This window comes from Ischnura elegans, chromosome 1, assembly GCF_921293095.1.
Source record: "Ischnura elegans chromosome 1, ioIscEleg1.1, whole genome shotgun sequence".
Lineage (NCBI taxonomy): Eukaryota > Metazoa > Arthropoda > Insecta > Odonata > Coenagrionidae > Ischnura > Ischnura elegans.
Window position 1 is genome coordinate 96,540,568 of NC_060246.1, and position 72,089 is coordinate 96,612,656.

General features: G+C 36.8%; 1 protein-coding gene and 1 long non-coding RNA gene across 2 annotated transcripts; both read right to left on the bottom strand.

The window, feature by feature from the left end:
- Positions 1–26,963: 26,963 nt before the first annotated feature.
- LOC124166825 (zinc finger MYM-type protein 1-like) lies at positions 26,964–30,213 on the bottom strand. The gene is made up of 2 exons (XM_046544525.1): positions 27,222–30,213; positions 26,964–27,065 (listed from the first exon to the last, which is right to left on the bottom strand). The coding sequence occupies exon 1, from the start codon at positions 29,360–29,362 to the stop codon at positions 27,224–27,226; it is 2,139 nt and encodes a 712-aa protein (XP_046400481.1). The 5' UTR covers positions 29,363–30,213; the 3' UTR covers positions 26,964–27,065; positions 27,222–27,223.
- Positions 30,214–34,935: 4,722 nt separating this feature from the next.
- On the bottom strand, positions 34,936–35,776 carry LOC124153365. The gene is made up of 2 exons (XR_006863633.1): positions 35,579–35,776; positions 34,936–35,132 (listed from the first exon to the last, which is right to left on the bottom strand). It is a non-coding gene; the product is annotated as an uncharacterized LOC124153365 (long non-coding RNA).
- Positions 35,777–72,089: the final 36,313 nt, after the last annotated feature.

Here is a 72,089-nt window from a genome sequence, read left to right on the forward strand (position 1 = left end):
AAAATTCTCTGCCACTGCCGGGATTTGAACCCGAGCCCGCCGGGTGGGAAGCCAACACTCTAGCCACCACACCAACCCCATCCCCTTCAGATATTGATTCTAGTAGGTTGAAAATATTTACTTGCCGCTCTCTTAATTTCTGAGACATCAAACTTATTGCATGATTTCATACTTTCATGAAATTGCTAGGTGATTTCGACATTTTGAAGCTGAAGAGTGACTTCTCACTATAGGCACTTGATATCTGCTTCTCGTTGAACTTCTATGGATTTTAATACCACTCTTTACTAAATTGTATGTTTTATTTTGGAAAGCGAAATAGGTCCTTTAATAAATTTACTATTCTTAATTAACAGTTTGGAATTGAATAAGTTACATCCTCTGGGCTGCACAAAATAATTGAGGTTTCAACAAAACCTTCGTAAAATATTCAACGCATATATTTTACATACGATCATTTACACTACCATAGCATTGATGGAGGGGTACGTAATGAATTTGCTTCATATAGAAAACCAGGGGTTATTCATAATTATTTTCAAAATAAATACCATTCAAGTATCGTAAAAAATTTGATTGCTGATAAACGGGTACAGCTGCAAAATAGCTGCAAATGCATAGTAAAATGAATTGATTAGGATTATTTAGTTATGCACACAGGAAGACTATTTCTTGTACCAAGACAGTCAACGCAAGACAACTGACGGTTTAGCCACAGGTTTCCACAGTTCACTAGTTATTCTACACATTGTAATAGGTACATTAATTGACAGCGTCCTACTGAGCTTAGTTTTCAAGTGCTATTTACTTGATAATTTGTTGATGATCTAATGCAATCAATTCCTAAAAACAGAAAAAACTAAATTCTGAAAGTCTTCAATTGCTTTCTTCAAAAACTGGAATTCACATTTGTAATAGAAAAAAAACAGATTTCCTTCATAGATACGCTCATAAGAAACCTTTATGGCCCTATTTCTGTATACTGTTAGATGAAGTACCAAGAACCAGAAAAGCAATTGAAAATAAAATCAAATCATCCATTCTAAAAGAAAATCAATACAGCTATGTCCTTAGAACAAAGAGCCATGAAGGTCAGTGATGAGGTCTTTCATAGGAAAAAATATGAATATAGATTAAAATATCCTGAGAATAAATAGATTCCAGCAAGAAAAATTTTACCGGGATATATCTGTAGAAAATCATTGCCCTATATTTGTGCTCAGGATTGCTAATGACTTCAATATCATTTCGCTGATCTTTTGTTTGGCCTCCTGCAACATTTGGCTAAATGTCAGCACTATTGTGTTAGATATTACTAACAAGCCCTTGCGATGAATATTATAAATAATATACTGATAACGAATGGATTCCCTAAAGGCCTTTTTAACAACCCTTTGCTTTTGCATACATGGCCGACGTGATTTATAATGATGACGATACGTTCCACGTAGTTTACTACCTTTGGCCACTCATTTTACCGTGGACCTGTCTTCCGGCCAATTTCCAGGAATATCCACGCTTACTTGGTTCCTTTAGTCTCATAGAAACTTTGAAATTCTGTGGATGTGCCTATATTCGTTTTGAGGTTCATCAAAGATAACATGGGCTATGGTTTCTATAAGGCCCTATCTTCCTACTGGTTGCTTTTGTTGGCAAGACTTCAAAGGCAGAATTGCTATTTCCCCGAAATCTGTAATAAGTATAAGGATTTAGGAACCGTTTCTGTAGTTTATCTGCTCGTTTGCTCAAATACACTGAGGTTTGGACTCCACTACCGGCATGACGGATTTTTCTTGCTTAAATGTTTTCCTTTCTTGTGTTCTCATTGAAATATGAGCGTTGAGCGAGCTAAATTATTGTAATTTTAAAAACAATTTCCTGAATATTATGCGTCTCAATTGCACTAAAGTTTATCTTATAATTTATACACTGCTATTATTTTGAACTGGGAGTTATTTTCGGCTTATTTAATGGAAAATATTTAATATTCTGTCCCTTATGTCCATTAGGTATTCAGAGAAATTGATTTTGTTATGACGAATGAGCGAATAGTTATGGGAAATTTTAGAACGCTTTTTTATCTAGATCGGTAATTGTGGTCTATTAATAGGCATGGAGGATTTCGAGAATATTATATTTTCATTAAGATAAACTAAAAATAAGGAATTAGAAATGCACTGCTACAGAGGAGGGATGAAAATCAAACTTAAAGTGGAAGTGGCAATATTTGTGCGGTGTCTTGGGCAAGCTCCTTGAAGAGTGTGGACCAACTGAATTGGGCGCATCATAAAACATGATGCTGTACGGAAGGCAATCGTTTTTCCTTAAGAGGACCGGAAGAAACTCGCAAGAGCATTCCCATACGTCATACCATCCGAAGGCTTTTTAGCTCATGATGATGATGATGATTAATTGAGTAATGGAATGAGGCTTACTTTTTTCTTAGCAAAGTGACTGTTACATTAATCTACGCCGATATTCAAAACAATGGTTAGATTTCATCCGATATAACAAGCCATTTGGGTTCTTTATTATTGAAATATATTTGCATTTCCTTCTTTATCCTCAAGTGTATACCATCTTTGTGTTGGATATATGCATAATATATGATAAAAAAAGTTTTGCACTGATTTTTAAAGAGTTAATTATTGCTCTGGCGAACTTCGGTGAAAGAAATCAAAACCTGTTTCTGCGTCTTGTCATGGTTTTTTAATGATCTGCCCATAATTTTGTAAGTATTGCTTAGTTTCGATTTTGAGTTAGGTATTCATTCGTTGAAAACTACCATAATAACCTCTCTGCCAAAGATAGTGTTTTATAAACTCGATTTTTTCAGGCTTAACTTTGTGAAAATCCATTGTAAACAATAAAAAGGCGAGGTTCTATGGGGATGTTGAGTTCTCTGTTTAACATGGAATGAAAGGCGGCTAACTTATGAGAGGGGTTGTGGCGGGAGTCGGAGGGGATGACATGGTCGGTGGTAGTCTCTTTCCTGTAGATTTTGAAGTCGTAGCCTTTTTCCGTGGTTGATATAGTGATATCTAGAAATTTGATACTATGGTCGGATTCTTTTTCACATGAGAACTTTATGTTTTGGTTTGTGTATTCAGTTTATTCAAAAATATGTTCAGTCGCCTCATAGTACCAGTCCATACGGCAAACACATCGTCAACGTACCTGTACCAACAGTGGATAAAATTGGTGTTCACTGAATCTTTACTGAAAATTTTCTCTTCAAACTTGCCCATAATTAGTTCCGCTAAAAGCGGCGATAGCGGATACCCCATTGCAAACCTTCTTTCTTCCTGTAGAATTTGTTATTAAATTTAAAATAATTCTCTTCGACACACGCTCTCAGTAATTTCACAAAATCTACGAGGAAGGGTGGATGGGCTCCGGCTTTTCTCAGTGTTTCTTCTGCTACTTTAAACAGCCTCGGAAATTGGAATTTTGGTGAATAAATCTTTCACGTCGACAATAAATTGTGTGAATAAGTACCATACCTTTTTATTGTTGATAGTGTTTTATGAATGAATTGAAGAATAAAAACGTTTCTTTAGGTTGAACGCTGCTAAATCAATACTGATTTTTGGTTTTCTACGCAGAGAGCTCGAATGGAAGAAGACAATCGAGTTGCGAATGAAAAAAAGAAATCGGAGCTGATTATTTTTCTAATAGGGGGAGAGACGCGTTCATGTGGAAACTAGGCGTAGGATATTTCTTTAGTTCATTTGAAGATCGGAAATGAGGAAAAAAACACAATCTGCGTGATATGAGTGAAGTAAATGACGTATTCTATGCTAGCTCTTTAGGCGTTCATCGATAGGACCTTATGGGTGGTCTCATCAAAGTAAAGTTGAGAAATAATAATGAAAGGACCTTTTCCTGTACAGTTCAAGCATTTAAAATAGATTATCATGACGTTATCTCCCTGTTTTCTCAATTTCTCAATTTGAAATATCGAATATTGATAAAAACTTGGTGAAGTCCCTCAGTTGCTCACCCCACCTTACACAACCGGCATATTAGTTCTTCCATGCAAATGACTGAGTATTTTACAGCCGAATGATCTTTATAACAATTATCGTATGAGTCAATTGAGAGATCCGAATTGTCAAATTTTAATTTTAAGTTTAATTTTAATAGCACAAGTTTAATAGGTAAAGCAAATCTGTTTTTCTCTCCTCTCTTTTTTTGTTCCAGAAGCTGTGGAAACTATTTTTTACAAGAAGTTTTAATTTAATACATTTTTGTGGGAATATCTCAAAGACTATATCAGATGAAGGATATAAATAATGTCGCGTTCATTGCAAAATGTATTTACTCTTTCTGTTAGGCTAAAGTTGTAGACAGCTGTAGACAAATGATTATGAACCTTTTTTCATCGTAAATTTAAGTGAATAGAGAACAGATGGTAAATATCTTTAAGTCTTGCTAATTTTTCTGCTAAAATAAGTCGTGTGATTTAGAAAAATGGTGTATTAATTACGACAGAGATCATCATGTAGAGTAAAGAGTGAAATGTCTTGATAAAACATCGAGATACCAGGGAATTGCTTAGCAGTTATATTTTATGTAATTTCTGTAATGTTCGGAGATTTATTTTCAAGTATCAAAATATTTATTTCTTCAAGAATGATATTCATAAACTTCTCTATGAATAGTATAGCTAAAGTCAATAGCTAGAAAGCAATGATTTTCCCCTATCGAATTTTATCCTAGGTAGGTTGCATGATTCATGTTAATTTCCCCTCTAAATATGCTATTGTCACATAGTATTTTATTGTTAATTTACGTCCAGTTTTCTGAAAATTGAAAGTTTCACATTTCCCTTTCTTATAGACACCATTTATTTTTCCTAAAAATGCTTTGCAACGGAGCAAAATTAATTGGACGAAATGACATATATTGATCATTTGATTACGTTGAGTTGCTCTTAATATTTTGGAAAGTTCTGTATTTGGATCAAAATTTTCATTTAAAGCAATTATACTTTTAGGGAACAATTTTGTGCACCAAATGATGACTTTTACGGGTCGTTTGTTTACTTTCATCAGTCGGAGCAAATACAATGCAATTGAGTAATTTTCGGGTCAGTTTAATTAATCATTCAAGAAAATTTACAAAATGATCATTGTGAGGCACAGATGCATAAAAAAATGCGTCTTTATCTTTTCTCGTAAAGCTTGAAAAAATTGAATCCTTATGCTGCTACTCGACGTGTTTGAATTCAGCTAGCGCAATGCAGCACCTACTCTTTGTGCATTCCGAATTTCGTGCTGGCACGTCATCTCGTGATATATTTTTTCGTTGAAGACACTTGATAGATGCAAATTTTACGCTCTATCCATATCGCGTCCAAAAATAAGCCCTCCCTCATGCCACGGGAGTAGCCCACAAGATTCTTAGTTGGATCACGTCGATTCTTTCGGGTGGAAACTCTCTTCAGTAAAAATGTTCACTCTGCGCTTTCCACGAGGGTTCTACAGTTGCCGGCACCCGACGCACAGTAGTATGAGCACGTACGGTATAAATGCAGGGCAAAACTTCTTAACGCGACTCGTCAAATCCGGCGACATTTTCACATGATACAAGAAGAAAAAGTACGAAGGGCGAAATTGTTTTTCGCATAGGGTCTTTATATATATCCTTTGAGAGGCCAATTTCCATTTCTGTCATATATATAAAAAAAATATTTTTAATTTAAATGAAACATATGAAGTAGTTTTATTGCTGTAAAATTACATCTGTTCGGATGCTATGAAACTTGCGAAAATAGGTACCTACATAAAATTGTTAAATGTAATTGTTAAATGTATGTTAAATAACTTATTTTACCTCTGTGAATTTTTGTAAATCACTAGGAACTAATATAATAGGAAAGGGTATAGGCGGCACGCATTTTTTCCGTAAAGGATACGATCACATGTTGAAGGGAATATTTTGAAGTAAGTGTAAACATAATTGATGCCCCAATATCAAAGATAGAGCTTAAGATGTTTTAAGCAATTGGCGCTGCTGTCATAGTGACGTTGTGATGACATGGTACATGATGAATTTAGAAAAGGAGAGGAATTTTGTGGGTTGAGAGCCAGAAGAAATGTAACCTGGAAATTTTATTTTTACCTCCTAGCCAAAATGGATGCAAAGATCCACAATGAAATGTCCGGGTTAAAGAAGTTAAAAGTCTTCTATCATGAAAAAAATGCTCCTACCCGTAATAATTATTATTTAAATTCCAACAATGCGTGCGGTAATCTAAGAAAATGCTTGCAAATTTTAAGTATGAGATAATTATGGTATCTTGATTTAAGTATGGGAACTAGATACTTGATACTCCATGCGTGATGAAAATAGTGACGGCCGTCATATACCTTGAATTTGATTTTTTTTACTTTAATTGACAGTGTTAAGCAAAAATTCCTAATGCTTACTCTATGAAGGGGCCGATTAAAAGAATATAAAAAAAAAACTACTGACTTTTTTAACCATAGTTTCAATAAAATTTGGCTTCAATTGATCGATATTTTGCAATTCCATCCATGAGTGATTGTAAACTTGGAACTTTAAAGTGATCAGTTTTACAAATGAAAATGTAGGAAATTACACTCAGCTCCAATTCTCACTTCAGTTTCAATCCTGGCCTATTGATAGGAATGCAATCACTTGAGAACTATGATTTTCCTTTTCCTCTTCTGTTTTCATTGACTTTGTATGTAGCATAGTCATTAACTTCACCTAAATGCCAGTTTCTTTTCGTTTGACGATAAGCATGCTCCTTAATTGAAAGGTTCCCCGGTATTAATCTCCATGTTAACGGAGGGAATGGCAAATATTTCCCATGGCTCATATTCAATATTGGAAGGCTCTGGAATCTTCCTATTACCATGAACCCTTGAATCCATTTCATGCATACCTCTGGTACGAGTTATGAACTAGTGCTTCAACATTTGCATGATTAATCGATTTTACCAATTGATGGTAATTAATATACCAATCAAATTACTCTAGATACCTAGACTTATCAAGCACACGAGATATATATCATGTGAGTTGGAGGAGTAAGTTAAGTTGTTGATCTTTTTATACCAGAGGAAATACTGATGAGAGAGTAGATGTTGATGAATTTTAATCACCAAATATCATTGACTTAGGCTCATCAAATAGATTATATAATTTCATGAGCATAATGGGTTAAATGCACGCCCAATATTCTATATTATTCGTCCAATAATATATATTTAATCTAATACGAGAAAGTGAACAGTAATTAAAAATGCATGCTCTAATAAAGTACCATCATTTTCAAAGTCATATGAGCTATTCGAGTGCTTTTTGTGTAGTTTAAATTTTTTAATAGAGGATATTCATAGAATATATCATAGATTAACCTGAAAATGTATTTGTGATATTGTAATGAAATACTAGGACGAATTGGCATAGTTCTTGATTATAAAAAATAAATGGAAAATTTCTTACTATTTTCATAAAGATAAGGAAAAGGAAATTGTGAAACAGCGGTTATACTGACATTATGGGCTGAAAGTGTAAAGTTTATGTAATTCCGTAGTCTATTGAACGCCTTTCTTGTGAATGATCAATTGTCATACTTTTTCGAAATTTTTGTTGTCAATACGTTCATTTCCTTGTCGAATGTATGCACTGTAGCATTATGATAGAGGTTGAATATTATAACCAAGTGTGTTTTGCCCCTATATGGGCTAATAATTGAAGGAGAATCACACAAATTTATGTCTGAAACTAGTTATTTATTTGGTGTGACAGTGCAAAATGAATCAATAATTTGAATAGAGGATTAAATTTTCATGAAAATTCAGGAATTCACTAAGGAATACTAACGCTACTAATTGTCATCATAAAATGAAACGATTCTGTCTGAGAACATGCTTGCAATGGCCGTTCGTTGGTCGCAGCTTGCTTGAATTCGTTGCCAACTGGTAAAAGTGTGATGCAAAAAGCTTATTGAATCAAACGCCTGAATCACGTATTCTGCGTGATCTCTTTATTCGTAAAAGTGTTACTGAACGCGCACTTGAAAAATAATACTGGCAGAATACGAATCTCTCGCGTTGGATCGAAATAGCTTTTTGCTACATAGCAGAAAGCTTCACTAGCTTCACTGCAGAGCAGTCGTCGACACTAATTTGAATTGCACTCCCGTATGGCGACCATAGCAGAGGCATTTTGAGGCTGAATCATCTAATTTTGAAATGAACGTGAGCAGAGTTTTTTAGCGTGTAAAGCAAGTGAAACTCAAATATTCTCGAAATTGAATGAAAGTATTAGAAATGGAAAAGTATCCACGCCTATTTTAGCATGAGGTCACAGTGATGATAAAAATAAGGTTATTTAACAAGAGGATGTTTTCACCAAGGTAAACTCAAGCCAAGATTGCTATACGGGGTAAAACTTAATGGAGATGTTGGCATGTCATACACTTTAAGTTTCTATCCTATTTTTGTTCTTATATTTCATCTGTCGATAAACATAACCAGTTCTTTCAATTATAGTTTAGCTTAGTATTGCCCGAAGTCCGTAATAAGCTCCCCAGTCAGCTATATCAATGCAGAAATGTTTCTCGGGTTTTACACCCGTTTATTATCTCCATATCTCCCGACGTTTCGAAGAGCGACTGGCTCTTCCTACTCAGGGGATCTTCTGAATCTCCAGACATGGAGATAATTACCCGGTGGAAAACTCAAGAAACCTTACTGCAGCAAATACGCCGGGAGAATCTAAGATCTTAGATATATTATTGTTTCATAGCCTTAATATTATCCTTGCATCCTTTAATGAGATCATAATCATAAGTGTATCCAGTTCTAAGATTTGTTTGACGCAGCTCTCCATTCGACTCTTCTATGTATTAACCTTTTCATATAGGTGTAGTTCTTCACTTTTAAGTCTTTAAATTCCAACATAATATAACTGATTCATAGCTGTCTCTTGCCTTCCTTTTTGTCCACCCCACCGTTGATGATTGTCTTCATCGGGCCATCATGTCTCATAATGGTGCCGACTGTGGTGTCCCGTCTTTTTTTTAGGGTTTTTTGAAGACTTTTCTTTTCATCCATTCTTCATAGCACTTTTTCATTATTTGGTGGATCCTTTTAGCTTCAACATTCTTCGGTAGCATCACATTTTTAATGTTTCCACTCTCGATTTCTCTATTGCTGTCAACGCTCACACCTCGCTTCCATACAAAAATGTGCTCCATACAGACATGTAGCATCTGATGAATTCTTTTCCTCATTTCTATACTTGTACTCTCAGCTGTAAGTAGACTCTTCTAGTAGAATTCCCTCTTCGTGTGAGCTATTGTTCTATTTCTTTTTTTTTACTTCGTACATCGCTGGTTCATTGGCTTCATGGGAAACAAAACACTGATCTATTCATGCTTTTGTTTTCCTTGTCTAATGTTGGCCCCAGTTTCCTCTATTTTTCTGCATATTCACAACCTCGTTTTCTAATTGCTGATTTTCAGCTTAACGATTTCAGATTATTGCCCTTTCTGTTTGTCAGAGTATTTTTTAAATCGTGACTCTGGAAGGAATGACAATTGGACATTATCAGCTGAAAATCAGCAAAAAGAAAGCAAATATTGTCATACACATAAAAAGAGAGGAGACTCGGACTAAAAATTAAATTTAGTACCAGTTTCCCTTACGGAGAATAATTTTAATTGATGAAGCGAATACATCATACTGTTGGTTTATAATTAAGTCTCTTAATCTTTTCGCGCCGAACGTTAGCTACCGCCGGCAAGAATTTTCATGCGTAAAAAACCTAATGTTGGGCAATTTTTACACGAAAGCGACCAAATTTCGACTTTAGCCGACGCGTGTGAAGGGAAGTGACCGTTGAGGTAGCAATGATTGGATGTATTTCGGCCCTACCTGAGACCCAGCGTAGTGAGACCTTAGTGCCAATCCTCGGAATTGTGCCCGACCCTCCCTTCAAGATCCTCCTCACTGCAGGAAACCGTGGTTAACCGATCGACTTGACAATGATTTTTGCAAATTATAATTTTTTCCATGCTCCATTTTTATATATTTTTAAAAAGAATAAGTTTTTCCGTACGGAAGCAATTTTCAAACGAAATTTAAGTGTTATTAATAATGGAATTCTGAAGTGTAATTCTTAGTACCTTGTTTTTACTAACTGCGTTATTTGCAACGCTAAAAATGTATTGAAAACTTCACAGTTAAATTTGATTGATTTAAAAATATTTTCATACTAACTGCAGTTCGGTCTACATTTTTCTTTCGTATGAACCGGTAGGAAAGGGTAAAGGATTCCATTCCCATTTTGTTATTCAAGTTTTTTGACGGCACTTGAGAATGAAAAGCCGCGAAAATAAACGGGATGAGAAATAGGTTTTGATTGAAAAAGGGTCATCTGCTGAATCGTGGTACACAGTGCTGTCGATTCAATATGTTTTGTGAAGATTGCCCCCAGTCGTTCTCCGTCGGAACCCATTAATCCAGCGGTGCAGCAATCGACCGATCGCGAGACCTTTCAATTGCCCTCTCACGTCAAGAAAAAATAACCACTTCGGTCCCAAACCTGCGGCATATCCGAAGTTAATCCTGATTCTAACGTGGACTTGGATAAAGCAAAGTGCTTCAACATCCTTAATGAACCTCGTGGCTGTAAATTACATTTTTTACTTCATTTAAAGTTCAGTCATTAAGCAAGAATCTGATGTGTATCGTGAGTATAACGGGAAGAGTGGATAGTGAAAAATGAGATCAAGGTACCGACTTATATATTTTAATATTTCTCCTGAGGACCTCATTGTTATTAAATCGCTTATAAAAGGGTTATTCTTTCTAGGAAAACTAGCATTAGTTATTTTATTTACTGATGAATACTCATCTTTATATTGGATCAAATATGAAGGGAAAATTTTAAGTTACATGCTATTAGAATGTTTGCAAATTCATCTTGAAACATTTGAGTGTCAGAGAATAGTGAAAACTAGAACTAATTATTTTTGTACGCAAAGTGAGTGGATGAGTATTGAGAAATTTAGCATGTATATTTATTATATGCATTTGAAGAGCATTGTTATGAATAAATTAGATCAATGCCTGAAAGGATTTTTGTTTTCAGTTGAATACTTAAAATATTTTTTAGTTGGATTGCTATACGGTGCAGCTTTATTTTCTGAGATTCATAATTTATTATTTTAATGCGACTTTTCCTCTGCAGATATTCTTTGTTTGCTTGACATAATTTTTATACTGAGTGGGGGAGGAAAAGGTATACCTCACAGGATTTGACGATTAGCTTTGAAAGCCATGTTTACAAACTTGTTCATGGCAACTAGAATTAGATGCATTAAATACGTGATCGCTCCCTTCTATACCGTTAACTTTGATTTTAAGGGTGCAAAAACAAATATCATCTCTTTTTTGTTTTTTGCGCTGGCCCCTTAGCAGTTCATGAAATTTGCTTGAGCATTTCTATAGAAAATGCCTCAAAAAACCTTTTAGGATAGGATGGAAAATATTTATTGCTCAGTAAAAAATCAAGAACTAAAATATTAATAACCAAGTTCGCAGGCAAATTGATTATTCAAAAGAAGACAAAATTTTCATGTTTTTGAAATGTTTATTTATAATATTTTCCTATTTCATAACATAAAAATGTGTGTACGTACGTAAAAAAAAGTGTAGTTATACAACAAGCCGGATTTGATGCGGCACAAATAACTCACGTGTTCTTAACTTAATCATTAAAAAATGCTACAGTAGTTGAGTAACCATAAAAATATAAACACAATTTAGAAAAAAAGATTAACGTACGTCAATGCCGAGAAAGTAGTGAATGATCATAATATGGTTAACAGATTTAACGAATGAACTGGGTGTCCAAAGTGTTCAAATTTTAGGTTATGGAATAATAGCGGACGTAGTGGCTGTTTTTTCCACGCCCCTTCCTGTTTTATCGGCACCAAAAGCTTAGAGGACTTATATTGGTGCTGTGGGGGGTTATTTAGAATGATAATTTAAGAATGAAGGACCCTTAATTGTCCAATTTTTTCTACCCTGTGGTGAGCTAACATTCACACGTAAATTGAAAAATGAATAGGTAGGCAGATGTGTTCCGTGATGGCTATTTCGTCATTCACCTGCTTTAATGACTCGTTAAGCGAATGGAAAGTGATTGAGAAATTGATTGGCGCCTCTGGAGATCCAGAGGTAAATTTTTGACAGTCGAAAACAAGTCATTACGCTGATAATCATTGCGTGAATCGAGTTTTCTCAAGCTGAAACTAATCATGGCTTGGTTATTTTTCGCTTAAACGGCCGAAAATCCAATTTTGGGATGAATTCATATCCAGCCCATGCGTGTGGACTTTCAGATTTTAAAATTAAGTGCAGAAAATAGAGAGGTCTTGTCCAAAGGTCTTCAATACGCAGTTGGATTTATCAGTACTGAATGCAATTTTGGCATGAGTGGTAATATGGTTAAAGCATTATTGAATGGAAGTGGATAAATACACGCTTCATTAAAATACTAGGCTAGTAAGAATCTTTCCGAAGGAAGTGAAATATTTTATTTAAATAATTATAAATGCTTGCTTTGAAATCATTAGCCTCAACTTTTTCTTCATACTTTTCAGAAATAAATGTTTCCCAATATTCCCCTAAACATAATATGTCTATGTATCTGCGACAGTTTGTACAAAACGAAACACTTAATAACTTATCTTTGACTTAACTTAAACGAGTGCATGGAGATAGAATAGACGTTTCAGGTTCAAGAAAAAATTTCTTTCTTCAGCTATCATTTTTTTTCTGTGACAAAATCGCTTTGTCGCTGTTCATTCTCTTTTGAAGCCACCGGTACCCTAATCGTAATCACAGCAGTCGCTTACTCAAATCATGGAATTAATTTGTAGTTGTTGCAGCGATTGTTGAAATGTCACCTCATGGCCGGCTAATGTTAGCTGTAGGAAGCCATTATTGACGAAATAGCGGTGATGATTGTCCACATATAATTTAACAAATATACCCTTTGAAAGCCAATGCAACTTGTGTAATTAAACGAAGTACATCATCACAGCCACCTATTCCTTTTAATTTATGTGTGAATAAGAACAACAGTCAGAGGGGTAGTTTTGATGTTGTGGAGGATAAAGAAGGCTCCAGTCTCCAACTCGTTCCGTCGAATTCCAAGTCTACCGCACCAGGTAATTTACTTTAGTTCGGTCTATCTGCATATTTGGAATGTTCTCCGGTAACTCGGTGCCCCTTGAGGCTATGGACTGAGTTTTAGCTCTTGAGAGGGAAATTGAACTCAGTGCTCCGTTCGCGGAGATCGAAAGGCACTTGATACACTTTAAGTGCGGGGCAGCCGTCGGAATGTTGTCTGGTTGGGAAGGGAGAACGGGAGCATTTTCTGTGCGCAGGAGGCATGACGGATGGAAGCAAACCTTTTATGAGAGGAGCTGGCGATATGGGAGACAACTGCGCAGGCTCACCAAAGCAGTATCTTATTTTTTGAAGAGGTATACAGTGGATACAATCATAAGATGAAAGAACATCTCAAGCTCACGTTCCCATGAGGACATAGGTATGCTCAACTCTTCCCCCCGAGGATTAATATCGGAAAAAGCCGAAATAGTGGCCGTCTCTGTTTGCTTTGGAGAAATTCCATGCATAAGAATAAATGCGATGCAATAATATAGGCTCTGTTTTGAATGGCGTTTCGAAGAATGTATTGCATCGTAATAATGTAATCCGGAAAATATTTGACTCGCGTAAGTTCACATTGAAATTTGAAGCATGTTTCTGGAATACTTCGATGTGTATTTTTACATGCATTACATGGAAGCAGATAGTCTTTGGTAGGACATATGGGTAAGTAAGTACATATTTAACTCAACCGAAAGAAATACCTCCGACCGGTGTATTTTTTAACGTCCATCCAAAAGGCTGGATGAACAAGGCTGCACTAGATGGAAACTAAACTGGATGGATGCTTACTGTAGTTATGACGATTTTTTCATCTTTAATGGTTTTTATAATGATTATAACAAAAGGTTTCGTGGCTTTGGAAGTGATTGAAGTCTTGTTTCATAATTGGAAATGTTTTCCCCCATTTCTGTATTTTTTGGACCATATAAGGTTGTGTTGAGTATTTTTTAAACGAAGTAATATTTTTTTGGCAATCTCATTAATGATTGTGCCACCAATTTGGCTTTTATGAGCCATGGGAACTAAAAGAAACTAACAGAAGTTGTTTGGGCACCGCATCTTCGCGTGGCCTTTTTTCTTTTGAGTGCATTACTGAATTGAGGGTGCGTTTTATATTTACGCTATGTTTTACATCGAATTTTTGTACTCTAAATTCACGTTTTATACATGCATACTGACTATCCTAGACACTTTGAATAGAAACCTAACTCAAATATTTCATTTGTACAGTATAAGGAATCATCAATTAAGGTACCAATCGAATATTTTAGAGTTCAATTTTTACACTAGTTTCTAGAAGTTTAGACTACTTACTTGGAAAGTTAAGCCCACGTATACTTAAAAAAATAGAAGGACAAAAATAAGCTAAAAATAGTTCAAACTATATTTAATGCCGCATTTGATTAATAATGTGCCATCAAGTCTCAAGCTGCTAACCCGTTAATTCATGAACACAACGATTTTCAATATAAATGATAGCTCGCTTTTGAATATTGACGTAGCCACATTCCTACCCAACTAGAAACTGCGTTTGTAATGTGAATTAGCTAGCTCACCAGAAAAACATTGCATTCGGCATATTTTCCCGAGAAATGTTTTGTCTTAACCAGTTAACGACTGGCGGAGGGAAGAAAGTTGACAGGAATTGGTGTTGGCTCGGCTTGATGAGTGCGAAAGTGTTTCATCTTTCAGGAAAATGGAAAGGCGAAAGAACGCACGTCATTAGATTGAAGTTTGCCGTTCGGAATTTCATCAACCAATTGCCGCTTATGGAGTGCCTGTCGGCACCGCAAAAGCTATGAACACCGTTCAGAATCAGACGACTTGGATCAGCGAAAGTGTGGGCATAGATAGAGGGGAGATAAAACCTTTTTAGGTGGAAAGGGAAGTATAGTTATGCGGCGATGAGAGCCTGTATATAGGTTTTCCTCGTGATGAGGATGAACAAAGCTTTGGTTGGGGCTGCGAAAGATTTTAGCGGCTATAGAGGCTTGAGGAAAGTGGATTCCGAGACGTAAATCAGGAAATGAAATCAAACGCAAAAGGTTAGCGGGCGCTCGAAGAATTTACCTTACTAACGGGATTTTTAAATAATTTGGAAAGCTTTTAAAGAGATTACCTAAAGCCGTCATAATTCAAAGGCTTCTTTTTACCTATTTTAGCGCATTCATGGTCTCTGCATAGTAAACATCAGATTCCCGTACATTTACGTCGCCAAAGGTAGTGTTTGAAGGAAAAGTGAAGTGAAAAATGATTATCCATTATTGTAATTGTTAGGAACAATAGAGTCCTACATAGTAAATCAATATAGGATATTTAATCTTTTTTCCCGGAGTATAATGCTGGTGGAGTCTTCTAGGGTTTTCAACCGGGTGAGTTTATTTTATACTGACGTTTAAGTGGCTGCCTCTGCATACTATCTTAAGGGCATCGTTCAACGCATTCATGCCCTGAAGGCGATAGCAGAGGCAGCCATACAGCCAACATTGGCTCCAAGGGTAAGGATACGTAAATATCAGTGAATAATTTTCACTGCTGAATAGCTGTGCGTTTGTGTCTAACAACACGTCTAATGGTGATGGCAATGATTTATCCTTCATGTACGAGGCAGGCACAAAGAAACCAGTTCCAAACATTGTCTGGAATGAGGAACGGGATACAGCAGGTAATGTGCATCAGGAAAGGTGCGCTGAGCTTGCAGGAACAGTTTGCCAGCTCAAAATTAAGTGTGGGAGAAACGAAGGTTGTGAAAGGGAACTGCTAGAGTCCATCGGGGCGAAACGTTAAGAGGCTATGAAGTCGGTCGCTGTGATTGGGAGGGAGGGACTGTGAGTGAGTGAGAGGGTATTTGGTTCCCCGGTGGAAAATGCCATTACAGGGAGGGGTGGAAGGGTCCTGCGCTGGTCGGATGAATCAAATTCGGGGCTTGTGAAGGCAAAAGGGAAAAAAACGGGCGGGCGACGGAGGAAGAGGTGCGGTTGGCTGGGCAAACATTGGCTCCTAGTCTGATCGGATTTGTGAAGTCTCCGCTCTCTCTTTCAAGCTGGAATCGGGAAGCCGAAGAGGATCATGGGTACTGTGGGCAGAGGAATTTGCCATTCAATCAGGAATGAGGCAAATAAGCTCCGCGGAATTATTTTCCCCCCATAATTTTTGGGCCCTTTTTCGAATAAGTAGCCAAAGAGAGTTTTCATTTTTTTCGTAGTTATACATAGTCATTGACATAATGCTGATGGGGAAGATCACGCATTATTGGGCTGATGGAGTGGGGTAGAAGAATTTGATTTGGACATTGATGCGCTTGTAAAGAATATTTTGTCGCATCGGACCTGCTTAACGGTATATATCGTACAGAATTATTCTGTAAGATTTCAAAGCAGTTGAAATACATATTTTTCGCTAATAATATGCTGCCATCTATACAAATACTAATATGCCACCCATTTGGAAGTAGCCCCTTTACAGGAAAACAGATATTGCAATAGTTGGATGAATAAAAGTTAAATTAATACTTACCAAAACATAAATTTATGCAAAATTTCAAAATAATTGCTTCAATGAATGATATTTTCTCTTGAAATGGTCAGTAAATAAGAGTTATATGGGCTGCTTTAACTCAGTCATGTATGAGCTATTTCGGTGTGAGGACCCATAAACAAACCTGAGGGAGTAGACACTTCAGAAGCAGAAAATGCATCCATTGCGATGTATGATCAACTTTTGAAAAATATGAGGGTATCAGCTACACATCAAGGGAATCCTTTGAATTCCTTGAGTGTGCTTTTGCGGTGTGGTGAGTATTGAGCGTGGAGGTTTTCGAGGTTACTACTAGAGATGAATCTACACGGCAGCAACCCCGAAAATCTCCACGCTCAATTTATTGAATTGTTCATAATTATACTTGCCTTTTATTAATATGAAGATAGAAATTTAAATCACAGTCTTAAAATTATTTTTAAAATTTCCAAATTTTCCAAATTCTTAGTCGACATTTTAAGAGACCCGCGACGAACATGGGGGATTTGAAGCTAGATAAATTCTTATCCGACATTGTATTGTTGAAACAGTTAATATTATAACAACTCTGTATTATAGAATCGCACATTTAAAATTTTCAATTTTTTTCATTTCCTAGTCTTCAAGAATGTGCTCGTTAGTATTTGTATGTAAATCCAAGGTTAAATACTAAGGTTACACAAAAATGCATACATGTATTTCTTTTTATTTTTCTAATCTAAAATCGAAGCGAAAAACAACCTTTTTTATAGTAATGGAGTTATTGAGTTGATTATTGATATTTAACCTGCATTTAACTGCAAAATGTTAAAAATTATGGAATGGTTCAAGCACACTGTCTAATAATTTGCTGCCAAAGGGATCGAAAACACATAGTTTGGGTATTTATGCATGAGTTTGCATGAAAATATATTTATTTTACGGGTGACATAAAATGATCTAATTACAGTCAACACAGCATTGTCACCATCGTCGATCACTATATGCGTGTAATCTCTTTTCAAAACTAATAAGCCGAAGAGAATGTCTTTCTTCAAGCCTCGGTCCTTTTTAGGAGTGTAAGGAACTAATTTGATAAATATCTTCTTTCTCCCTTATGGTCCGTTATACTTTTTGTTTATTATTTCAAGATGAGAATCAAATACTACCAATTTATCTTCAGAAAGCATTAGTAAAGCAATTCGTTTCATTGATTCATTGCTTTTATTTCATTATATTTACAACTATTGCTTCCAATCCCTTTTCCCAACCCCGGTGTTAGCCGGAAGAAGCATGCTTCCTCAGTGTAAGGAAAAAATCCTCATGTATTTTCAACCTTGGGAAAAGAGGCTTGGGAAGAAAAATATTTCGTTTCTCAAATTGGAATAATTCCGAAGCAATATATTTCGCTGATTTCATTCGCAACCAGTAGCTGGAGCTAAAGGCTCAGCAATATTGTCTTCAGTATGGAAATGGTGCGTAAGCAGTGGAAGCAAAAGCTAGTTTATTCAAGCTTCCTTAATTCCACGAAGATTCTCCTCTCAGAATAAAGCTCTGTTTTTTCGTCGCAAGGCAAAACACATCAAAACGAAAGAAAGACCGCCCTGGGAATTGGCCTTAAAGCGTATTTATAGTATTTTTACAGTATACAATGTTCAAAGAATCGTTGCGTTGGCTGCTTTCTTTACTCTTGGAATGCTTGGTTGTGTTTCGTTCGAAAACAACTCTTTGTTCGATCTGTTTATCAGCATGGAAATTGCAAAGACGAACTAGCATGTTTTTTTGTGTGCTATCTGGTGCATATGTGGGTAGAATTATAAGCCTAAATTATATTTATACAGCAGTAACTGTTAACGACGCAGGTTATATGCATATATGCTTTTATACCTCACCACCGTTCTCGCCGAATGATCGAAGTATTACTCATTGCTGTTATACTGCTCTTTTACCTTGATTCAGATTGCATCACTTACCTTTTTGTTAACTTGTATGTTTACAGGGTCCGTTCAATAAGTATCGGCACTGGTTCGTTGTAGCCTCAAAAATACGGTGGATGGGTCCGTCTTGTAGGCTAGGTAGAGGGGTCCTTCACCACTTAGGCGCACTTTAGTTCAGTCGCCTCCGGGCATGTGATGAGACAGCGGGTTAATTGTTGTGACGTGTGATTGTTTGTGGTGTCGTCGCTTCCCGTCATGGAGCCTACTGTCGAGCAACGCTACGCTGTGAATTTTTGCGTTAAACCTGGGAAATCCGCGTCCGAGGCTCTTGAACTCATAAAACAGGCTTTTGAGGATGATGTCTTAAGCCGTACAATAGTTTTTGAGTGGCAAAAAATGTTTAAGGAAGGCTGGGAGCTCCTCCAAGAGAATCACCGTGACGGACGCCCAACGATCACTCGAACCGATGCTCAGATGATCAAAGTTGAAAGCGTTTTGCACTCTGACAGATGTTTAACCATTGCCCTTATCAGTGAAGAGACCAGCCTTTCGGTCGGAACCGCCCACACCATTGTAACAGATGATCTTTCGATGAGGATATATGCGCGAAGCTGGTGCGACATCGCGTAACCCGCGTGCGATCAGCCGTTGCCAAGAATTGGAAACTTCACCATGAAAATGCGCCGTGCCACAGTGCGATTGTTTTGCGGTAGCTGCTAGCGAATTTCGTCGTGGTAACGTTGCCTCACCTACCCTACAGCCCTAACCAGGCTCCACCTGAATTTTTTTTGTTTCCGCGAATAAAAAGGGAGCTCAAAGCATATCGGTTCGACTCCATTTAGGCAGTTCAAGTGACAACGTCAAAGGCTCTGCACAGTATTTCAGAAACCGACTTCCAGGGGACTTTTGACGAGCGGCAGACGTCGCAAACTAAGTGTATCGATGCAGGAGGAATGTAATTTGAAAATTATTAAGTAATTATTATGATAACTGCAATGAATTTTGATTTTTGGACCAATCCCGAAACTTATTAAACGGACCCTGTATGTCACTTGTTGACAACAATGTGGATATAAAGACGACACAAGATTGAAAAATGCTGTGGCTTGGGGTGGCAAACGTCGCATAAAATATTAGAGAGCTTATAATAGGGATTTTATGCCCCTACCTCTTCCGTTTTTATAACCCTTACAGTGCTGATGTCGCTCTTCCTATCTCTCGCGAAAAGTGCCTCTCTTAGTTCAACAACCATTTAATAGTCAATATTCATTTTATTTTTAACATTAACTTTTTTCTTTAAATTATAAAAATCAACCCATACTACCAAGAATTCGTCAAAACATACCTACATTATGAAGGTGAAACCACATATAATAAATATTTCCCTAAATTTTTGAATTCATACCTTTAGTTGTTTTTGAGACCTGATTTTTTTTCCTAACCTACAATCAGCAAAAATGCCTCGGCAACCTAGTGCCTAGAAAATCGATTGGCACTCAAACGGGTTAAATTTACAGCAGCTCTAACAAGCTCCAAATATTAAATTAAGGACTGCATTGTGTAAACTTCCATTATTTAAAGTCAGTATTTGAAGTTATATATTTCCACATTTAATTACAATGCTAGATGACTAATTAAGTATCTAAGCAGTTGTGTAAAATAACGAGATGGAAATAAATATCTTTTCAAGGCTGCCAAAGAGATATGATGTACCACTTAAATCTACATTGCCAGTGAGGTGGCGCATTAGAAAAAAAACTTTCTAAACAGAAGAAAACAAGTGTTTATCTTCTCCAGATTTAAGAAGTATCCTTTTATTGTATAAATGAATGCGATTCAGATTGTATTGAAAAGTATGCCACGCCATAAAGAAGAAATTTTTCATGATATCAGATTGTTTTTTTCTTTGTAAAATCTAAGGATTTATCATGAAAAATCGTCCTCAGAACAAAAGAAAAAAGGTTACCATTCTTTCTCAGACCTCTATCAGGTATTAAGGAGGATTTTGAAGGAAAGAGGAAGGAATGAATAAAATACGAGAGGTTGCTTGCGAGAGACATCGTATACAAGAGGGAAAGGCTAAGACGTTTCCTAGGCGACGGAAAAGCCGTCGTAAGTGTTGGGAAGGATCGATGCTGGGAAATGATTTCCAATGGAGGCTAAGACATTAAGGATCATAGCGGAAGTAACGCGGTCCAATGCAAGCGCCCATGAGGGCATATGACATAGAAATAAGAAATACCCAGTCATAGTTCTCCTTTTTGTTAGGCATAAGAACAGCATTTACTCCGTTTTTCTCGTGTTTTTGAATAAGATCGTGGATTTTTATAAATTCCTTTAAAATATCTTTAGTACTTAATTTGGACAGCAATTTATTTGCTCATGTGAATTGAGTTTAAAATAGAAATTTAGGCTAATTTTTGGCAACTTTGGCATTTCAGCATCCACGCGATATCCAGCATACGCGATCCAGTGAACCACGCCAGTTTTTTCAGTCTTTTCCACTACTAAGCTATAATAAGGCATGCTATTAGCAGAACCCGAGAAATTATTGAAAGAATGTCAATATAATGTACTTTTTAATTCGCGCAGATTTTTTAATTCGTGAAAATGTTTTAATTCGTTCTTCTTTTAAAAATTCGATACTCTTTAGGATTGAGGTTAGTGCTGCTGGAAGGCGGGCGTCTATGTTATTTTTTATATTAATTTCAACCGTTTTGGGCGTGATATAGTGGAAGTTCGACATATTGAAATAAAAGGTGGTTGCACTTTTCCGCAATACTTTAACGCGACTTGGTACGCATTTTTTCTATGCCATTCCGTGGCCAAGTTTTCTTTGCAGTAGTTAGAAAGTAATTGCTATATGTGAAAATTCAAAACACCGGATTGATATTTAACAAAAATAGTTCAATTTTTTTTCTTTCTTTCTTCCCTGATTGATAATTTCTTCCTTTCTTCCTTGATTTGATAATTGCATAACCTTCATGGATTTTGTGTTTACTTTTTCAAAATTTGGCATTTTTCACTGTAACTGTCTCTTTATAAAGTATTTATCTTGGGTTTGGAATGACGATGATTCACTCCTGCTGCTTAATACTGAATTCAAATCTTCCCAATATCTAATTCATCTCGTTTTTGCTATTTTCTTTGCTATTCATCTTAGTCAGCTGACAGAAAATCATTGTTTGATTATTTCCAGCTGGTAGCGTGTGATTAGTTTGCTGTTGGATGAAAATTAATTTAAATTATAGTTTTTGATTTATCTTTAAGTGTCGCAATACCTGCACTTAAATATCATAATTTGTTATGCACCATTCCTCTTCTCTTAGATGGAAAATTGTTGTAAACAACTGCAATCTGGTGATCAGAGAAAGTTGTGATGAGCCGCAAAGCCTGTCTGATTACCTTTATTTATTTATTACCAACGGATGGCACCATTTTACAATCCTGACCAACATAGGAAAGCAACAATAGGACTAAAATAATAAACAAATACTAAAGCTACAACATGTAATTATATGAAAATAATAACTCTACAATGTTCAATTAACTCTTTGACAGACAAAAGTGTATGGTGGTTGTAATTAGAAGGATAACATGACATACAAAATTTTGATCCATATATATATCTGGTTCTTTTATATATTATTATATATTTATTACTTTATTCATTCACACGGCGCGGCGCCTTAAGCGCAAACATACATATAAATTCAGAGGTAAGGAAAGAAAGGGATAGGAACATATAACATATAGGAACATATTTATTTATATTATTTCTGGTTTTCAGTAGTGGAATTTAATAATATGGATATGGATGAATTTCTGCAACACCCCAAGTTTTCTTCTGAAGATTTACTTTGAATCGAGGATAATACGTTTTTCTCTTTGTTTAAGGAGCTAACCGCCAGGATGAGTGTAACAAAATAATTAATGAAGATTTATAGATAAGATAATTAATAAAAAAGTTTCTTCTCCTGCCAATGTATGTAACGGAGCTATTTTCATTTCCATAACTATTTTCTCAGTGACGAGGAGTTAAATACGGTGAGAATATTTCTTGAAAATTTCAGATGACAATATGGTTGCTGAAATATCATCTTGGGTTTCGTAGAACTGTAGTTATTAAAATAACTCAGCCTAATAGTTTTCCGCATAAAATGCTGTCGGACGCTTTTTTGCTTAAATCATTATCATATTGGATATAAATTATCATTAATTTATTAAAATTGTTTAATAAAATTTCATTTAATACCTATTAATATTCATAGATATTTTCCACTCTATGAACGTGCGGCCTGACAAGGAATTTCAACCTTCTTTTATTCTCCTTACTTTGGTGGAATTAATTAAAAACCTATGAGAAGGAGGGAAAATATATTATTAAATAAGAAATTATATTGGATTCAATATTTCTTTTTCTTTTTCTGAGGAATTTGGAGTCCTCAATATTATGAGGTGGGAGTTATACTCCTGCGTACCCGAGGGCGAACTATTTCCTATCATAAAGTTGCAGTTTAAAAACATACATTTATAATACTGTAGTTAAAACTCCAGGCAGTAGAATAATCTCTCTTCATAATTCGCTACTTAGTCTTAAGGCATTTGTTTCCGACAGTAGATTGGTTTTAATATTTGCTTTTGATTCATTTGATCCGTTGTTCGCGTGGCGTCTACCAGACGCCAGGCCATACCGATTCCAGGCATACCAACGCCAGGAATTTTCTTTGCCCATATCGTATTTTCATAGTTAAGAGACTCATATACCTTGTATCTTATTATTTTATGATTCTAAAATAAACACTTACATGATTTTATGTTTTGTCACATTCATGGAATACATTTTCATATTTTGTTGTTTTTGGACGCCATGCGTCAGCTTGCGTTAAAATAAGTTATTTTCTAATAGCTTTGTCATATTCATAGAACTTTTTTAAAATACGTTAATTGGTTAAACTAACAACTATTTAAAACATTAAATATTGGATGTGCGTCTTATTTCTATGAATTTTTAATGTAATCAATTTAACACACGAATTAAACTATTGTCGTGATAAATTTACTATGGTTCTCACATTATTTTAGTGAACTTAAGCGTATAAAACACCGTTTTCCCCTCTGCTACATACGTTTATGGTGACTTATTACAGTGATGTAGATACATTACATTAACCGTAAATATACATACAAGAATTCTGTGGTTGTATCGAATAATAACTTTCAAGTCTGATAGGAGATATTTTGGTTCAAGCTCAACTGAACGCTCTATCATTATAAAATATCTCCAAAATCAATTATTCCCCCTATAGTCAAAATTATTTGTTAGGCAATTAGCAAAATCCGTACTGTGAAAAATATGTTTGCAAATTTTACTGTCCAAATTAAACATGTTGGTATAATTTCAATGAAAGGAAAACTGTAAGAAACGTCAAAATAAGTGACATTCAGTCTTTTATTAATACAAATATCTCCATAATCATTACGCATAAATTTGTAGTCCTTTTTATGAAATTTAGTATTCAATGAACGATATAGTTTAATTAAAACAGTTATTTCTAATTTCTTGCATTTTGTTTTACAAATCTATAATGGTGTCTGTGAGACGCCACACGACAAATAGCGTTCCAAAATTTTACGGGCCTGACGGATGGTTTATTATTATTAATGCACTTTTCACCATTTCAACGAGGAATTACAATGGAAACTTTATCGGCTGCTCCCATTTTACCAGTTCTTCGTGCTATAGGCTCCTATATTCCGCAATATATGGAGTCCGTTTTTCTACAATTCTAATGTCAGGTAGTAAAATTAACCCTCTTAATAGTTCGCAAATACTTAATTCAGTAATTGTTTCCGATAGCAGACTGGTTTTAATGATTGCTTTTGGTACATTATTAATGCACTTTTCACAATTTTGACGGGAAATCACTATGAAAACCTTATCGGCTGTTCCCATTTTATCAATTTTGGACTATAGGCTTCTATAAATTTCATTTATTCAGCAAAATAGGGGGCAAAGTTTGAATTATCTGAGCGTTCTCGCTGCATTTCCTCTCGTTATAGCTCCGCATGCCGTCGTTAGCAAAAACACGAGAGTATTCTACCTTTGAAGGCCACGCTCCATTAATCCGACTGCCTTAACAAGTTTCAGTGGGACGCGAAGGAAAAGAAAAACACTGGCGGAATTAGAGCAGCAGAGTCCATTTTCTCCTTCCCATTGACTTAGGAGCTCCCTCTGTACTATAGAGTGTGATTGATTACGGCAGAGATTCTTTACCGAGATACACTCCATGCTCGCTAGCGAAACCCACACTTAAAGTGCTTCAGGGATGCATCTTTGATGCTTTTGCTCGCGCTTTGGTTTCATTTAATTCGCGTTAGATACCAAAGGAGGTGATTACCTCGTGCGCCATAACTCGCGGAGCAGATACGATTTCGGTGGCCATGTGACCTCCCCCGAGACGCGGTGCGCGTTAGATAATGACTGTTCCTACACATGGTAGAGGTTTGCTTTTTTTCATCTAATCTGTGTTTGACTTTGTAGTCTACCCTGGTAGAAGCAAGGCATAGATTGTTTCAGAGTTGGAAGACCCCTAATTTCTCATCATAGGTCTTATTGCCGTCACCTGAAAGCACACTTGGGAATATGCTACTTGTTAATCCAATTATTTCCAGGGATTTTTATTTATCCCTAGGACGCATCATTCACAATTAACTGATTTTTTCTCTTGACTTATCAGGTACTTACTTAAAAGTTTTTGATTTTCAGGGTAGTAATATGGAATCGACCTTTCTTAAAATGTGCATGTGTATAAAAAATTAAACTCTATCCTCCTTATTTTCACGAAGTTGAAATTTAAATCTTGGAAATGCGTGAAAATAATATTGGGGATTAAGTGAAATTGCCATGAAAATTTTAATGAAATGCGTACGTTTGACAGAAGTAAAATGAGAGAAGAATACTAAAAACGAGCGGTTGAGAGGAGCTGATGCGTCCTCATAACTTTTGTTGACCAAGGTGCTTGTAACATGTATCCAGTGACTTTGTGCTTTTTCTCCTAGGCGCAACTCCTTGTGGCTTGTGAATGCATTGGACTTCAGAATTCGAATTGAAATGTCCTTAGAATATAAATTAAAGAGATTTACTTTACTACCCCTGAAAACAGCACTTTTTACATCGGGGTTTTTGACTTAACTATTAAAGGCATCCTTTCCCTTGGGCTAAAACTTTATCACGGTGGAAAGGCTTGTGCGTTCCCATGACCACTAGAGATGCACTGGAAGGATTAATTCTAAATTATTACCGGTAGGGCCACCCATGCCAGATAGGTGGAAGGGCAGGAGCCAGACGAAAGGTAGTCCACGTGATAGTATCACGTAAAAAACACTGTTGGAATGGAAGTGGGAAGCCCTACCATCTACCTCTTCCCTGAAAACATGGAGTACAACCAAATGAGCCTCGGAATCTCATCGTCCGGGACCCGTCCGAAAAGGGCGGGTGTCGGACACGGCAGCGAGTTCGGTTAGTTCCTCGGGGTCGTCAACATGCGAAATCCTTGCAAGGACTTATCACCATCATCATCAGCAGCAGCAGCAGCAATGAAGAAGGAAGAAAAGAAGACCAAGAATATGGAGAAGAAGAAGTCGGCTGTAAATGTAGGGACGTGGAATGTGAGGACTATGATGAGGGCGGGCAAGTTAGAAAATATCAAAAGGGAAATGGATATAGGGAGGATAGATATCTTACGATTATGAGAGGTGAGGTGGAGGGATGGAGGGACTATTGGAGTGATGGTTATAGGCAGTGGCGGCTGGTGAACTTTTATTTCGGGGGTTCAACCGGGAGGTGCGGGTAGTCTACCTTCCAGCCATAGAGGGAGAATCCCAGGAAAATTTTATATTTGTAGAGCTTAAAAAACTATTTTAAAACTATTTTGATCCCAATTTGGTTGCTTTGAAAAATATTTAGTTATTTGAAAATAAGTATCTACAATTACATTTTTATGCAATTAATTTAGTTTACTATGGATTATCGTTTTATAAAAGTTGTACCATGGAAAAGGAAAAATAAGAATGATATTATTTTATTTAAGTTTTTGTGAATTCACTAGCATCCTACAAATGCTTGCATATTGAAATATTTTATGCTTAGTTTTTAATGGTAATAGAACCCCAGCATATTTAATTTGATGTACACACGATTTAGGCAATTGCAAATTCACAAATAGCTATATGAGGCAGGCTCAATGGCGTCACCCCCCCCCCCCCCAGATTTTTCCTCGCAGGGACATCATGAAATAAAGAAGTTGCATGAAATTTGATATTTTTTAAACTCGAACCGATTCTCAAAATGACACTTTCCCATCCTCACTCTCGAAAGCTGAGCCGAGAGTTGAGATTCTTGCTGTAATCAGAATATCAAGTTGCAATTAATACTTTGGCAATTTTTTTACAATTGTATATTTTAACTAATAAAATCGTACAGCTACAGATATTCTACACAGTTAAGTTACATTCATTGTTAAAATGAGACTTAAACCACACTAATTTTAATAAGAACCTTTAAGCGACTCCTGCAGTTGTTGTATGTTTAAACATGAAGTCCATTCTTCTCTCCTTTTTTGCGGCAAAATGGTCAATCACCTTCTCATTAAAGTCCACTATATTGCGGGCCATCTCTTTTTCAATTGACATCATGGTAAGTGCTGTAAGCCGGTCTTCGTCCATTGTGCTTCTGAGGAAGGTTTTAATTCTTTTCAGACATGAAAAACAACGTTCTGCTTCTGCCGTTGTCATTGGTATTGTGATCAGTGCTTTTAGCAGTTTCACCGTTTCACTGAAACATTCTTCTAAATTGTTTTCAAGAAGGAATGACAACAAATGAGTGGCCTTCTTAACTTCTTTAAAATCTTCTCTGCTGTAAATAAGCTGAAGCTCGCATCTTAGTTTATTTTTGTCAAGAAAACCAAATGATTCTATTGTCGTGTTTAGGATATCATCAGGAAACCTTTTTCTATAGCCGGACATATTTTCGTTGTCAAACAAGTTTGCTGCAACTAGATGACCAGTGAATTCGAATCTGCGTTCTGCCTCTGCTGCTATAGCGTCACAAACTTCCTTGGCAGCTGCATTTCGCAATGTTTGCCAGTTTTCCACCTTATTTCTCTTTGGTCTAGGCTCTGCTGATTCATCTGCTGTGGCCAGGCTTTCCACACTCTCCCTTACTTTCTGTATTTCTCTTTTGAAAGAGGAAATTGCTTCCTTTGCCCAAACAGGGTTTATATTTTTCTTTTGCAGTGAGCTATACAAAATATCTACATGAGGCATAACCTTTGAAAAGAATTCGAGCCAGTATTTAAACTCTGGTTGCTGCAGTTTCAGTTTAAGTCCTTGAGCTTTATTCAAAGTAGAAGTCATTTTGCTTGTTTCTTCAATTTTTTCAAAGCATTCTATTAATTCTTGAATATTTTGGTGAACTACTAATACGGATCTTGAATTGTAGTTCCATCTTGTTGAAGAGCCAGAAGGAAGTCGTTTTCCAACTATTTCATCCAAAATGTCAGCTCTCTGTGAGGACTGGCTAAAAAAGGTACACACCTCTTGAAGATTTGCAAAAAATACCCTCACTTCTTTGTTTTGACTTGTTGCTTGAACCATGACCAAGTTGAGCTGGTGCGCGTAGCAATGTACAAAGTGTGCATTTGGATACTCCGCCTTGACACGTGTCTGAACACCATTGAATTGGCCACTCATTACATTTGTACCATCATAGCTTTGTGAGATAAGTTTGTTTTTGGCCTCTCCTAGCACTTCCACAAGAACACGTTTTATGCAGGCGAATAATGTTTCAGCATCATGATGTTTAGGGTTTAGAAATGTCCAAAATCTCTCGATAGGCAACCCACTTTTGAGAACAGAGCGAAACACTACAACCATCTGAGCTTTAGCAGACACATCTGTAGTTTCATCAGCAATCACAGACACAAAATCTGCTGAGCGAATTTCTTCAAGAATATGTAGTTTGCAGACGTGCAGCATACAATCTAACAGGTCATTTTGAATTTCCTTGGACGTACCTTTAAAAACAGTGGCAACTTCCAGGTGTGATTTCAAAATAGTATCTAATGTAGCTGAGAAATTCACTAATCCTTTGAAAATACCGGGGTTATTGGAGTCATCTCTTTCATTATGTCCACGCAAAGCTAGTTCAAACTCTCCACAAAACCGAATACAATCAATTATTTTTGAAAGGACATACCGATTTTTCCTGACTTGGTCGTTATTTTTCTCAACATTAAGCCTAAAAGCTTCACTGAGTTGTTGCCTTATTTCAGTACGACCTAAGATGGATAAATCCAAGCAGGCATTCTTATGATACAAAGATGTTTCATGTTTTTTTATTTTCTGGGTAAGATGACTCAAGTCTGAAACTCCAGTAGTTGTCCATGTTGTGTCCTTTCCTTTATAAAATAGAAGACACGGGAAGCAAAAGAATCTATTGGTTACTTCACATCCACAAATCCACGAATTTCTATCATACAGATGTGACTTGAATATACGAGTGTAGTTTTTGCCTCGAGAACTTTGCTGTAGACGAATGTCCAAAGGCGGCGTCGGTCTGCCTAGTGCTTTGATTGCACATTTTTGTTCAAGAGTTAGGGCACAAAAGTTACTACTAAGTAATGATGCAACACTGTTCATCCTTGACACGTTTCGAAGCACTAAGCCCACACTATACAGTCGCTCACAATCAACTGAAATAATTTACAATCCACGATGACACATTCAGTACGGTGAAACACTATTCGTGATACTGACCAATACTGACTGACAGAGACGTAACTTAAAAATTGTAGTAAACAAATGAGTTGCAGCGATATCGTGCGCCAGCTGTTGACAGCGCTGTGCACACTTATCCGCGCGCATTAAAATCAGCTTCAAATATCGCCACTTGCGACGCTAACGAGCAACGGTATCCAGAGTCCTCTATTTATGAAGTGAGGGAGTGGTGCTGAGAATCCAATATAGAGGACTCTGACGAAGAGTAATATAGAGAAAGAGTAGCGTCGAGAACAGCCATTCAGAGGACTCTGAATACCGTTGCATGTCAGCGCCTCGAGTGGCGATTTTTGAAGCTGATTTTAATGCGCGCGGAGCGAAAACAACTCTAGCGGCGGACATGACAAACCTCTTGTTGTGCAGTTTACGGGATTGGCAGACTCGTGAACCGTTCGGACACGTTCGGTTACTCTCGGGAGAAGTCGGTTGTCGCTGCACTGTCTTTGCAGCTCCGAGACCATGTTATTCCGCCGCAAGCCCCCCTCCCTCCGCCAACCCCGCGCCTAAGTCAGGAGGTTCATTCTTCCTACTGAACTCAGCACAGCTGAGCACAGCAGTAGAGCTCACGCGCGGTAACTTCAGCCCTCTTTCAAAAATTTTGAAACGTATTTAATGAAATTTCCAAGATAAATCTTACAATTCCGTTTCCGTTTAGGTAAATGTCAAAGCAGCAATTTATTTTGGGGGTTCACTGAACCAGTGAACCTATAGCACGAGCCGCCACTGGTTATAGGGTTATGTATAGTGGTGGGGAGGAAAGCCAGCGACGGGTAGCTTTAGTATTAAACGGGAAGATGGGTTAGCGTGTGGTAGGTATAGACCAAGTAAGCAATAGGATTCTGGTGGTAGAAATTGAGGCGCGGCCCACCAACCTATTGGTGGTTCAAGTTTACATGCCCACTAGCAATTTTAGGGAGGAAGAAGTAGATGAAGTGTATGAACAGCTCGAGGAAATAATTAGAGACACCCCGGGTAAGAAAAATCTGGTAGTTATGGGGGAATGGAACGCCTCAGTCGGGGAAGGGAGGGATGGACACGAAATAAGAGAATTTGGACTAGGAATACGGAACTACAGGAAAGAGAAAGCAGCAGAATTTTGCAGGAGAAACAAATTATTCATCACAAACACGTGGTTTAATCATCATAAAGCCGCAGGTACACATGCAAAAGTCCATTGGATTTGGTGAGATATCAGATAGACTACATCATGGTAAGACAGGAGTTTAGGAATAGTGTGGAAAACTCGCGCAGCTTCCCTGCAGCGGATGCGGATTCAGACCACAACCTAATGCTCATGAAATGCAACGTAAGTTTCAAAAGACTTATGAAAGTGAGGAAGGCGAGGGAATGGAATGTAGAAGAGCTGAAGGGGAGTACGAGGAGAGAATATCAGGAACTAGTGGATATCAGTGTACGGGAGATTGGAAGTACACAGACTGTAGACGGTGGGGTAATATTAAAACGGGAATAGTCAAAACGGCAGAGAATTCAATTGGTTACTTTGACAGCAGAAGTATAAAGAAGCCTTGAGTCACGGAGGCAATGGTAAAAGAAATGTAGGAGAGAAGGACGTGGACACAGAGCAGGGCAAAAGAATGTATAGGGAACTCAATAATCGATTACGACGTGAGACTAAGAGAGCAAGGGAGGCTTGGTGGAAAAGATTGTGTGAGGAAATTGAAGAGTTCCAGAAGGATAGAAAAGTATACTATCGGGTGGCAAAAGAGAACAAGCCATGTCTAAAATTAAGGTAAAAGATCGGAGGATGCCACCCGAGCGAGAAGAGGGACAGAGTAGATGGAAGGAATGCATGGAGGATCTTATGACGAAAGGATCAGGCCGGAGAGATTGACTTTAGAGGAGGAAAGTGCAGCGGAGGAGGATAATCTTGGACCGGGTATAATAGGTTGGGAAATAGAGAGAGCACTTCGTGATATGTAGGCTCAGAAAGCGGTAGGCGCGGACAATATCCCGTGTGAGCTTCTGAAGAATCTCGGGGGGAATAATAAGAAAACCTTTTTCGAACTGGTACGCAGGATCTATGAGGAGAGATGTTGGCCGCAGGATTTCGTGAAGACGATTTTAATTCCGCTACCGAAAAAGAAGAAAGCTTTGGAATGCGGAGATTATAGGACTATCAGCCTTACATCGCATGCGGCGAAAGTGGTACTGAGGAAATTGAACAGACGAATGGAGGCGAGGGAAAATGAGTATTTGGGCGAAGATCAGTTTGGTTTTAGAAAAGGGAAGTCAACTCGTGATGTAAATGCAATAATGGTCCCTTCGTGGAGAGGGACCTAGAATATGACCAGGACGTATATGCGTGTTTCGTGGATTTTGAGAAAGAGTTTGATAGGGTGAACTAGGTAAAGTTAATGGATATTCTCAAGAGAATAGGTGTAGATTGGAGGGATAGACGACTGATTCGTAATCTGTATATGGCCCAGACTGCGCAAGTGAGGGTAGCGGACGGAGAATCTGGGTGGGCAAGCATTGGCCGAGTTGTGAGGCAAGGCTTATATGAGCAAGACGCGTTTCGGTCTTACTACATCATTCTCAAGTGCCAACAATTGTGTTGTAACTACTAAAAAACGTCGTGCTTAAATAAATTCAGTAGAAATAATATAACTAAAATATTATATTTAAATTATGTGGTTAACTTCCATATCATCGTGCCACATATCATACAATACTCAGAATAAGGATTGATGGAGTGATTATATGCATTTCCATATTCTGAGTAGTGCTCGAAAAGTCATGCATCACATGACCTAGCCATCACAACGATATTTCCCCAAGGGGTAATCCTCCCTTCCTTCGGCGTGCCGGGAATTACGGATGTGAGTTCAGTTATCACGAGTGAAAATTACATTTGGATTCCGCATTCCGTAAAGCTTATAATTCCAATTTTAAGTAGAAATATAAAACTTACCATTGAAACTTTTTAATGGTCGGGAATACAAACTTTTATATTTTCCCCGTTGATATTGGTAATATTCCGGAATCAAATACATTCAGCTCAGGTCTTGTCTTGAAATTACTGCGCTGCGAATCCGAGCGTTCTTGCTCATAAATATTTAAGAGCTTGAAACTTCAAGGAAGATGACGGAAGGGAACTGAGTGTATAGGGGAGTGCACTTTGAGGAGGAAGGCTTAGAGAAGAGGGGAAATTCCTTCCTTCAGTCGCTTCTTTAAGCCACTGCCTTCAATATTCACAAAAAAAAACTAGGTTGCATCCACTTGCGATGCAATTCTTTCATTGTAGAAATGGAATCCGAACATGTGTCTAGAGAAATCAGTTTGTTAAATAAATCACTAACATCAAATCCATAGAACTTAGTATTTTTTCCCAGATCGGTATTAATTGCATCATTTTTATTCAATGTATTCATACTAATGCTCAACTTCGCTGAAAAAATTACCTATTTATGAATAAAGGGGAAAGTAGTACGATTTTGAAATTCCCTACCATTTTCTTGGCATTTTGTGATACAAACAGGATGCTTTATTCTATCGACTTTTAATCTCTCAACGTGGAGTGGTCAGCCGTACAAATTTGCTGTAAATGTTGAAAAAAGCAGCTCTAAAAATGTTTTCATTTTCTTCCCCGAATTCCGAAAGTATTATAGATAGTTCTTTTAATTAATTTTTGCACCTATATTATACCATTGTGCTTTCTAAATATAAGTACCTTGTATTCCAAAACAGAGGGTTTATTGTAAATACTTTTACTTCCTTACCAGTAGGCCAATGTAATTGTGGCATATTTATTTCACAAATATGATTGCATATATTTGGCTTTACTTCCGTCTCCTATTTCTGTTTTTTTTCTCTGATCTGTGGAGTTGTTTCCATTAAGAATGGGTTCACTAAAGTCAACACTCGCATCGCTGACGGGCAGAGCGATCCAAATTTCAAAGAAAAAATCTGAAACTAAAGATATTAACCGAAATTTGTAATCACTGGGGTGTGATTTGTCAAAAATATAACTTTTAAACGCTTTCCCTAACGATTATAAAAATGTAATCTAGTAAATATTGAGAATAAATGGATCGTATTGTATTCATCGCTGCACTGCGGATAATTTTGAAAACCGTTTGAAATACGCCCAAAATGTCAATAAAAATCAAGATTCAACCGGCCCCTTCTCTACGTATTCCCGTTACGTTGGAAACGCGTCATACCAAATAAAAAACTCTATAAAAACTGAGTAATATTTATCTTGTCTTGTATATCTCAGCATGAATTTTAACCAAGTGAAAGCCGAATCTATCGGTTTCATGAATATTTTACCTCAGAAAATATGCTGCGGTGTAATATCATAGAATTTAATACTGCAAATACGTAAAAAAATTTATGAGGAGAACAGGTAAAATAAAAAGTCAAATGATACACGATCCATATTTTAATTCTTTAGCAATATCTTAACTACTGGTCATCAGGATTAATTATTTCAAGTTCGGGAAAATACTGCCTTGGAGCCTCACCATATAGCGTGATACCACGCGTCAGAAATTGAGATTGGTTGAGTGGAAATTATATATAGGATTTAAATATTATGTAAACATGCATCTAGTTATTATTGAAGATCGGTGAGTAATTTTCAAACTCAACCAATTCTATTACCAAACTCATAAATAATTTAATGCTTTCATCTTCATTGATTGATAATATTTTATAAGGTAACGCATGTCTGTTACTGTTTGAGCCGTTCACTGAATTGAAATTTTAAAATTAAGATCCCTCTATAATAAATTGTAATAATCTCAGAGTAAGGATTGGGGTAGAGGGCGCTTTCAGGCTGCGCAGTAGCAGATTCTTGTAGTCAACATGGTTACCACGTGACGGTGGGAAGAAGTGCGGGAAATTTAAATCTACCGTAGCACGGGTGGCATGAAGTTACCGTATTACGGTGATACAATGAGGACTAAATGAATACAATCGGGCTCAATTACTTCAAAAAAATCGAAAATAGTAACAAAGACTCTTAGAAAAAGTAATTAGTTGAATTATATCTACAATTAATTTACATTTTTCTCTCACATATGATTTAAATTTTCAACTACGAAATTTATGTCGTAAAGCTTTGCTTTTCTTTTGTATGCTTTCAGCATCTAAAATGGCCAACAATTAAATTTTTCAAAAGAATATCAGAAATAGCAAAGTCTAAATTCAAATTTTGCGTAAGATCCCCAACAACTACTTCAGTAAAATATACCTTTTTCTAAACTAGGGGCTTAATTTACGACTCGCACCTCATAAATTGCGTCAAGAATAGAACGTTCCAAGATTTGGCTGTATTTATAATATTAAACATGTAATTTATATAATGATAGTAGAATTATTTCACCATGGAAAGTAAAAGAATGCATAGTTTTAAATTCCCACTATTACTAGTCTATAGTATTTGCATATCCACCAAAGCATTAAAATAATACATTTTTCAAGTTTAATACGATTCCTTCTGGACTAAACAATGCACTTGATGTTTTCCACTTTTATTTGGAGATAAATGCATATTTTAATGATAAACTTTTTTGATAAAACACATTTTGGTGCACTTGCTGGGCACGAAATATGCTCCTTTTACATTCCTCATCGATGATTTCCTTCTTCTTCACATGCAGGAAACCTAAAGAGACACTTTTTATAGTTAATACACGTCAGCCGCAAGAAATATCTAAGTAAAAGCCCATATTTAAAGGAATGATAAAAGGTTAAAATATCCCCATTTCAAGGCGCGTCAAACATTCCAAACACACTACACACAAATTCCATTATAAAAGGAATACCGTTGAGGCTAGAAGGATACGGAAATTATATGAACACTGACACTATGAAGAATCAATCTAAGGAAATTATCAATGAAAATGAATTCCACTTCCTTTCGCGAAACATTGTTTACAACTCAATGCATAGCAAAACATTACCATGCTGACGCTACGGTATTTTAGAAATTAAGAGGAGAAAAGAATCTAAACGCCCCAGATATATTCAGTATAACAAATGAAATACATCGAGAAAGGAAATAATTATCATTCACTCTAAGATCACGGTTTTACTTTAAAAACTACTCACCTTGTCGGAAATTCGTATGTTTGTTTATCTTACGGCGATACGGTATCCAACGTTTCAATGTCACGTGACACCATCTTGCCTGCGTGCGCAGTAGCCAAAGCGCACTCTCCCCATCCCTCTGAGCTTCCTTCCCACCGTCACGTGACACCATCTTGACTACATGCGCAGTAGCCAAAGCGCACTCTCCCCCATCCTTACTCTGAGGTAATAATTCAAGTCTGGTGAAGATTTCGAGCGGACTTTGTTATTTGTTTGTTCATAAAAAATTCTAAAGCCATGAATATTTAAAATAATAATTTACGGAACGTCTGCATGTTAGAAACTTGTGGTAAATTTTGAATTAATGATTAAAAATACGTACTGACCTTTTCGCAATAATAGTAAGACGTAGTATATTTATAAAAAATCTAGAAATATTCACCAATATTATTGTACGAAAATCCTTTTTCGATCATTGGCTACACGATCTCTGCTTTAGAACGGCAACAGGGTGCTAAGATTGCCACCGTCTTCTACTGCTTCTCTGTGGGGCTCGAACGTGGAGCAGCGAATAGGCTGGATCACTCATGGTAGCACAAGCTTTAAGCCTCTGGTTTAGCAATAAATAGGTATAATACGACCGTTCGAGCTGGATTGATGTGCCGTCGTAAGATTTCTCGAAAATTACTGACCATTCTCCAGTACTTACAAGATAATTTTTTTTTTATATCTAGAAAATATTTTCCAAAGTCATTATATTAAAATCCTTTTTGTTTTCTTTTTGATCATTGGCCACCTGATCTCTGCTTCACGATGGCTACAGGATGCTAAGTTTGCTACCGCTATCTTATACTTCCCCTAAGGGGCTCGAGCAAGGGGCTCGAGCAAGGGGCTCGAACGTGGAGCAGTGAATCAGCAGAATCTTTTAAGGCCTGGTTACACGGTACATTAACACGTACAAGTTAATGTACGTTTGTGTGAATGATTTTGGTGGACCGGAACGGAACATGTACGAATGCATGAACCAAATTAGAACAGGTTCTATTTTCATGTGCATGCATTCGCACAAGGTGGGTGGTTACACGGTGCACTTTTGCGTTCATTCTCGCGTTCATACATTTAGACATTAACCCGTACGTGTTAATGTATCGTGTAACCAGGCCTTTAGAGCAGCCCTAGATTTTAGCCACTACCAAAGCAAGGAATAGGTCAAATACGACCGTAGAAGCGGGAATCATATGCCCTCTTAAGATTTCTCGAAAATTACTGATATTTCTCCAATTATAACAAGATGAATAGAAATCGGTGGCGGCGGGGTAAAGTCCTCACCTGCCAAACAAGAGGTCGCGGGTTTGAGCCCCGCCTAGATAGATTTCCCCTGTCCAGAGCATAGTTATTCGTGTACGTGAAATTGTTAAATTTGTGGGACACCTCGATATAAAATTGCCAATATGAGCTGTAATCAGTGGTTTGGGAATAAAAAAAATAAAAAAAATAAAGTCTATAAATATTCTCCAATTTCATCAAACTGGAACCCTCCTTGTTTCCCCTTTGACATTGCCCACCTGATCTCTCCCTCAGGTCGACAACAGGATGGTAAGATTGCCACCGTTATCTTGTGCTCCCCCTAAGTGAGTTGCTGAGCGTGGAGCAGCGAATCGGCGGAATCTTTAATAGCAGCTTCAAGCCACTAATATAGCAAGAAATAGGTCAAATACAACCATTCGAGCGAGATTGATGTGCCCTCTTAACGTTTCCCGCACTTCCTTCCTTTCCAATGGCTTAGTCTAGAGGTCCTGTCTACCCATCCGGATACTGCCAATCTTGAACTCATTCCCTTCCACCCGCTTTCCCTTTCTCTGAAATCAGACGCCGGCAACTCCCTCAATCCATCACTCTCCATTCACGCACATCACTTCGATATGCGTCTTTCATCGCGGCTCCGCCCTCTTCCACCCACGAAGGTGAGATGTGAAAAATGAGCTTTGAAGAAATGAGGATAACGATAAACCTCTGGCGTATTCGCTTATGGTGAAACACTGACGTGGGGCTTCAGCGCTTTTGCGCGGGGAAGTGGGTCTTTCATAGCGTGTTTCGTGGCATGAAATTGGGGGGTCATTGGGGGTCGAAAATTCAAGAGGAGAGGCCGAGGGTGAGAATATTGATTGATAAAATCCCACACCACTGACTTGTTGGGTGACCTACCTATCGAAAACACCGTTGCTGCGTGGGTGGCCGGTGGAAATTTTGTGATTCGGTGGCGAACTTCGTTGACTCTTCAGTGTTGGAAGTGATACAGAGCTGTGATATACTTATGATTGTTGCTTCTGGTTGCATTGGTCGTTATTTTTACTTCCATGATGTTCGAGACATATTGATATCTATGCCGGTACAGTAAACCCCGCTTCATGACTTTTGGACTACCTATTTATAGTCTCAAAATAGGATACGACTTAACTTTGCGCGCGAATTTTAGAATTTCAATTTTCGCCGATTATATTTCCACTTACAAAATATATATCTTTAGTTTCGTAATTTAACGCCCTATTTTTTTTAACAAAAACACTCTAATATAGCAACCTTTTCATGCGTTGGTGCTATTTAAACTTTCCGCTTTCAAAAATCCGCTTTACGATCGGTTCTCAGGAACGGATAATTATCTGAAAGACAGGATGTAAAGAATTTTCAATTATAAATAATGAAATATAATCAATGTTCTAATTTCATTTTTCTCCAATAAGTCATATCATTACATACTGTTGAGTTTTACGTGAATTTGTACGCAACACGTGCAAAGTTGAATGGCTTATGTTTTTTTTGCACGCTTTGGAACGTGTCTTACTTTTGCTAAGGATTGTGGCACTCAAATGAATGTATCTTCTTCTTTTACTTCGAATGAATATATCTTCTTACTTTACTTCTACTTCTTGTTTTATGATCCGGGGCAACTCCAAAAAAGCTTAAAAAATGCTGAAATTTTCTTGGTAATATGTGAAATTCGTATGAGCACAAATGTGTGTTTCCACGAAATCATAAATTCATTTAGGCAAACTCGTGTGAAAATATCGTCAATGAAACATTTTTGCCGTTTCAAAACAATCATCTAATGATGTTATTATTTGGCATAGATTTTTGGTTCAAGAATGAAATCACCTTTAGCATCTTAGTATTAACTATTATCTATAGATAGTACTCCAGTGTAGGCTATTTTATGCATAGGTACATATAAACGAACTTAATGCTTGGTTCATAATGAATTATAAAAGCAAAGGAAAGTATAAACCACCTCCGACGTGCAGTGTTGGCATTTATTTGGTATATTTTCTTGGCCTGTTTGACATGGTATTTTATTGTAAAAAAAATATACTACCCATGTAACGATGAAAAAAATTGTGGTCAAAGGTATGAATAAAACTGGGAAAAAAGAGCAAGGAAACATAGTTTCTAACTCAGAATGAAAAACAAAAATGTTATTGGCTTCAAGAAAATACAAAAAATTTTGCATGTTCAAGTGCAAAAAAATATGCTTTTCCTGCCAGAATTATGAAAGGCTGCGGTTGAGGGTATATTTCGTCGTTTTATTACAATGGCGTTGTATGTGGGAATTTTTTTACTGTTCCGAAATTCATTGTTATATTTTCACCGGGGAAGTTTTTTGAAAAGTGAGTTACAGGCTGAAATGCTAGTGATCCGGTAGTTATCGCATAGAGTGAATTCCTTTCACCAATTCTCCTGGTCTACACCTATAATGATGTTAAACATGTTTCCAATGCATTGTTTTACTTATATTTAATAAATATAAATTTTCCTTATATAATGCCAATTTTAAGCGATTACTAATATTTGTGCGATATAGCAGCCATGGCCGAGATAGAGAATGGTTTAAAGAAGACTGATGAATATAACGGAAAATGGCTGGATATCAGTTGAGGAATCCTCGAAAATGAAGTAAAATGGAGAAGGCTAGAACAAACATTAAACTAGAAAAACAAAATCTCGAAGTGGTGAATGAGTTTGTTACATGGGAATCAGAATAACCAGCGATGGAAGAAGAGAGAAAGAAATAGTGCATTATCACAGGCAAAAAGGCCATTTTCACAATAAGAAGAATGTGCTTGCAGCTGAGAATTTAAGCAATGAAGTAAGGAAATAATTCATCACTTTCTAAATTTGGGACCTGTTTTTCTACGGGAGCGAGGATTGAAAATTGAAAGCTGCAATGAAATCAACAGTAGAAGCATTGAAAATATGGTCCTGTCGAAGAATAACGGAGGTTAATTGGACCGGCCGTGTCAGTAATGAGAAATTTTCTAAGAAGAGTGAAAGGTAAGAGGGGGATTCTAAAAATTCTAAGGAGAAGAGTCTAATAGCTGAGTCAAACCTATCGTAAGATTGTAAAGTTATGGTGAAGGTGATGGTGATGTTCGTCATCATTCAGTAACTCGGAGAATTAGAGCGTGGTAGCAAAAAAAAATTTCATTTAATCGAATGGTCATACTCAATGAACTTAGGGTGGATAAGAGTGTAGCTAGTAGCTACAACCGAGTGAGATACTCAGAGAGCAAATACATAGATTTTGTGATACAACGTTTACAGAGCATTCGTGATACTAATTCATAATTTTTTTTATTCTTATCTCATAAATTAACTGTTGATGCGCGAAAATTGAATAGTTTTGGATATATTTGTCCGGATATGCGCATCTATGAAATGAAATTGTTTTTTTATATTACTTGAATTTTCTTTCATCTATTTGAAGTAAGCTAGCTAATAAATAGAGGCTTTAGTTAAAATTAAACAATGAATGAAAAAATACAGCCCTACCATTATTTAAAATAGCTCTGGATACCATAACCGACATTATTGTTTACTAATAAATTTTTCCTTTCTAAATTTCGCAAAAAACTCGTTAATTTTTTTATTATTTAATTTCAATATATTTACTATTTTATTCAAATTTTATTATTATAAGTAAGATGCAAATGGGTAAGATAAATTTTTGGATTGGGGAAAGCGGTCACGTTGAAAGTGCTGAATTTCACATAAGATGTTGTTGCGTTCTTCAACTGGAGGCACTAGAGACTTTAAAAGACTAAATGATGAATGAAATGTCATCAAATTTCAAGATCATATTTAAAGAACAGAACTTTTATTGAGAACAATGTTCAGCATAATCCTTGTAGTCAGCGGTCAACCCGTGGAAACTATTTCTGTCCCTAATGATGAAAAACATTGAGTTCAAGTCATCGAAAGTCCCGGAAATACAAAAAAAATCGTATTTGATAGAGATTTCCCTTAATGAAGCATGAAGAGGGGGACGCAAATTCAAATGGTTGCCGCATGCCTTTCGAGCAAGAATTTACATTTTTTACTCCTTCGACTTAGAATGCGAGACTAAATAGCGCTCATAATATGTGACGTTATTCTGGTAAACTTCTGATTGAAGTTAGTATTGAGTATAATGAGCTTTCACAACCCTTTTAGTTCCAATTTTCGGGAGTCACTTAGGCCACAAGCCCTCTTTTGTGAAGTGATTTATTCCTTCAAAATTTGGGTTATTCAGTAAAAGCCTCTGAATTCCGTTTGATTTCTTTTCAAGTAATTATTTTAATTGTTAGAAATTAGAGTGATTTATTTCTGAGATAGTTTTCCTCACTGCAGAAGGCAAAGGAATGTATTTTCTTTGCAACTAAGTCTCTGAAGTGGTATGCTTGGATACCAATTCATCAAAGAATGAGAATATTTTTCATAAAAGGGGTATTAAGAAGTGAAAAAATGAATTCCTAGCACCAAAGGACTGCTTTAATAGTTTTCTCTATTGCTAAACTGCGTAGGAATTCAATGTATGTGCAAATTTTTCAGTGCCATCACCATCCTTGCTATATTTCATCAAAAGAAGACTGTCGTAATTTAGTAACTTTTTCGTTTACATCTTTAATAGATTAGAATCAGTAGTATGGTGCAGCTATAGGAATATTTCCATAGAACTTATGGGTAAATATAACTAGCTTATAAAATTGAATTATACAATTCAGTTTTATAAGCTAGTTTATTGCTTCTTCTCTTATTTGATGGTGTCAATTTTATTATATATCAGAAGAAGCTAGAAGAAAGTGAAGGTTGAAGAATGCTTTTTTTAAATTTAACTTGGCCTGAGCAAGGTAGTTGTTGATGATGTAAGACTTAGCGAGTTTCCACTACTTACCTTTATGTAGGTAACATTTACTCAAATAGGGAAATTACTTTGGATAATACCTTCCAAAGTGAATGTTGAAAAATTAATATGAAGGGATATTGATGCTTCGAATTTAATTATCCTTTCCTGTATCCTTATCTAAGATACAGTATCTAAGATACATTTGAACTACAATGGGTGACAAGTCTTTTATATATCACGCTGAGGTTGTGCCTAGACCGATCATTGATCTGCTAGTAAGAACTAGAAAGAACATCCTCAAAATGTATCAATCGAAAAGAGAATAATATAACTATAGCTGGAAATTAAACCAAGGGATTTTCCTACCGGATCTACCAAGGGGCCGTGACAAAAAATCTAATATCTTTTACTATACCCACTTTCCTATCTAGTCAAACATTGATTTTTTGGCTCCCAGTGGAATGAAATATTTATCTTTTGGCGATGCAGGAGAGATAGTACTTACGGATAGTTTGAATGTACAATAGACCGACCCTCATTTTTCATAATTTGGAAAATTTATGTTTTTCTAGTCTCAAAATGATTGAAGTTAATATTCATCCATTAACATTTGATTACTCATAAATGAGGGGAATTCTAGCAGAGAAGTCAAGAATGGAAGCATTCGAAATGTGATACTACCGAAGAATAATTAGAATAAAATGGATCGGCCAAGTAAGTAATGAGGAAGTGCTAAGATGATTGGGAGAGAAGAGAAGTCTCCTAAAATTTCTATTGAGAAATCTAAGATGGTCAGTCATATGTTAGGTTTGTCATTATGAGGCATGATGGCTTGATGAAAAAATCGTGTATGGACAGGTGGAAGGGAATAAAGGTAAGGGACGGCTAAGAATGAGTTACATGGGACAGATTATAAAGGATTTACAAAAAGAAGAAATGCGTCACGATGAAAAGGCTTGGAGATAGGAGAGCTTTTTCAAATCTTAGGATTGTTGATTATGATGATGAACGAGGAACCGTGCCCCAAGAGTCCTAGGTACTATGGATCCAAATTCGCATCTCTCCCGGAATATCTGTTGAGAAATTGATATTAAAGGATAGTGATGCTTAGAATTCAATCATCCATGTCTGAACTGAATTATTTTAGATAAAATTTGAAGTACTATAGGATACCAGTCTTTTCTTTATCACTCCTTAGATGCTAGGAATTCATGTTTCCACTTCTTAATACCCCTTTTATAAAACAGTTTATTCTCACCCATTGATGAGTTAGTATTCTTGCATATCACTTCAGAGACTAAATGCATACAACATGTACTTATTTTCCTTCTGTAGTGAGGAAAGCTTTCTTAGAAATAAATCGCTCTAAACTCTTAGATAGAAAATGAAATCGCACAACGTTTCGTACCGAAATTTCCTATTTTTAAATTTATATCGAAGGGTTTATGAGATGTGGTCACCCATAATCCGGTGCACCCTCCCAGAGCACTACCTCGCACCGCGGCGCCACCGAAGTGCGGCTTGCACCACTTACTTCCGAAGGGCTTTACTTTCACTTTTTCATCGGGAGAGTCTTTTCAGCTCCAAAACATCCAATGGTGGGTCCTTAGTACTTAGGGCCCTTGGAGCGCGTGATCCCGTTTTTTTTCTAAGCTTTCAAATTTCAGCAGATGAGTATGAGCTTCATTTAAATCATATTGAGGCTAGGGAAACGTAATTCACAAGGGAAACATAATTCTCAAAAATAAGGGTCATCTTAATGCATAACCAAGATTATTAGAGTTTTGTTTAGTTGAAAGCGGTAGTTTTATAAATGAAATGAAATCTTACTTCGTACTTTTTGTAAATGCATAGATGTTAGACTATAGACATTGTCGGTTGCATAAATACGCTTGTTAATACCCCATAATGGAAACAAATTCAAGGGGGGACTTTGAGTTGAGAGACCATATGGGGATAGCATAGCCTTCGTGTATCAGTTGACACTATAGGCTATAAAGATTTGTACTAGTTTAATGAAGACCGATGAGTTCAGCACCTTGAGAGTATCAAATTAGCATCTACCTCTTCATCTCCTCGGAATAATAAATGTAAGAGTGGTGGCTTGTTCTTCGTATCTGGTGATGCATAAATCCTCCATTTTAAGGTACTATCTAGCTATGGAGGCTAGCACTTGCATTATGTGATGTTTTGTCCAATAATGAACCCATTCAGACTGGTGTACACCCATTAAATAAAATTTAAGCATGTAAATCTTCCTTCCAAATACGGTCGTTTACGAAATAAAATGTTCACATTAACTCCACCAGCTTGTTGGAATTGATGAGAACTTGAATTCTTAACCACCTCGCCTTTACGCGGCCTCAAGCGTGTTGTATCATGATACTTCAAGTAATGCACAATGTGATTGCCTAAGGAGTTATTGCTGGGGCATTAATTATTGCTGCTAGTCCACTCTGCATGGTCGCCGAATAAGTAAACAGAGGGTGAAGTTATCTCCCTATTTGCTCTTCACTAGCTATGTCGTAAGGTAGTACTCGTAAACAACAAGCTCTCTGAGTTGTACGGGAGAGTATCCCATGGTCGGAATAATATATCAAATAAATTACTCGTGTGTTATGTCAAGGGTAGGATGCATACACTCATGCGCTTTCGTAATGTATCCTGGCTAATGTCAAGCAGGTGCAAGGGCCATCCACGTACCCAACCTCACAAAGTGCGGGCAGACTGGATATCTGCTTCCAGTGTTTACTTCGCTGTAAGTGTGAGTTTATTCATGTTACTGGAGCACTTTTAGCACTACCATCCCGGTATCTTATGTCGAGAAACTTTCAGTTGAAAAATAAGAGAGAACGTTTTAACGATTTGAAAAATGTATTCTGTGAAATCACCGTCAGATATAAAAGGGAAAAGGCAAATGTTCCACTGAATACAATAATGGACTTCAAATTACATTATTTTTTTTATAAAATGCAATAATATATCCTTGAAATAGTGGAATAATAAAATAGATATCTTGGTGCCAATTTGTTGTACTTTTTGTGCCATTCGATGAAATTTATGAAAGAACAAATTATGCTTAGCTCTACCGTGTGGAATACAGCCATAGTTACATTTAGTTTCGATTTGAACTTTCCAATTTACAAAAATATACGCTCAAGGTAACTGGTTTAGTTTCAGAGTAACATCATATAGACCTGACATGCGCATGGTGGTTACACAGTAGCGTTACCGGTCGCCAGTAAAGTGTGTTTTATTTTTGGAAATTGTTAATTTTGGATTAAATCTTCGATCCTTAGATTATAATTGCGTGCGGCATGCCGAGAATATCATCGGGCATGAAGGACAGTAATTCCCAGTATATCTAGTAGCCGCGGTAGATGTCGACGAATGCGAGGCAAAAACATCATTTCCCAGCAAATTTTAGTCAGCACCATTTATAGCCACATAAGCGGCCCACCAACGCGTTTCATCTTTGAGACCTGCCATCCCTCGTTGATTCCACCAGCTTTGGTCGGCTGACTGGCAAGGGCCCGCTCAAAAAAGGTCTTCTTTCCCCTAGTCTCACAGAGAGGAGCAGGGTTCATGAGTAGAGGAGGCGATGGGTGAAAAGAGGACTACCCTAAGCGGTGGCAGTTAGTTCATTTTTTTATTCCATTTCCCCCTAATTTTTTTCCCTTTTTGAGATGGATGTTATTCCGAGGCGCCTCCGTGAACGACAGGACATCGAAGGGTGAGGAATGGTTTAAGGGGCAGCGGAGTGAATCAGGGAGTGGGTGGGGGAAGGGGCGCCAAGCAGTCGGCTGAACGCACGTGCTCGGATCAAAGAGCGCATAGAGGACGAGGGGAGGAGTGGAGAGGAAAAGTAGGCCACCCCACATCATCAGATGATTCCGTGAAGCTGCGCAGGGGGTGTGACGTCTGGCTCCCTCAAATAATATGAAATTTCTTGAAATTATTCAATTTGGCATTGCCCCTCTTTATTCACACGCTTCAGTTGAAATTATCGCTTTAACCCTTACCTACTCGCTCGCGGTGATGGTAGATCCTCAGCCTGGTAAATTTGTTGTTTACTTCCAGGGTGATTTGTTTGAGGGTTAACCCCCCCCCCCCAGAGCTCAGAGAAATTTTTAAGTTTAATCCATTTTTAATCGGATTGATATTGCTAATAGAATAGTGTCAGTATAAATAAAATATCCCTCAGAAAGCCGTAAAACTCACAATTTTGAACCGTTTATCTTAAAATTCCGCAATTTATTAATCTCGCACCTACCGCTTATCCTGGTGGGTATTCCATACCTCCACACACCTCGGTATTAGTTGCACCTACACCTTTCCCAGCCTTAATTCCTAGCTGCGCCCCTGACATCGCTTAGCTACTTAGTAGCTTCAACTCTAGTCCCCCCGCACCAAACTGGCTTTTGTCAGTCTATCTCTCCCTTGTGAAGTGTAAGCATTGTGCAAAGTGATCTGTGGACTCAGTATGTCCTCGCGCCACCACTTGCGTTATTGATACCTCCTTTTTGTGCATTGAATTAATTACCATTGTGAAGTGAAGTGGTGTATATAAATAAACAATGAACAATCTAAACCATTAGCATAACAAAAAAATACATTCATATATCAATTAATACTATCAAAACCCAAATAACAAACGATCTATATAAATAAAATGAAATAAATAAAAATGGAGTTGGACAAGGGACGACGCGACGTTGCAGGGGTAGAGCGATTTTCAGCTTTGGGAAAATCATTAAGGGTTGGCATCCGTGAATTAATATATAATTATATATATAATTGTTTATTACTCCAACAAATAAAAGTACAGAATAGAATAAATTACATAAAACGGAGTAACTTTAGGTAGCCATTAAGGACAACCTGTTTTTTGGCTACCATCATTTACATAGGGTCATGCTGACATATAAACATTTGAATTGAAGCAAGCACAACATTTGAATAGAAGCAAGTACGTATACGTATTGCACGGTATTATATCATAGAAAAAAATCCTCCACACTTTGAATTCTAAACAACCAAAACTGAATATTTTTTATAATTACGTTATTATTTTTTACTTTCAGACATGAATTGGTACCTACCGTGAATTATTAGTTTAAAATCTTTAAAATACACATTATTTAGCATGCTAAATTTAATAATTACTAAAAAAGGGGGTGAAATTATCAATTGCGTTTATAGCCCTGGTTCTTGGTTCCATAATTTTGCTGCACTTGATGTGGCTGTAATGGGAGTGATTTCCAATTCTAAGCAAGTCAACGTGAATTAGCGCTTTTCATTGCACAGCGGAAAAATATTATGGTAGCTCGTAAGAATAAATATTCAGCATGGTTGAACCATGTAGAAATATCTTTAGGCACCTTCGTGTTTTCCACAAATATTTTATTAATCCTATTATTTAGTAACTAAATTTTATTTTATGGTAAATTATAGTCACTAGTGTGAATCAATAATGTCGTGAAATTATTTCTTCATATATTAACCACGAGCCACCATCATTACTTCACATAACTCCACACGATTCACGCCTTAAATTTCGAGGAAATAGTCTTTTTATTTAAAATGTCATTTTGGTTATGTTTACATTAATTCCTATCACTTTTTGATTCCCTAGGGGCAATCTTCTCTCCGATGTTCATGTGATAATGCTGGTGTCACCTGTAGACAGTTCAACTACTCAGTTATTGATGAACCTTTGTCCAGATGATATTTTAATATTTTAATTTGTAAGCTAATCCGATAAAATAAAAATCTAGTATATGCTGCTGAAACTTCGTGTTTGATTGCTGTGGTTTTTTAAAAAGGTCTGATGCAGGTATGAGAATGATAAAGTTTCATGTTGGCAAAGAGAAACGGGGCCTAGGAAATTACAGAAACTTCCATTATCGGTACTTGAGTTAATATTAAAGAAGAGATTGGTATAGGGTCTATAAAATTAAAGAATAAATACGCTAATTTTGTTACAACTTTATTGAGGTTATAATGAAAGCATTATTTTTATACATTGTACGCTAGGGGCGAAACACTCATGTAAGTTTGGTGGAGAGGTCGTGGGCGAAGTGATGGAAGGATGAAGAAAATATGGAGAGAGGGATGGGTTGAGGGATCAAGTGAGTCGCTTTGGGATGTATGCTCGGAGGGAACGCTTCGGTAAGCCGCCCTACATCCGAGGACGGACGATATTTGAATTTAAAGGGAATCCATCAGGATGGCTTCAAGGATGCTGGGAGATGGGTGGAGTTTCATAGTATTTGACAGACCCAATGCTTCATGATGCCAATACTTTTCGTCGCATGATTCACCTCGCTATCATGGGCTGTGGGTGTTAAAAATTAACCATTCGTATGAGAGTACTATTTTGACCTGTAAACTTTTCAAAATATGATAAGACTTTGATGAGAGCGTGGTAGTCAAGTGAATAGAGCGTTAGGCAGCTGATTCAGAGGTCTCGGGTACAAATCCCGGGTGAGGCCTTCGGATTCCCCCAAACATAATCTTCAAAATTTGAGGTGGGCCAGGGAAAGCAACTGCCCCCCTACCCTGATTATGTGAATTTCACATGCCTGTGGCTTAGTTTGAGGTAAGCTCTACCCGCACCTATCTACACCTACCCTCAGTTTGAATCACTGAGTGAGTGACAACAATTTGAGCTATTCTTTTTAGTACATGACGAATAGTACTTTATTCCATTCCATCTATAAATACCATTCTTCTTTCCTATCCCTCGCATACCTAACATTCTTCTCTCCAAAGCAAATCCAAAAGCAAAAAGCAAAAGAATTTTATTAGGTTTACCATAATCAGAGTAAACATATGAGTGTTTTTCTCCTTTGCGTACTTATTGAACAGTTCAAAATTAATTCAAGTAATCCTTCACTGAGAAATAAGAGATAGATCTCAATCTCAGCGCGTTTGAATGCATTTCAAAAGTCCCAGAAATGCCTGAAGGGAGGGGAATACTGCCGTAATTTATGACTATCTCCCCATCGTCAGTATTTTCTTCGTCGGTGATGTCACTTTCAGGGGGGAGTATCAACTATCAACGCATCAACCTCCTCACTTCCTTCGCTAAGTTATTCCAGTGCATCCAATATTTCATCGGCCGTGGTGCGCTCCCTGAAATCATCCATATCTGAAATACTGAGATGATGCAATTTTCATTACGATTCCCAAGTCTAGGAAACATTATAAACGACCTCTCTTGTTAATTATTATTCAGTTACCTTCTGGACGCTTCTTCCAAGGTAAACATCTGAGGCGTAGAAATAAGACATAAAATGTTCCTCACATTTCCAGCTGAATGAAACCACTGGATGAATTTTCTTGCAACAAGCCGAGAAAATAATATTGCAGTATTATCTATATAACTATTGGCAGAGAGATAAAGAGGAATTTAGGAGGACTATTAAACTGATATCTACCCAATTGAAGCTGATTTCTTAGCCTTACACCACCAAAGCGCTAGACGAAAGTGGGGATACGCGAGTAGTAGTTTTTGATCTCGAGTCGAGTTAAAAACTACTTGCGAGTATCGAGTCGAGTCGGGTTGGTAATTCATGGACCAGGCGGAACAGCAATCCATACTCCAACATATTCTTATATTTCCAGCCCCAAATTTTCCCTTCAGAGTGGCCTGATGGCTTAGAGAAAAATCATTTAAAATTTATGGTGCTTCAATTCATTGAAAAAGGCAAATTTTTAATTTAAAAAGATATAATTATAATGATGAAAATGTTGGTGAAAATGGCATAATAATAACCAGAGATATTTCAAAAAGTCAGAAATCCGAAGACTAAGTTATTCTTAAGAAAAAGGTATGTTCTGAGAGTTACGATTCAGTAATGTTGCGTGTAAGCAACGCTGGGGATTAATTAGTTAAATATTGATGGGCTCTCATAAATTTCCGGCAAGCGCTATAAACGTACCAGTTACTTTGCAGAAGACTCCTAATGTGTGCGACAAAAATAATAAATTAACGAAAAGAAATTAAACATGTATTCTTACGTGATAAGGTGCATTTTAGGCCTTTTAAATCGATCACTTCTTCCGCATTCATATTACTAGACAAAAATTATTACGGACTCCATTACTTTAGTTACTCCTTATTGGACATGCTTATTTCTCATTTTCAGCTCTGAAGAGAGAAAATATCTTTTGAACATTACTTCAATAAAATATTTGAAATATTTTACATTTTTAACTTGTATATTCTCTTCATGTTTAATAATTTAGTCCGTAATGGTGAACCCTCATTGTTTCCTAATGTACAACTGACCGTCTTATGCCCTTCCTACAATTAGGTAAATGCAGCAATTGATGTCGATGAGAAGATTTGGTGCTTGAAATTCTAAATTAGATCATAGTTATCTTTGTTTGGATTACAAATGTCAGTTTCGCCAATCGGTCTAACCAGAGAAGATTCTTGAGTTCCATGACTTTAATTCCGCTGTGAAAGTTGCTACGTAAATTTTTTGAAACTATGAAGGTATATATTTCTTCGCGAAGTCTTATTTAGCTCAAACGGCTTTATTTTTATTGCTTGCAATAATTCCTGCTATCATACTATGAGACTGATTCCTTTATCAGTAATTTGAACGGATGTAATGATAAGTCAGATTGATGCGTCAATGAGTTAGGGGCTAAAGATATATATTTGATGAAATCTTTGAAAGGGGCTGTAAGAAGATAAGTTTTATCCCTTTTCTCAGCGTTTTAACGTCTTGTCTGGAAAACAGAAAACGTTGACGTTTACTCACAATATTATATGTTTACTTTAGGGTCTGGTTTATGGCACTCAACTTTGTCATCAGGCGGAATTTCACGATCATAACGTCGAGTCGTGAAATAAAAATGGTGCGCTCACCAATAAATTTCTGGGTCTTAACTTCATGTTTCCTCGTTAAGTTTCGGTAGAAGATTCGGGTTTTGCAGTTCAGAAAAATAAAAAAGGACTTTTCATCCTACCTGATTTATTTTTGCATTAAATTTCTTCAGAGAACCGTCTTAGTTTTTGTCATAGCCCTAAGCTACTATAATCCACCAATGCAATCTGCTGTAATCCCACCAGTGGAAAGAAATGTGAAAAAAATCCGCAGTATCAGAAACGTTGAACCAAATCTAGCTGATAACTTTCCCGTGCTAGTTCTTGTAAATACATTGAATGTCTTTCTATTGCTGCGCTCAGTCGATAGTATACCTAAATTGAAAATTTACACCATTAAATACGTTTTATTCGTGGTTCAACAACGACAAAATGCTTTCAAACTCTGTGTAGTCAACAAAGTGTTAACTATAAACAGTTTCATTTTTTCCCAATTTTTGAAAATTTATTATTGTCATCATATGATATCATAGGCATTTAGTTATTGTTTCTTATAATTAAGTCCAATTACACTTTTTACGAGGAGCTTACTTAGAAGGTTGACAGTCGTGATGGAAGAGGTATCTCAGTATCTTCTTCCTTACTGTCTCATTATCGCAGTTAAATTATTCTGAAGTTAATATTAGTGCTTTAAGAAGTTAAAACCAATCAGATTCATCATTATTAATTCAAGATTATCTTTATTGAACTAAGAAAATAAGGCCAAAATACATCTGGAAATCTTTTGTACTAGCGCTTCATCGCAACTTCATAGCCTCTAATCAGCGCCATTATATCTAATGTCCCAACCGTAGGTTATACCTACTAAGTCACGGTAGGATAACGGAATAATGAAGAGCGTTAGTTCCGAGAGGATAATCAGGGAATTTGATTTGAGGTTCAAGGGATCGACCACATCGGTGGGAGCCAATGAATTTCCCACGAGGTTTCAAATTCCAAATTATATTCGCCTCGATGCACGATCCCCGTCCGTCCCAGGATATTGAATATCGGTTCTGTGACTTTATTTCGCTTTGATTCTCTATTACACGGGTGATGCCGATCATTATCCTCGCTGATGACTGGAAAAACTCAAATGGTCGCGAAATTAACTATGGGTGATGCAATGAGGTGAGAGTGTGTGTGACTGATGCACAATTGTAGGAAGAAGGAAATGAATTGAAGTAATTAGAGGGCCTCGGTAAAGGTAACAAGAATTTGATGAAACTTCGGTCGCATATTCTTTTCATGACGAACTTTCAATGATCCAAAGAAAAAGGGATTCCCATTCACCATTTTTGAGATATTTGAAAATAAAATTAGGATTATTTTATATGAGCTCTCATGGAGCGGTGCTGCCGAAGCTGTTTGTAACATGACCTTACTGAGACGGCATTTCTTGGAAGCAACCTTCTGTGACGAATTTAACTTTGTACGAAGAAGTATAAGTTCATGATCAAATAATATATATTATATTATTTGCGAAAACTGCCTAAAACAGCACCAACCTCGCAAAGCGAAAACCATTAGGTACACCGATTTCGCCTAAATTACGCAAATATATTTAGTTTCCCGGCTTTGACATACGTCTTACATATTTTTCGTTTATAAAATAAGTATATTTGTTTAGAATTTACCACTTAGACTGTGAATAGCAAGTCAACGTATGTCGTCAACAGTTCAGTGTGCTAAGCAGAGGCGCAGCTAGGAATTGATTCTGGGGGGGTTTAGGTGCGACTAATACCGGGATGTGTGGGGGTATGGAATACCCACCAGGATAAGCGGTAGGTGAGAGATAAATAACTTTCGGAATTTTAAGATAGATGCTTCAAAATGGTGAGTTTTCTGAGGAATATTTCATTAATCCTTACACTATTCTATTATTAATATCAATCCAATTAAGTATAATGGATTAAACTTCAAATTTCTCTGAGCTCGGGGGGGGGGGAGGGGGTTTAACCCCCAAAACCCCCCCTCGCTGCGCCACTGGTGCTAAGGTACTTAATATATACAAAAAAGACTGTTAAAACAGGTGCTCTACATACTTTGAAGATTTCAAGACGACAATAAAACGACTTTAAAGTCTAAATAACGCAGTGGAATGAAAACTTGGCTGGTAATGGGAGGAACAGCGTTCAAATCCCTCCCATGGCTAAGTTTATTAATGCGCGTGTCCTCAAGGAGTTAGCTCCACAGACCCACCTTACTTACAGATAATTTTCAAGAATTCACTATCTAAAGGAAAGTTACCGCTAGATTGGAAAATTGCTAGCGTTACACCGATATTCAAAAAGCGAAACAAATATGACTCAGGCAAATATCGTCCAATTTCATAAAAGTCAATTATAGGCAAGATACTTGAGGATATCGTCGTTAGAAATATCATGACTTTCTTGGACAGTGGTAACTTCCTCCATGGCTATCTGGGCAGATTCCGAAAAGGTAGTTAATGTGAAACCCAACTCGCGCTCTTTATTCACGACGTTCTCAAATCTTGTGAATCGAAAAGACAAGTTAACACATTACTTCTAAATTTTAAGAAAGCATCCGATACGGTACCTCACAATAAACATTGATACAAATTACAGTCATGAGGATTAAACGAAACAGTGATAAACTGGATACGCGGCTTTCTGAAACAAAAAGTAGTTCTTGACGGAATCAGCTCTGATGTAGTTAAAGTGACATCTGGTGTTCCACAAGGACGCGTGATCGGCCCAATTTAGTTCTTTATACACATAATGACATCTGCTCCCAAATTAGCAGTAAAATACGTTTATTTTCTGACGAAGCTTCATCTATCGTGAAATTAGTGATCACTCTGACTATGAAATCCTAACATTGGATTTAAACAATGTTCATTTGTGGTTGGTCATGTTCTCTCCTCGGAGAATAGTTCCGGAAAAAATCATCGAATGTAATATTATCGCGTGAGTAGCTGCTCTGCTTCAAAATTTCATTTATGAGTTTCTGTTTACCCCCCTCAGGAACCTAACCACATTACCGAACAACTCACTCTGCTAGAAATTCAATCCTTGTCTTCAAGTCTTAGGATCTTCTACTAAGCATGTGGAAGGAATAATAATATTTCGTGGATGATGAAGCGCTAGCTCATTAGTGGAGGCGGGCGTCGAATAGGAAAAATAAATTACACGCGTAATATATGGGAGCTTAGAGATACAATAAAAGTTCCCATTAATATGGTGGTAGTGAAAATAAAATTATGCACGGTAATGCAGCGGGGAGAGGTATAATTAATGGATAAAATTGAAAATTTCATAATTAATCTCATCCATCTCTTGGATAAAGATTTAAGCCTGGGATTAATTGCATTTTTTCCCACTGAATTGCGTAGGAGGAGAAAAAAATTAAAGGCTGTTGAGAGAAGTTTTTTTTTTCAACTATAGCGATTTGATCCTCAAGGGTTGGCCATCATTTTTCAGTTTCCTTAAATGCTCCATTTTATTGGTAGATCTTCGATGATTGAATTTGGGAGGGATGTGAAATAGACAATTTTTGGATGACGTGATTATATATAATTATCAGCTAATCTTTCAACGTCAAAGATATCTTTTTCTCGAAGAATTAGGTTTTCTTGAATTACAGAGTATTTTCAGTTATTAATTAATTTTCAGTTAGATTAATATCTCCTCAAAGTCATATTAAGACCACATGTGCATCTTATCTTATCCCCGTTGTTAGTCAGCAATTCCCGCTTGAAATTGTATAATCAAGAGAAATATATACCAGCAATTTAATACTACCTTTCAGGCACTAAGGGTATTAAACTGTCCGATATTACTTTGGATTGAAATGTCATCGCTATTGGTAGTGTGACTACATATTTTTTCTCAACTAATCTGAATGGCTTAACATTACCTTCCATGAGTCTGGTTTTACTTGGATTTTTTATCTTACGAATTTTAAGACTACCTATGCATAAATTGTGAAATAAATATAGTTTAAATTGATATAGAGCAACATCTAAACACAGTTAGGTGTTTTTTATGCCAAGATAAGTTTGAATACGTGGTTATTTGAGGAAATCTGTGTACTCTGTAATCGTTTGCAATGTATTTTGGATAGTTTCAATAGTATTAGATTAAGCGTCAAACTGATAAATTAAACTGGCGTAATATCAGTTAAATTTTATGGAAAAAAATCAAAATGCAGTAGTAAATTATATAAATTATATTAATTATGAATTTTCATGCTCAACAAACTGCATTTCATTTGATTTATATGTTAGATTTGAGAATATACATTTCCTATTTTCTCACTGCACTTCAAGTTCATTTTAGGTGTTATATGTATGTGTAGAGAACTAATATATCATAATTTCTAGTTTTTACTCTAATAATATCTTGCGGGTGCGTTTAATTTTCAACAATAAGGCTCAATATATGTTCCACATAGTAAAGTATTTGTTAAAAAACATATCAACTATATATCGATGGCTAAGTATAACAACACGTATCTCGAAAATAGCAGCTTTTCAGGGGAGCAAAAAAATGACTAATATTTGTTAGTTGCACACTGTTTATAAAATTGGAAAAGAAGCATTCATTTGTAAAGAAAGAGTTGTTTTTTGCTTTTATTTCATTTCCTTAATGCAATTGCGCTTTGTTTAAGATGCCTGTTTCAAACCGGCCGAATTTGAGATACATGTTGTTAGAACTTGGACTTCGATATACATCTGACTACTGGAATGATGAAGATCAAATAGATCGACTGAGTTTGCAATGAATAAGGCCTAAGAGGAACAGGAGAGAAGAAAGACTCATGAAAACCTACGTAAAAAGACGGAATAACCTTATAGGCCATATCTTGATACATGATGGCCTAATGAAAGTAATTTTGGAGAGATAAGTGTACGGTGAGAACGCTAAAGGCTAAACATTTTAACCGATCGGAGAATTGCGACAAACCAATCTTAGGATTGCTTTGTCCAGGACCAACGATACCATATGACCATTCACAATCACAGCCCATGTAGAAAAATGCCTTAGACTCACGTCCATCCGTGGACAATTAAGTACCCCAACTTTACTATCTCTATAACTACTGTTGGGTATTGGTTGGTAAATGCAACTGAAAACGAATGATACGAAATCAAAACTATGGTTGGATTTAAATTTTCTAAGTTTGTAGCATAAGGAATTAACTTTTTCTCGTAAAAATGGCGTATTAGCTTTAAAATCAATGTATTTTTAGAATCAATGGAAATGAAGTTTCGGTAAGTAATGGATACTCATTTTTTTCCCCCAAAAAACATTTAGTATGCGTAAAGTCAGCATGGTTTCTCCATACACAGAATGCGAATTTTCTCGTTTCGTGACAAAACAGTTGGCGCTAGTAAAGAATCATGAAGCTATTTCCCGCTGTAACTCCTTATTTGGTTTCAATTCCGCGTCGGTGGGAATGCTGCTTTGCAACGAGGGTGAATTAGAAGACGGAAAGAACTAATTAGAACACCGCTTGAATTAATTTGGAAACTCGAGAAGCACTGGTGCCGAATGAAATTGTAAACCACAATTATTTCCTTATCAGGAATTTCAATCAAGCGTGTGCCCCTCTCAGCTCTCTCCCAAATTAATGTGACGAGCTCGCAGTCTTAGCGAATGCTTTGCGAATGCACTTATAGTAATCAAGCATTGAATTTTACCAGGCTAGATTTTCTTCACTGATGAGGCGTAGAATTGGAACGCGGCGAAACATCGGGAATATCGTTGTTTCGGGACTATGTATCACCATCTATCTGTCAGATATCACCTATGTTGTCATAAATTTGATGGGTATATCCTTTGTATTTTACGCGTTTGATGTGTTTTTTCCGTAATTTGTCTGTTGGATTTGAAAGAGAGCTGGGCATAGCGTTTCCATCCATCCAAAGATAGCTAGACCTATACAGTCACTTGGGCAGTATCGTCTCAAGAATGTAAGGAATGCCACTATTCACTCCGTTACGTTAAAAAGCAGAAAATATAGGTTTCACACACAAATGAGCTAAAAACGTGGTTGCCTTGAGAGAGTCGATTGTGCTGAAATTACTTTGAATATAATTTTCGATTGTTATAATTTCTAACTAATATTTTGTGAACATGACATTTGTGACTATTTGGTTTCGAGAAAAAAAATAGTTCGGAGTGATATGAAATTGAATGTATCGTTAATCATTTAGTCTCTCTACCCGCGCAACAATTCCACATGATTCTTTTCCCCTTCCTATATTTTTTATATTAATTTAATTAACACAATTTACTGAATTTGTCATCACTTTTTTTTAATCAATGGCAAAAATGTTTTATAATATGGAACGATTAGTAAAATAATATAAAAAAAACGTATGCACGATAAACAGATTTTTCTAAGGAGCCCAGCTTCCGACAAACTATGCCTTATACAAGGCAATGCCATAGTTTACAGAAACCTGGATCGTATAATAAAAATATGTGGAGCCAAAAAAACATTGGTCTGTGATTATATTACCTGTACCATTGTTCCACTAAATGTCGATATCTACTATTAGGCTAATGCAACCATTTTTTAAATACTTAACCACAGGTGCCTTTGCCTCCATGGCACGTATAAAATGTTGAAGTATCTTCTAATTGCCTTCCGGGATGATTTCACATATTAACTTCTGTAATATCTACGCAAATATGAAGCATGTCTCACTTGTGAACCAATAGTAATCCATGTATGTCATTCCGTCGTCGGTATAGTCACATGTATTTTCATCTCCCAGATATTTTTTCCAAATAAATTGATTTTAAATTAAAATTTTCAAGTTTGACTCCATTTCAATCTATTAAATGCATTTATTCTTTGTTTAGCGTCAAATTATTTCGAAGAAATTTGCAAAGTTCTGGTGTATTCAAACTTAATACTTTCATGTCGGCCGATATTTCCATGTACGAGTGGTCCATCGTCATCAGGGGAAGTTCAATCTCGGAAATTCTTAACATTAACGATATTTCAGCCTGAAAAATCGGCCGACCACAGCATTTCCTCCGACCACGCCATCTGTTGGGAGAAGACCAAGATCATTTGTCGAATAGACAAATTTAGGGAAAAATTGGCAAGGGTGGCCATTGAAATTCTATTGAACACCACCATGATCCGTGAAACTGGCTACACACTCAGCGCCTTTTCGAAACCGGTGCTGAGGAGCATTCGTAAGAAAAGGGAAAAAAGGCGGGAATTCCTCGACCGATTACGTAACTTCTGCCCCAGTTAATACCGCGGTCATCCGTATGTAAGGAGGACGATTACCAAGATTCGACATGCCCTGATGACGATGGACAAATCGTAAATCGAAACGCCGACGCGTCGGCCGATATGGAGTTGGAGAACCTGACCCGTTGGAGTTCCCAAGTAACCCTCCACTATTCTACACGCCGGGAAAGTCTGCGATCACCCTTCAAACACAATTCAGTCCAGTTTTTTTCATGGTCTGAAATATGCTTTATCCTTTGCAATAAGTTGGATAATTATGCCTGGACTAATATCATCCAGTGGATAGTTAATTTACCGCAGGCTTTGGTTCCTAGAGGGTGGTGAACGACTAAGGCAATATGAAAATACGATCGTGTGGTGGCCATGGCAAGCTATCATGTAGTGATAATACCATGTTTCAGCACTTAAAAACTTTATAATTTAGATGTTTGAATCCTCCGTGAGTTTATCATATATTTAAAATAGTTTTCTTCATACCGGAACTTGTATTTGATCAAAGCTTGTATAATGGTACAAATAGACTAAATATTTTTTCGTTAACGGCAAAAATTTAAATAAAAATACTGTCATAAAGTATTCGTAATATTCTAGCTCTATAGGAGTAATTATCAGTCATTCAAATTATTGGAAACCTCAAAGTGCTTGAGTTATAGATATTGGGTCCTAGGCCTAGTGATTTCTAATTAGACCTTCAACTTATTCCTGCATCAGGAACTAATTTTGGCTGACGTGGGTGAGCGGGGGTTTCCACACCCCCTGAATCCGCAGCTGTCTAAATATTCAGACTGATATTACGATTGAAAACAGACTAGTATTTTTAACTAAAAGTCGATATTTTGTTATAAACGGAGCCGTACGTCGGCTACATTTCATTGTTACAGTAACTTAAAGTAAGCTCACGATGCTATAATAATCAATATTTAAACACTTTCTGTGTGTTATCACCGCTTTCCTTCTCTTTTATAATATTTGTGACAGACTTTCTGACCACAAAAAATGTGCCGTGCTATTTTTGGTTATGTAATACTGGGAGGTTTAGTGCCACAGGAGCAAAAAATGTGATTTATAGAGATTAAAAATTATTAAAAAAATGTTTTCCAGAGATTAATAATATTTTCCCCATATATTAATAAGATTTTCCCCAAAGGGAGGGATCCAATCTACTGACAGGCTCCACTAACGCATCGCCCTTGTCACGTCCCTGCTCAAATTTCGTTATCACACAGCTCATTTGCCCTTTCATACGAGTTGAGGTGATTTTTCGTCTTTAGCAAAGCCGCAGCCACCCACAGTGTTATCAAATGACGCCCACTTTCCGGTCCACACCCCCGCATTTCCTCCATGAGATGCGAGCGCGGTTGCCAAGGCAATTATTACAAATCCCGACGCGTGGTCACAATTTCCTCATTCCTCCTATTTTTCTTCTTACTCTTTGCGCTTCCATTGGTGACCATGACCCATTTTACCATCGCCCCATTGGATTCCCCCGAGGGTAGCGCTATTATTATTTTTTTTTACTCATTGTCCTTCTCCTTTTCATAACCAGCATCAAATGAAATTGATGGATGGAATATCGTTCATTTCTGACGTCAAGTTCTCTCCATGACCGCTTGACAGGTATTGCGCCGAATAGCTACGAGTCCCGGCGATTTAGATGGACTTGAATATAAAAAAAAAACTGTCGGTTCATTTATTTCCTTTTGTGTGCACACTCGCCGTCATCGCTTCATCTCTCTCGCCGTTAGTTTTTTTCATCTGATTTTTTCGAGATCTCGTTAGGCAAGGGTCGCGCTTGAGCAAATAGCCGTTATCCCAATACTAAATTCCAATTGCGAGCGAAGTTGTGTTTTTGCGCGTGCATCGTAGAATTTTCAGTCATGTTTCACTGGAGCGGCATTTGATATGATCTGGAATGTAGGTTATTATTAATTAAGGTCACGGTTAATCCATGTTTTCTTCTATCTATTTATATTGTTGCAATTCAGTAGTATTGTACGACTGCAAGGTTGAAGTTTGCTCATAATATTTCATTGTTAAGGCTTCGCTTTGAAAACCTCCAGCCACATGATATAATTGATAAATTTATCTAAACCTATGTCACATTTGGGATAACTAATTTGAAGATATTTTTCCGTTTTTCAAAACATTTTCCTCCATCAGTAAATGCCTTAAGGTTATCATCTACAGTTAGCAACCCCAAGATTAGTTTGACGCATCTCACCACTCAATTCTTCAATCGGTCAATATTCTAACACCTAAATATTTTTCTGCTTTACATCCTTCGTATTCTGCTCTATGTATTTGATCCGAGACCGACCTCTGACACTCTTCCCTTTAATCTGGTCTTCAACGATAACTTTAATTATGTCATATTGTCTCATGGTGCAACCGATTAAATTATCCCGTCTTTTACCAAAGGGTTTCGAAAGACATATCTCCTATCCAATTTATCTTCATCTTTCTTCAGCAATACCACATTTTGAAAGTGTAGCGCATTATCTGCCATAACGTGGTGTTGGACCGGTGGATAGGTGTTCGACTTTCAATCGGAAGGCCCACGTTTAATTCCCGGTGCCAGCCGGCCGTCCGATTTTTTTCTCTCTTTTTCCAGAGAAATGCCATAATGTTTGAGAAAGTTCCGGCGAGGCGTTCGAGAGACTTCGCTGACAATGTTTGCGCAAGCCATCTCGGCTTCCAAGTCGATCTTTATTATGGAGTGGAAATAAACTCTCTTGTACAGCAACTTCATAAGATTTTTATTCAGCTTAGCAATCACTACAAAAGCTTCAAACGTTCATTAATACTCTGCTGTCATTGTCCATTCCTCACTGCTCCGAGAGCTAGTATTAATAAATTGTTTCATAACTTCAACGCTTATATCGTCACTTGTAAGGGAACTCCGCTTATTTATATATCTTTTCTTGATTTGCATCGTTTGTTTGTCTGTTTCGTCGATGGAATCTTGTAATTGATTTTTTAACTACTTTCAATCGTCGAACCACTTGAAATTTTCAGCATTTGCTTAGTTATTATGGCAATACAATATCCGATAATCAGACTTGGACATTTTGTTCTATTTTTCTCTAATTAATTAGCTAAGATATTCGTCTAGAAACGCTAAATAAATCAAATAGAGTTAATTTTGCCTATTCACGCAAGGCAGTAGCGTGGCTGAGCGTTACAAGGCACTTGTGAAAGGCACTATTACTTAGAGCACTTAAAGGCACTATTACTTTGGCGTCTTGAATGCTGTAGGTGCATTATTTTTGCCGCTGGTTAGGATAATAATTCCTTACTGAGCTGACAACTGATATGCCTATAACATGTCAATATTTATCATGCATGTATCATTTGCTCATAAATTCGAAAGTATTCATTGCGGCGGCCTTGGCCCGTCCCAGCCTCTATCATAACCCCTCTTATCTTTATCTCTGCTCTCTCTCCTCCAGGACAAGGATTCCGTGAAAAGAAAGTGAGAAAGTATCAGTGATAGAGTAAATGAGTTATCAGGGTAAAATGTATCCATACCTATTTGCTGAAAGGCATCATATCCAAGTTGGACGTTTTATCTTTTTTTTATTTAAGTTGTGCACTAGTTCACTAGGTGCAAGACAAAACGTTTCCTGCTAAAAAGGAAACATGTCATGCTAATAACACCGATCATGTTTCCATACTATGCCCATTTGGACACGATGCCTTTCTGCCGTTAGCGATTCAAATGTGCCTTCGAGCACCATATTTGGTGTGTGTTGATGAGTGTGATTGTGAAGAGCCCATCTATTCAGTAAGTGCTCCTCTGTTTTGAGAGGGTGAAAATTGAACCCACATTCAGTGAACATATATAATTCTCAAAATTAACGGTGGAAAACATTTTTAAACACGATGTACGATGATCATCCCCTCCCTCGTTTGATCAGCAATCCTCCTCTACCGCATCGGCAAGAGAACAAAAACCACCAAAGGGAACCGAATTGAAAAAAGTTTTAATGGAAAAAATTACAAAACTGTGGCAAAAAATGAAATTAACATATGCAAAAAAGGCAAAAACGATAAAATACCTTAAAGTGAAAAAAAAATGATTAAAATGTTGAAAATTCAAAGAAACAAATTGTGTTACTGTATATTCGAACTGGTTTCTTCCAATAGAACCATTCCCGATTTCAGTCCTCGGTTAGATTTAGTTCTCCTAATTTCTTGTATATTGCACGCACTCACTAGTAGTCCTTCACCCTTTACAGTTGTCGTGCCAATTATCCCCTTAATTCGATTTAACGCAATATCATCCACGATGAAGAGGTGGTCTGGTTATTCACCGGCAGCTGACCATTTACCGGGGTATATTTTGCGGGTCAAAATTTTGGGCGAACAGGCGAAAAAAATTTTTTACTTAAAATAATTCGATCATGCACACCCTAGTGATGGAAGAAAAAAAGGAAGAGACAGTTGACTAAAAAATACACTGTTTGACAGAGGCAAAAGGAGGCAGAACCACCTGGAAATTCGATGCCCGGAGCGGTGCGAAAATGGTTACAGGGGTACCCAGGCCGCAGAATTGCCGTACTCTGCATGATAGGAGGGACCGCACCTAATAGGCGAGCCCGAGTCTAGCTCGAACCACAGAACACCAGGGAGCTGATTCCCCCAGGTCACGTAGCGCTGTCATATCCTGACCACAGTGTGGAACTGGCCTCCATTCTCCATTAGCCTATATAATTAGCAATTTCCCCTTCCCCCGCCTCATCGCGCCCCAGTCACGGCGGCCTGCTTCTCGGAAAGATACCTCAGTGATTCATTCTCTACTTTCTATCTCAAATGTATCTAAGTTTGTCAAGAAATGGAAATTCGTTCTAAACGGGATGGACTGTATAACCTCCAAAATTTTTGAAGGAGGACAAGGATCCTCAGTTGAATTTGTATACTTTAACAATTGATGAAATGAGTCTACTAACAGGCCAGATATGTGTTTGCCATTGTTTAAAAAAAATTTTCGTCATTCATTTTGAGAATTATAAATCCTTACCATTACATTTGTTGAAAAAAGTCCACTTAGCGGCCATATAAATGTTTGCGAATGATTAAAAATGTATATCACCATTAATTTTGAGAATTATGAATGTTCACTATATGTGGGTTCGATTTTTATTCTCGAATTTCTAACACGCTTGAATCGCCCCAATGTTACTCATAAGGTTTTAGTTAATTTTGTAGAATACCCACGGTTTAAAAAAATGCATGCTAACTGATTTAATTGAATGATGATCAATTCAATGAAAGAAAATTCTTCTCTTGTGGCATTGGTGCCCCAACAAAACCGTCCTTTCGAACCAGATTCATGCCCTTATTTACTTTCAAGCTGTCATTCGCCCCAGGTTCTCTTCACAAAATCGAGGATCCCCTGCTATATAAAAAACATTCTTTTGGTAATCCATCGGTCGTGGCAGTTGGTCAGGAGTGTGATTTATGGGGGTAGTTTATTGGTGGTTCTCGCGGCCCTCATTTGGGTGACTAACGGCCATCCATTGCTCGCAATATATACTTCAGGTATAAATTAACGACTACTTTCAATTATATAGATACGCAGAATAAGGGACAATCATAAGCTTATCAGAAGTTTTTGTGGGATAAACCTCTGTTTAGAACGAAAGAGAAGGGCCAACTGCTTTATTTATAACAATCAATTGGTAACATTTTTTGTTTTTAGGGTTGGGATTCGATAGAGGTTGATATGTTTCCGGGTAGTATTTTTCCGGAGATGGTCATCAATTATTGATATATGTTAGTCAAAGAGCACGTATTTGCAGCTAAAAGGATGATTTAAATTGCGGTACAATTTAAAATAATTGTATTACCTTCATTATGGAAGGTTTGATGCAGTTTTTGCTAACGTCCTGAATGCGTATCAAATAAAAAGTTGGACTTGGACTGATCACCTATGAGATTAAGTTTTAGTGATGCGTAGACGAGCATGAAATATTTTCACGCACTGTTTTACTCAGTGCTCAACTTGATGGTTGGTTAAGATAGGCGAGCTCATCCATTACCACCCTAGCGGCATGTGGAATTTAAACATTCAGGATAGAGAGATCAGTTCCTTTATCTGAACCACATAGCATTTTGAAGATATTTGTTTGCGGTATCCGAAAGATTCATCCGGAATATGAATTCGCTCCTCTTCGATCAGCTGCTCAACTTTCTACCTAACCATGTTCCTCAACATTTTCGCAAACATTTTTTAAAATTTTGATAATGTTTCAGGATATACAGGATCACCATCGTTTTCAAGGAAAATTAAGAGCAATAATGAGCTCTTATTTACTGCTACGGCCTCAGTTGAAGATTTAACCCAAAGTAAAATTTAAAATCTTCTTTGATTCTTCTGAAAGGTTACTGTTCATAATGTCAATAATTTTATTCCGTAAGACTCTTCAAATAACAAGAAAACATCTTTCTAAGAAAAAGACCTTTCACATAACAAGTAAAAGATTTGTTTTAGCTTAGTCACCGTGTAAGTTGATAAGGATGGAGAAATTTGTGGTTTAAATTTAAGAATCTGGTGAAAAATTGATACATGACATATGTTGTGTAATAGAAAAATAGACGACTAATAAAAAAGTTTTGAGCTTTAGATTTATTAAAATAGAGAAATTAGCTAAAAATTCAGAACTTCAAAGAAGATATTCTATGGAACTGAAGGTCAAATTAAGTTCACTGCGCTCGAGCGGCTCCAACTAGGGCGGAAAAAGGAGAATTCTGAAGTACTTGCTTCAAAGAAAGACGGAAGACAAGAAATTCATTGCATCACCCAAGTAATATAACATTCCGAAGAGTCAGAATAAATTTAATAATTGACAATGAGGTTGATGGATCTTTCGAGAAAACTTCCAACGACTCTAGGAATCTGGGTCAAAACTATCAATCGGTCTGGTCTGCTTTACGTTTTACAGAATTTCAAGAGTCAACTAAAATGCTTCTGATGAATCCAGTTGAGAGTATTTTAAAAAGTGTTGAAAAGGCAACGATAATTACAGAAAGTCTGCGAGACATAGTCTGTGAGATCCAACTTTTAAGACGAAAAAAAATAAAAAATAAACATTTTTTTGATCACAGAGTGTCGTGAGGATTCTTTTTTTCGTGGACTGTTAACCATAGCAATTTGGAAATTCTTGGAAGAGACAGCCTAGAGTGTTATCTTCTCGGGAACATGCCAATATTCGGTGAATGCGAACAATGGCATTCTTTAGAGTCCCATTCTGCGGGAGAGATTGAAGGTGGCTCAGGCAGAACTAGTCCATGGCATTTTCTCAATGGACCCACCGCCTCACTGACTCGGCCCCTTCAACTCTCGTCCGTGTTTATCCGTGTGGACGCTTCAGTTCGAGTCTCGAGCGAGGACGGAGCGCAAGACTTCTTTTTTCATTCAGCTCTGGAAAGACGTCTCCCTTACCAGACAGAGGAATCTGTGGAATTCCAGATTCTATACTGCATTAAGAGGATTTATTATGAAGATATTAAGCCGATGAATGTAGATTTAAACAGAGTACTTACGAATTTTTTTGGCTGTCTTTTCTCCTTCCAAGAGTATACAATTCCATTCCCAATAATAATTATGCACTTCCTTTCATTCTATTTAAAAAATCCCGATTTCTTACCTTTTCCTCCTCATTTACTGAACATTATATTTTACAACACAGTTTTCAACATTCAACATGAATGTAGATTTAAATGGAGTATTTAATAATTATTTTGGCTGTCTCCTCTCCTTCCAAGAGTTTCCTCTTCCATTCCCAATAAGAATTATGCACTTCCTTTCATTCTATTTCAAAAATCCCGATTTCTTACCTTTTCTTCCTCATTTACGGAACATTATATTTTACAACACAGTTTTCAACATTCAACATGAATGTAGATTTAAATGGAGTATTTAAGAATTATTTTGGCTGTCTCCTCTCCTTCCAAGAGTTTCCTATTTCATTCCCAATAAGAACTATGCACTTCTTTTCATTCTATTTAAAAATCCCAATTTCTTACCTTTTCTTCGTCATTTACACAACATTATACTTTTTATACAGTTTTCAACATCCCCTTCTCACTCAGAACTCGTTCAATCCAAACAATTTTTCTCTTCCGTATCTCATCTAGGAGCTGCCTCTTCTCATCCGCCACGTCCAGCTTTTCGTCGTTTCTCTTCATCTTCGTCCTATTCACCTTCTCTTTTCTTCCCCGTGCCTACGCCTCTAAAGCCACGAGTCTTTTTTCGTCCACTATCCTTGGCTTCAATGTTACCGCACCGTAAAGCACCAGTCTGGAACAGGCTCTTCATTATCCTTTTCTTTAAATCTTAACATAATGATCCTCTCATCAGCTTCTTCCGATTCATAAACGACTACTATGCGAATGCAATTTTCTCCCTGATGTCGTTACTCTTCTATCCATTTTCCTTTAATACGCTGCCCACATAGTCGAATTTCTCTACCTAATAAAGTGTTTGCATATCTACCTTTCTCTTGAGCCTCACATTCCTTGCACGCGATGCTTTGCAAAACCGTACAACCTTAGTCTTCTTGTGATAAATCCTCATGCAATATTCCTCGTATCAACAAGAGCCTCTAACGCATCAACTTGAGCGTCAGCCCTCTCGCTGACTGGCTAATCAACGCCTCGTCATCCGCAAACCTCACTGATTTAAACATCATTCCCCCCACTTTTACTCCAGCTTCCAACTCATCCCATGCCTGGCTTATCAACCCCTCTGCGTACACTTTAAGAAGTAATGGCGATAGCGGACAGCCTTACCACACTCCTCGGGCAATGCTTGCCCACCCAGATTCATTGTCTGGTACCCTCACGTGTACCGTCTGTGCCATACATAGATAACGAATGAGTCACCTTTCCCTCCCATATTTTTACCGTCACCCGTTAATTTAATATTGGATATTTACAATTTTAACATTACGACCATTTCATTTTAATGAAGTACGATGTATTTTATTTCCACATTTGCAACCCCTGAAGCTATTACTTGCTGCGTGAAGGTGCGTGATGCTATTACTTAGTTGTTTTGGTGTGCAACGTGTGAAGGATGCAAATATTTAGTCACGAGAAACTCTTGATTTTATCAAATGAAAATTATTGAGCGGCTTATTTTGCGTGTACCATTGAGAGAAAGTTGCATCACAACTATTATTTTTCTTTGGCTATTTCCGTCGGACTCATTTACGTATCAGTCCTCATATAGGCATGGAAACGCACGCATGGGATAAAATGGCAGGATGAAATGAAACTCAAATTAGGATGGCATTATTGAATGAATAGAGACTATTTCGAATGAAAAGTTTATTTATAATATCGATAACGCAGCTGAGTGGTTATATACAACGGTGGTATCGACGTTTTCATAGTGGTCGGAAGTCCGCAAAATAATGAATTAAGCTTTGTTTTGTCTTTTTATGGACGCGATGGTGAATATCGCTATGCCCAGCTACAATATTGTAAAGGGTGGGTTGTATTAATTAATTTACGAGCTAACATTATTTAAGGTATGAGCTTAAACTATGACAGATGTCACGCATAATTCGGGTCAAATATCGGAACGGTCAGCTTTTATCTCTCATTGGATTTTATTCTGTCATTATTGATGTCGTTTTACGCGAATGATGTTGAGCTGAGAGTCGAAAAAGTGCTCAAATACGAATATGCAATCGCTGAAAATATGAAGCTATTAATACTCCAAAAATATATTATTATTATTATTATTATTATATTGTACAAGTTACAAGTTGGCTATTTGCCAGGTGGTAACAGTTTATACAAAATAAAAAGAAAAACAAAAATATTGTAAATGAGAAATACATTACCAAAATGAAACTAGATAGTGAATATTTAACGAAAATAATTTTTCCCTTTGAATGCATGATTCAATAAATGATCACCCACTCCTTTAAATATTTGTTTATTCTCTCAGAAACTCATTTTATCAGGTATTTTTTAAGTTTTGGTCTAAATATTGTATTTGAAATTGAGATGCTTCATAAAGCCACTAATATTTTACATCCATTATGATACTACCCAATTCGCTCTCGGCAATTCATTCATTGCATTATTGGATAAAATACTTAAATATTATCAGTAGGGATGTGCGAGTACTCGAAAATTCGAGTCAAGTAGTTGGTACTCGACTCGACTGATTCGAGTAGTATTACGAATGTCGAGTCAAGTTGAGTAGTTTCGGTAACAGAACTGTCGAGGTCACACTGCCTTATTAAAGACACCACCTGATGATAGCATGCGATGTAGAAATTAGTGACAGCTGAAACGCATGTTGTGCGAGTGAATAGAGCATCATTTGATGTCTCTTTAAAAGTATGTTTCTCGTATTCAATCACGGGCTAGGCTAGTACAAACTTGGGTTTTACTTTTTGCTGGGTATGTAAAACAGGTGGTGTCTTTAATAAGGCAGTGTGAGATTCATTAAAGACTTAGTCACATTTATTATACTATGATTATCGTGAAATAAAGAGTAATTTCTTTGAAAACATTGAGTGAATAAAACGAGTGGAAAGTGGTAGGAATTTTACAGTAGCTTAACTTGTTAGTGGAAATATATTCATAGTATTTTCTTAAATAGTCTGCAGTTGCATAAAAGGTTTGGCTCAGTGTGCATGCAAGGGGATTTCTCTAAGGTTTTTATTCTCACGCGATATCAGTTACGGGTGTAGCCTGTTCTTAGAAAGGAGGAAGTTACAATCTTGAATGAGGCAAGATACTCTTCTGTGAAAAGGCAAGAAGGCTTTTGAAGTCTATCTCCTTGTTTTCTTTTCATCGCCCAGTTGAGATCTCGGAAAGATTTTTATGGCGAAGGCAAGGTTTTGTGAAAGTTCGATGCGAATAGGAAGTTTATAGAAAGACACAGAGATCATTAAAGGTAGAGCAGTAAGCCAAATAAGGAACTGACGAGGGAGATTCACCGTGGGAAAGGGGCGCTATTGCATGAAGCTTTGGGATTCCTAATAACTTACGTTATTTTCTATTTTTAGTCTCCAAACCATTTCTGCCGACAACAATGCTATAATATATCTTTCTTTTGATGTACGATCACGGGAAGAAAATCCATGACGTTATTAGGCCAGATTTACTTCTGTCCTACCGTGTATCTCACAGAGAGGTGGTATGCTTGTAAATGGACTCACTCCCCTCGTCTATTTTAAGATAAAAGTGTTAATTCTGCTTACTTATGAAGTTTATCCCTAAATATCACATTGCTAAATGATGTACCTCTAGCTATTACATTAACCGGTAGTATTAAACAGTTTTCTCTCCTTTTACTCTCTCAAAGCGGAACGTTATATCCCACTAGCTTGAGTGCATGGCTACTGCCCGTAAGGTAACGTTATCCAATCCTAGATAAGTTATGAGAGACATCCACCTAATACTCATCGAGGAGCGATTTTATTTTATGTAAAAATTTCTCAAAAGTTTCAGGTGATGTAGAAAAAAGAAATGGTCGACCTTCCCAAAATATATTGCGATGCCACAACGATAGCGTGAGTATAGGCACATTCTATCCTCATCTAATCGCAGATAATAATGTGCGAGATATCTTTGTACATTACGCTTATCTTCCTTCGTTGCCTTGAGATACACACACTTTCCAGCCAATATTATTAAAACGGAAAACGGTAGTTTGGTATCAGCCATCAAGACCGAAAGATCCTTCGACGATGCTTTGCGGTGCCTCGAATATTGTGCACTCTCCAGCTAAAAGCTGATTTACTTTTGAAAAAACGAGTGGAATTATTAGACGTAAGCGATTCTTCTCTGTGTGGAGAAGAATAGAAAAGGTGAAGTGGACTGAGAGGAGGAGGAACAAAAAGTTACTGGGCATGGAGGGTGAGAAGAGGTAGCTTCTAGATGATATACGGAGAAGACAGAACGTATGGATGGAGGGAGTACTAACCGGAAAGGGGATGTTGGAAACGATGTTAAAGGGTAGAGGGTAAAAGAATGTTAGGTAAACGAGAGAGTGTAAAGAAGAGAATGTTTTTTGGATGGAATCAAAAGGAGTAGGCCTTATTGCGAATTGGAAAAGATGCATATTAAGAAAGGGGAGGCTGCTGGTAATCCTCTTAAATTCTCCATGGAAACCTACATTAACAGTTGAATACTACGAAAGTGCTTCTCTGCGGGGAAACCGTCCACGTGTGCAGTGAAGTGAAGTGAAGTGAAGTGTCAGTCAGTACGTTAGCCGTCATTCATGGTTCTTTCAATGGTATTAGGCTCAATTATGTGGAAGTTAATACTCGAAAATGAAAAGGAGACTTCGTGGACGAAATAAATCAGTGGAAATCAACGAAGTCTCCTTTTCATTTTAGTCATTCATGATGGCTTTTCTAATCAAAAGCAGAGACTTCCAAGCAGACATCCACTGCTTATGATGTCTTGCGCGCGGTGCGCAAACTCAACTATTTACTCGGAAAATGACCCGAAAATCGCTCTTTCATTTCCTAAAATGCAGGAGAAGAATACCTTTTGAATACGTTTTGTATAGGCAATAAGACGTTACATTTTTACACGCTTTTCTCAACTTGCTTCGTTCTTTCGTCTGTTTGTGTATTTTATGTATGGAATCTTGTAATTGAATTTTAGCCTACTTCTTTATATTTTAAAATACCATTTTCAAGTTGAATTTTGGCATCCCCCATCAATTTATGCTTTGCTAATTCGCACTTTACATGAGGTAGTATTTGGTACCATTTATATCCTTTGTAAGTGATTTTTAACCTACTTCCTATTGGCTTAAAAATTTCAGTACAGATCAAAACCACATGACAATGCACTCTTACACTATTCTTAGATCTTTAGAGGCAGTATGAGTCACCTTTTTCGACAGCTTTCAATTGTATTCATTGCTCATCTTCAGCATCTTTAGGATAAGCATTGATGATTTCATTCTTATTTATTTCATAAATGCCATATGGCGCAATTATTTACACGTCTGCGTAACGAAAAATTGGTTACAGGGTTGAATCCTGGAAATATCTTTTGTTTTCTTTACATTTTTAAATGCCGTTTTCAAGTTGACTTTGCGCATCCTCATTCGATTTATGCTTTGCTCTTTCGCACTTCATATGAGGTAGTTTTTGGTATCCTTTATGAAAATTCACTTCCACGAAATATAATTGTGAAAGTAATATATAAAATATGATTTAAAAAATAAACAAAAATTCACACTTATATTCTAACTAAAAAGAACAAAAATAATAAAATAGATAAAAAAGTAAAAAACACGCTTTTTCAAAATCTGTTTTAAAATGCTATAAAAAGTAAAAAAATTAACTTTTCATCACTCGGAGAATTAAGTGTGGGTTTCAATCCATAATCACCTACTACATACTCTCCTACACTCATTTTTTTATGAACTCAATCAGCACCCACATTATATTTTCCGAATGATGAAAAGGCTATTTATTACTTTTCACAGCATTTTATACTGCTTTTGGAAAAAGTTGTTTTTCATCTTTTTTCATTTTATTTTTTAATATATATCCTAGCATATGCACTCTGCTTATCATAGCTACCAGTATTAATATAATTTTTCCCTCAACCGATGGCATATTCTATAAATGTCAATGGCAAGAAAACATGAAATTGTGTAAGAGGTTCATCACTGACTGTAATATCAATGAAATACTCGTTAGATGTTCACGAATTATCAGATTAGTTCCTATGAATGAAGATTGAAATGTTAACCAGCATATAGATATAATTTTTACTTATATTTGAACTACAGTATCACCAATGATCATCATTGGCTACGATTTTCTTTTACTTTGGAGGAAGAGTATCGAAGAAAGTATCAGGTATTTAGTGAATAACAACATCTGAAATTTTTTTAACAATGGTAGTACGAATTATTTTTTCACTTTTATCGTAACTTTATTAATTCATAAAAAACAATTTATTGACCATTTGCACATCCATCTTCAATTCGTCTTTAAATTAAAAACTTGCATGCTGTGATAATTAATCTTAAGAAATATAGGAATTATTACCTTAATACTAATTTTATTAACATTTTACATCGTGCATCGTAAATTAACTAGACATTGCTTCGTCTCATCAGCATTCTTACTTATTTTCAACTTAAAGTTTTGGTCCAATGAATACAAAATTTCCTATGCATAGTAGTAACTGATTAAAGCTGCCAGGCCATTTATGGATGAAATGTGCTCCGCTGCTGCTACGTTTGAACCTTATTG

Coding starts and splice junctions, on each gene's coding strand:
- LOC124166825 (XM_046544525.1), bottom strand. CDS start 29,362: ATGAACAGTGTTGCATCATTACTTAGTAGTAACTTTTGTGCCCTAACT.